Source organism: Pelophylax lessonae (assembly GCF_965119305.1).
Source record: "Pelophylax lessonae genome assembly, chromosome: 12".
Taxonomy (NCBI): domain Eukaryota; kingdom Metazoa; phylum Chordata; class Amphibia; order Anura; family Ranidae; genus Pelophylax; species Pelophylax lessonae.
This window is the reverse complement of record NC_138779.1, coordinates 55,128,081-55,200,169: the sequence shown is the minus strand read 5'-3', so window position 1 is coordinate 55,200,169 and position 72,089 is coordinate 55,128,081. Positions and strand designations below refer to the sequence as shown.

Here is a 72,089-nt window from a genome sequence, read left to right as displayed (position 1 = left end):
ACCATTGGGATATCCCAAAGCAGTGTCAACATGAGGGGTGGGAAAAAACACAGCAAACGCAGAATTCCCAACAAGGCTAAACATAGCCAACCAGGTAACAACAGGAGCTCAACTAGGAACAAATGGAGCTCACCGCCAGGAAACATTTTCACCCTCAAGAAGCGGAAGCCTCTGCAACCACAGCCTGCAAAACTTTAGGCCAAACACCACATCCGAAGATGCGCTTTAACAGGGAAAGGAGGAATCTGACCCCTAATGGAGTAGGCCTGCGCCACCGTCTGCCTGATCCACTTGGAAATGGTCACAGCAGATGCGGCCTGCCCCTGACGAGGTCCATCCATAAGAACAAAGAAATCTGATTTTCTAATTGGTTCAGCCACCGCCAGGGACACCCGAATCGTCCTTATCACATCTAAAGAATGTAAGACAATTTCCTTAAGATGTGTAGGCTTAGGACATAGGGACAGTAACACAAGGTCTTCATTCAAATTAAACACCGAGACAACCTTAGAAAGGAACGCCTGACAGGGTCGCAACACCACCTTGTCCCTAAGAATCCCCACCAAGTGAGGTGACCGACAGGGCAATGCAGCCAACTCCAACATGTGACGTGCGGAATAGCTACTAAGCTACTAAGAAAGCCACCTTCTGTGACAAAGTGAGCAGAGGAAGTTCTCCAATATTTTAAAAAGGAGGCTTTTGAAACACAGTTAGTACCCAATTGAGATCCCACAAACTCCCTGCACAAAAAAGTGTGAACCAAGGACTTCACCGCATGCGGCCTTTGGAAAAAAAAAATAGCCAAGGAGGAAATCTGGCCATTGATGGTGCCCAGAGCCAAATGTTGCTCTACACCTAATTGTAGAAAGTTCAGCAGGCGAGACACAGAAAAGGAGCGGGGACAAACTCCCCCCCCCCCCCCCCCACGCCCGAATCACACCAAATAATGTACGCCTTTCAAACTCAATAATAAACCTTCCTGGAGGTAGATTTCCTAGCTTTCAACAGCGCAGGAATCACTGACTCCGACAGCCCTCTGTCTTTCAGCAACTGGCTTTCAATAGCCAGGCAGTTAAAGCCAGCGGCAGTAAAGCAGGATGGAAGATTGGTCCCTGAGACTTCCCTGAGAGGAAGTTTTGAAGGGACGTCTGCTTCCTGCCTTACCAGGCCTGCATACCAAGACCGGCGAGGACAGTCTGGTGCCACCAGAACAACTGGAATTCCTTCTACCTCGATTCTACGTAGCAGTCTTGACAGAATTTGTATTGGAGGAAAGGCATAAATCAGACAATACTGACCCCCAAGGGCCACCAGAGCGTCTGCGGCATCGGGCAGAGGATCCCGAGACCTTGACACGAACCTCTGCACCTTCCTGTTGAGATACAAAGCAAGCAGGTCACATCGGGGGTTCCCCACCGAAGACACAGTTGATGAAAAACCTCTGGGTGAAGAGACCATTCTCCCAGATCCAACGTCTGCCGATTGAGATAGTCCGCTTGCCAATTCTCTACCCCCGGAATGTGCACAGCAGAGAGGGCCGGAAAATATCCTTCTGCCCACCTCAAGATGCCGGCCAATTCCCGGGCCGCCAGGGCACTCTTTGTGCTCCCTTGATGATTGACATATGCCACGGCCGTAGCACTGTCCGATTGTATCCACACTGGGGGCCCTGCAGACGATCCGTCCATTAAGAAAGACAGTCTGATCGCCCGAATTTCCAGGATGTGATCGGCAACCTGGACTCCTCCCGAGTCCAGACACCTTGAACCGAACACACTCCGAAAACACCTCCCCATTCGGACACAGACTGGCATCCATGCTGATTTCAGTCCAATAAAGGGGAAGAAAGGATTTTCCCAGACAAAGGGCCAGGGAGAGGAGCCACCATAGGAGAGAGAGACTCCCTTGAACCCCGACTCAACAGGATCAGATTGTCCAATGACAGTGTTTCCTTGTTCCATTTGATCAGAATCTCCCTTTGCAAGGGTCTGGTGTGGAACTGCGCAAATGGAACCACCTCGAAGGTGGAGACCATCAGACCCAGCACTTGCATGCAAGTCCTGAGTGATGATCGATGGTTGGACAACATGGGACGAACAGCATCCTGTAGCTTCAGAAGTTTTGTCTGAGGAAGAAACACCTGGGCTGACACTGAGTCCAGCGTCAGACCCAAGTAGTCCAGCTTTTTGTACGGAGACCGTGCCGATTTCTGAAAACTCAGTGTCCACCCGAACTCCTGCAGAGTTTGCACCATAACGTCCAAGTTGGCTTCTGCACGCAGAAGCAGATCATCTAAGTAATCTAGTACTGCAATCCCGTTCTGCCGTAAAAAGACCAACACTGGGGCCAAAACCTTTGTGAACACCGGAGGAGCTGAGGCGAGACCAAATAGTAAAAGCCACGAATTGAAAGAGCTCCTTTGCCAACGGCAAAATGAAGAAAACGCTGATGCCCGACATATATTGGAATATGAAGGTAAGCGTTCTTGAGATTGATAGAAGCCAGCAGATCTCCTTGATGAAGGAAAGCTACTACTGTGCGGCAGTGGCGGCTGGTGCTCAAATTTTTTTTTTGGGGGGGGGGGGGCGCAAACAGAAAAATTTAATAGGCATTGCTTTGCAGCAAAAAACACTGTAAAAAATTGGGTGACTTTGAGGTCGCAAAAGTGTGAAAGGGGCCTTCAGTAATTAAGGTATAGTGTGCCCCCTTTCAATGCAGAGAGACCAGCGTGCCCCCTTTCAATGCAGAGAGACCAGTGTGCCCCCTTTCAATGCAGAGAGACCAGTGTGCCCCCTTTCAATGCACAGTGATCAGCGTGTCCCCTTTCAATGCACAGTGACCAGCGTGCCCCCTTTCAATATACAGTGACCAGCGTGCCCCCTTCAATGCAGAGACATTGAAGGGGGCATGTACGCTGGTCACTACAATGAAGGGGGCCTTACATGCCCCCTTCAATGTAGTGACCAGCGTACATGCCCCCTTCAATGTAGTGACCAGCGTACATGCCCCCTTCAATGTAGTGACCAGCGTACATGCCCCCTTCAATGCAGTGACCAGCGTACATGCCCCCACCAATGTAGTGACCAGCGTACAAGCCCCCTTCAATGTAGTGACCAGCGTACATGCCCCCTTCAATGTAGTGACCAGCGTACATGCCCCCTTCAATGTAGTGACCAGCATACATGCCCCCTTCAATCCAGTGCACTTACCTGGATCATCAGCAGCAGCAGCGGCGTGGCTTCTCCTCAGTACCCCGGCGCGTCTCCTCGGGTCCTCCCGCCTCCTCCTTGGCCAATGGCATGGGGTTTGCCTTGCGGCCAATCAGGAATCAGGTATTAGACCCGCTCCCTGATTGGCCGGGAGGAGGATCCGTCTGACAATAGCGAATTTTCATTCGCTATTGTCACACAATGGGTGGAGTCGGGCGCACTGCTCTGCACCCTGGGTCCACCCTTTGCATCGCCCTATTAGAGCCTCTAATCAGGTGATGCAAAAAAAAAAAGCCCCATTGAACTCCATGCGCCCCTGCATGCAGATTAGGGCAGGGTTTCTCAACTCCAGTCCTCAGGGCACACTAACAGGCCAGATTTTAAGTATTATCTTGGGGAGATGCAGACTAGAATACTGCAATCATTGAGCAGCAAATGATATCACCTGGGATGTATTTCAGTTTTCTTGCAAACCTGGCCTGTTAGTGTGCCCTGAGGACCGGAGTTGAGAAACACTGGATTAGGGGCCGGACGAATGGACAGGGAGATCGGCGCCACTGCTGTGCAGATGGACTTCATCCGAAATTTCTGAACCCGCACAAAGTGGTTCAGAGCCTTGAGATCCAAGATCGGACGAACCTTGCCTTCCTTCCTGGGAACTGTAAACTGTAAACAGATTTGAATAAAAACCTTGGAAATGGGACAATAACTCCTTGTGCTAACAGGTCCTGCACTGCTCCGTAGAGGCCCTGTAGCCGCTCTGGAGACAGGCGTAAGATTGAAGGAAAGAATCTTGCCGGCTGCAAGGACCGAAATTCGATCTTGTAACTGAACCAAATCAGTTAGTGGACCCATTTGTCCTGAATGAGCAAGGTCCATGGATCCGGAAAGAAGCAAAGAGGTACCCCCACCCCAGACGCGGGTGAGGGCACCCCTTCAGGCTGTGGAAGGCTTGTCTGCGGAACCAGAAGTGCCCACTTTGGACTTACCATTCCAGGGTCTCTTGGAGCCTCCCGCAAAGTTACGGGTGGATCTCGAGCATTTTTCCTGCGATCCAGACGAACGAAAGGGCCGCTTGTGAGAGTTAAAAAGCTGCAGCTGAGTCCTCTAACTTTAATGTTTCCTGCGCTTACACAATCAGGGCCTCCACCATGCGCGGCTGCAGAGAAGGAGGACTTATCCTCACTATTCGAGGACTCAGCATGCGTGGACGCAGACCCAGTGGGCTGACTCTCATCCGCAGAGGCCAAATCCACCTCAGAGTCTGAGGAAGCAGAGGATATAGGTGAAGGTGCAGGGAGCTTCTTGCCAGGCCTCCTTTGTAGGGCCATATCTACTTTGGCTACTAGCGACTGCAGACTGGGACCCAGAGGGTCCTGCAAATTCCAGGAGTGGATCAGGTGGATCAGGTGGTGAAATGCGCTCCATAGGCTCCATGACCATAAAGGGTTAAATGGAACCACACTGCTCAGCATAAAAAAAAAAAAAAAAAAAAAAACAGGAGACCCCTCCCTCCTATGCACCGCAAGAATCAGCGCACCAGCTGCACTGTATACAGGAAAGGAAGGATAGAATACCACCAGAGACTCGCCACCCGAGCTGGAGAGTGCCAAATCGGTCTGCCACACTGCTGGAAAGAGGAAACGCTGACCTGACACTAGAGGCCCCCGCAGCCTCAGTACTGCATCAAACTACAGGAAAATGTCTGCAATTGAAACTCTTTGGGGAAACCAAAAACATGGCCGCTGGACTACACAAACAGCCGCCGAAGCCAGGAATACAGAATCCACGGCAAAATGGCGGCACCATGCGGTGCTGCACGGGACCCTGGACCCCAGGGAAGCACAGAGACCTCAGGAGGGGACCTCCACCCCACTCCAGGTACAGACACCCCCACCAGAGGGCCGGTAGCGGCGACACCCACTACTTCTCCGGCCCAGCACCCTACAAGCCCGAGGGGCCAGGAGAGGGGATAGGTGGCAGATGAGGGCACTTACACAGGGGAACCCCAGTAAGGAGAAGGGGGAATAGCATGGGGGGGGGAGAGGACACAGGAGGGCCCACGACCAAACCAACAAATTCTGTAGGAAAGGAGGGGGGGGGGGACACTACTCAACATACCACGGTCACCAGACGGGCGCTACTCCCAGCAGTCCACTGCACCATCTTGGAATGGGGGTGCTGCGGTCTGAGGTACGCTGCATCTCTGATCAGGACTGTTGTCAGGACCAGGGCTCTGCTACCCTGTGAGGTGTTTCACTCGCTGGCCAGCACCCGTCCAGTGGGGCTATGAGCTAATAGTTGGGTCGTGCTTGCAGGCCAGACTGGGATCTAGAATATCCAGTGCGTCGCCCAGTCCGGCTGTTAAATGTAGTTCACACAGGAACAAAAATAAAGAAAAAGTAAAAATTTCCATTTAAATGGGAAAATATGCCAGGACAGCAGATCCCAGCAGAGAGCCAGGTTCCTACTCCTGACTAGGCAGAAAAAAACTGGAGTCCTACAGCAGGAAGTGATGGTATACCCTCTGGGATTGCCCCAGGGGCATAACCAAAAAGGTTTCTGCCTAGTCCTACTCCTAGAGAGCGAGCATAAAGCCCAATGATCTGAAGACTTAAGAATAAAAATTTAAAGAAAAACACCCCTCAAGAGAGAATAGCCCCTCTTAAGCAGCAGCCTGCAAAACCTTGCGGCCAACAAATTCTGAATTGTTTTCAAAGTGGAGATATGATGAGGAAGAATCTGTACTCTGACATGACCGTGCCAAAAAAGGGAGTGGCAAGTAATGTATTGGTTGTCCAATACCACTTTTGCAGGGGTTTCCCTACCACTCCCTGAAGAATTATTAGGCCCAGAAATTTCCAAATGTCATCTTTGGTCAGTGGTTCCCACTTTCTGCATCTTGCAAACTTCCAATGCGTAGCCAATTGTTGCGCTTTGTACCAGTTTGGCTCAGTAACAATTTTTTCAATAACCTCATCTGTCACAAATAATTGTAGGTATGCCAAGGGGTTGTTATGGTCAACTGTAAACTTTCATACCAGGTGCTCCAGTAAATGGGAATCTTGGGGGGCGCTGCCTGATCCGTACCACAGTCAATAGAGCACCAAGTTCGCACATCGCTGAGCTCAGTCGCAGAATGTTCGCTGTTACTTTTAGTACCGGAAGACAATTTTTCTACAAATCGCTATTGCTCAGTTCTTCAAATATTTCCGATTCACCGTCGCAGTTTTCCAGTTAGTTTAAAAGAGTTTTTGAGCTAAAAAGAACGCTTTTTTGGACGCCATGGACGTTATCAATTTTCCAGGCACAAAGTACCACAAAAAGTACAGGCAGGGAACTGGAAAAGCCTCTAGGTGAAATGGCATGATACAAAGTTGTAATTCTAACAGATTACACTGTATCATGTCTTTTTTAAACTCCTGCCGGTTCCACCCCCCTGCGACGGGGTGCTCGCAGGGAAGGGAACCGGAAGAAGGTGCCAGCATCGGTCGAATACACAGCGGGAGGAGAGCGGGAGGATGGCTGCAGGAAGGCTGGGGAGGACGGAGGACGGCGGGGGTTTGCAGGGGAAGGTGAGTATCATTCTGGGGTAATCCCAAGTGTGGCTCGGGTTTACCACTTTTGGCACTGAATATTAACCCCGAGTCACACTCGGGAATACTGCTAAGAAGGTTAAAACCAGCGATTGTAAAGTAGAATGGTAGATCAACCCTTGGGATAGCGGAAAAAAGACTAGTGCGCTAAAAAAAAATATATTTGTACAAACATAATTATGACAGTGATGTGACACGCAAAAAATATCCCTTAAAAATAGTCCATAGACTATAAAGTGCAAGAAAGTGGACCGCAAATGGTGCCTTAAAAAGATACAAATGCGATAAAAAGTATTTGATAAACAGAGTAGTGACAATGAAGCTTTAGGATGAAATCCAACAAACGATTCCTTGTTGTTAAGTGACTTCACACAACTTGTATTACCAAGAGCTGCATGCAGACCCACCGTGATCAAACATAGGAATGGATGGCTGCTTACCAGAGAGACAGACAGAAAGCTTGTAGTTATCATACACTTTGGACAAACACTGGCCCCAACAGATGATATAATCTCTTTAGGTAATGGCAATCCGTGGATCGAGATGTTTCATATGTATTTAGGGCTTTCCAGAACTCATATGCAAATGAATGGAAAGACTAATAGTACATTCCCTCTAAAGTCCTCTTTTTCTTGATTGAAATAATTGCACTTACATTATACAGCATAGACAAATGTCCACGGCTGCCTGCAGTGCGGACCGTGCGTGGTGACGACGCGGCTGCCCCATCCGACGAGTTTCCCTTTAGAAGGCTTTAACGGGGATTGGAGGACAGCCCACGTCTTCACAATCCAGCTTTACATAATCCCGAGGAGAGAGACTTCTGGCGGCATACACAGGAACCCGGACATAAGAAAGTACACAACTTCCGTTTCAATTCTCTCCTTCACTCTTTAAAACGAAAACCTTTTCTAAAAAAGATTAAAGATAAAGATTACCTTAAAAGTAGGCATCCTTCTTTAAAAGCAGTCTTGATGCAGAAAAAAATATCCAAAAATGTAAAAAATAAAACAAATTTAAATATAAATGAAAAAAATGGAAGAGAAAAAAAAAGGAAAATAAAATTTAAATAAAAATAACAATTAGGAAGAGAAAATCAACAATATTATGGAAGGATCGATTATTCACCCCTACGTCAAAAACCACAAAAATAAATTAATCTCAAAAATCTAAAAATTACTAAAAAATAATGAAACTCCCATATATACATAGTAAATTTAGGAAACTACAATAAAAAATGCAAAAAACTGCAGTAAAAAAAAAAAAATCACATTTTTTCTTCATCTGTTATTAATGTAGGCATTGAGGTCACATTCCACATTGAGTCCCAGGGGCCTATAACATTTCAAATTGTAAATCCACTGAGTTTCCCCCTTAGAGATGGTCCTCTTCAGGTGGCTCCCAAAGCAATCCCTTGGGACAACTGGCCCTTTTTTGAGAGGTAGCCCCAAAGGTACGTTTACGGCCACCAGAATGATTGGAAGACCCTTGCCCTTGATTCCTCGCAGGAACTGTGGAAGAAGCTTGAGCCAAGGATGATACTGGCCTTACCGTGCCCCTAGGACACTTGCGGCGTCTGCCAGAGGAACCTGTGACCTCGCCATGAACTTCAGTATCGTCCTGTGGAGCCGAACCTGCTGAAGGAGCTGCATGAAGGACTGTGCAGACAGAACTGTTTTAAAGGTTTATACTACCAAACCCGGAACCTGTATGTAAATCGGGAGAAAGAAACTGTCTGTGTCAGCAGCCGGTAAATCATGGCCTGTGGTTCCTGAAGTTTGTTCAGAGGACACCCTGGTCAGAATTAAAATCAGACCTAGGTAATTCAATTTCCAGGACAGGGATAGGGGGGGACCTTAGGTAATTCAGACATCACCCGAACCATTGCAGGACTTGTATAAAGGGGACACAGGGTCTAAAAACATAAAATGGACAAACTTTATCCACCTTTTTTTGGTACCCCCAATAGAATAATTTCATGGATCCCCCTGATGCTCATGAAGGAGGTACACGGGGCCGGAAACCAGCGAAGATGTTGCCCTCCCCCCCCCCAACCCCTGTAATGGGTGAAGGCAGACCTTTATGCTGAAGGGGTCTTGTCTGCAGGTCCGGAGAAGCTAGCTCTAGGCTTACCAGAACAAGGTTGCTTGGAACCTCCTGGGAAAGACTTGAAGGATCCATTTCCCTTATTCTCAGTCCTGGGAGCACAATATTTTATATGGGCTGAGGAGGAGGGCATCCGTCTGCGACGAGACTCCTTCCCTTTCCTGGATTGTGGCAGGAAGGTACTCTCCCAGATGATCGCCTTGAAAGGGCAGATCAATGAGAGCTTTCTTAGAGGCTTGGTCTGCGGACCAATTCTTAAGCCACAGCACGCGCATAATCACCACCGCTGAAACAAAGTTTGGACAGCACAAGAGCTGTATCCATCACAAATAAACTGCAGCCCATTGACCAACTGGTCCACTAAATCAACATAAAGCAACAGGAACCTGCTCATCCCCCCCCCCCCCCCCCTAGGCCCTGGCGCAAAAGCTTGGCACATTCAGTTAGGGTCTGAAACACCAGGGCTGAGGCAAAGACTGGACGCAATGCCGAACCAGCCATAGTAAACATGCTGCATGCCACAGCCTCCACTTTCCTGTCAGCTGGACTTTAACCCACTTCAGCTTCAGAAGGTTTACCCCCTTAACAAGGCCACTGGTCCTCTTGTAGGGGGCCCAAGCACAGTGGGCCTACACAGGGAGGGGAATTAGTGATGGGCATTTACAGAAACCTTCCTCTAGCAGCTGAAAGCTGATCTCTCCCCCTCTCCCTGCTTTTATCTGCTGATAAAGAGAGACAGTTGTCCCTCACTAATCTGCAGCCCTGTGTGGGCCCCCCTCTCAGCTCTAATGTCTGAGGAGGAGGGGAACGCGTGCCAGGGAAGCGGTGATACATGGGTGTTACTTTACAATTAGAAAACTGCTTGTGCCTGCTCTTCTGTTTGTTATCTTTGTTTCTCTCCCTGCAGTTCTTCCTATACTCCTTGTCCCAGCCTGTATATATTTTTCATCTTTCTCCCCCTTTGATCTGTCTTCCTGACACAGTCACAGCTGATCAGCTGCATTGCCATGGGGTAAAGAATTTACGGTTACACCGGTTCCATAGCTGCCTGTTATCTTGTCCTAGTTAAGTTCAGTGTGCTTTATGTAGCTGGGCTTCCCACTTCTCTCCCCCAGACTGCTTCCCGATCTATGCTTTGCTTCTTCTGCCCTACACTTGTCAGTTCCCTCTGCATCCATGTATCAACTCCTTATATTGAACCACGTACTAACTGATCTGGCAGTAGTAAACTCCATTTTTTTTATCTTGTATCTACAGGTAAGCCTATAATAGGGCTTACCTGTAGGTACAGTGAATATCTCCTAAACTTAGCAACCGGTGATAGCACCAGTACATGTGCACTGCACTCTCAATTGATGACATACCATCCATTCAAAGAGCTGTGCTGTGACCATGACACCCACATGCATACGTGTAATGTACATCATCGCAGTTTGGCCAAACGACTGGAGCCCAAGAAAACAGAGAAGACCAGATGAAGATGGAATCCCTCTTAGTAGTGACAGCACTCCGCTGGAGAGATCTGTTTTTTAGGTTAGAAGAATATAATTAAGGGCTCATTCCCACAGGTACCCTGGCTGTGTGAAGGAGGGGTTTGGGCTGGAGCCACCTGTCGTTCTATGGGGAAGCAACGCCTGTAGGAACACAGCTGCAGGCCCAAAAGGCTGTATGCAAAATAAACCTCCTGCGCTCTAGTGAAAAAACAATGGTGGGGAAAAAAAGGAGGAACACTTCCAACGGGCTTAGATGGATATGACTACTGGTCTTGCCGCCCCCTCAGGACCAAGGGTGTCCGAAAACAACAAAAAAAGAAAGGGGGCACCGACCTAGTGCATCACCACTAAAAATGTTTATTAAAATAGTATAAAATAAGCATTATACTCACAAACCAGATGTGAATATCGCACATAACATGTTCGCCACCTTGGAGACCCTATGTTGAACATGTTATGTGCGATATTCACATCTGGTTTGTGAGTATAATGCTTATTTTATACTATTTTAATAAACATTTTTAGTGGTGATGCACTAGGTCGGTGCGCCCCTTTCTTTTTTTTGTGGTCTTCCAAAAGGCTGTATACCTGCATCCCCACTACTGTCAAATTAGGACCTGCACCTGTGTTCATACAGCTCCAGATGGCTCACGCCACATAAATTAAACACAGATTCACACTGTACAGACCACAGCACCCATATGCATAAGCCCCAAGACATCATTCACACAGATTTATCAACTCAGTTTTCCACGGGAAGCTGGGGTTCCGAGGGACCTGCCACCTCCATGAGGGGTTAGTGGGAGAGATGTGACCCTGAGGCTCCATAGGGAAAAGGAGGACCTTAAAGTATAAAAGATATTTTGGCACCACTAAGGGATCCCCCAATGCTCAGAGTACCTATCAACAGAGAGAGATAACAGGGACCCCCAAGGACTCACCCTACTGAGGGAGCGCCATAATTTGGACCCAACAACCTATGGACACAATCTGTGTCATATATCCTTGGACAGGAAGAGGAGACCGAGGAGGAGCTCCGGCTTCTCCACGAGATTCAAGGCGTCTCCAGCGTCTCACCAGACTTAGGGAAAATGGCCTTTGTGATGTCACCGGGCCACACAAACATGCCGGCCAGGGATAAGCCTACCCAGGGGAAAATGGCTGCTGGCTGCCGACGACGCCAAAAGCATTCTGCCAGGAACACTGTGCCTTCCAAATCTCTGCAAGGGGACCCCCCCCCCCACACTCACACTAAAGGTACTGTACACCTCCAGGCAGGGACAGCATTTAGGGTAACTCCGCTGTGCTCTACACTGGAGACCCCCAAACTGCACCATAACCACACACAATAGGGCATGCACCTAGGGGGTCTCCACTGCGCCCTCTGCACTGGAACCCCATACCGTCAGGGCAGGACACAACACCCCAAGACCTCACAGAATGGTGGTGGGAGACTCAGGGGTCTCTGTCGTCTGCCATGGGACCCCCACAAGTACAGGGGGGGGTGAAGGGGGAAGAAGAGGGGGGTTATATTCCAGCTGAGGACAGCCCATGGGCATAGCCAGGTGTTTTTCGTTCTGCCTAGTCCTACTCCTGGAGGAGGCAATATGACCCAGTAGTTATAATTTATGGAGCGCTGTGTCCATTGATGAACAAAAGAGAAAGTTGTTTGGGCCAAGGGGGCCCAAACAAAATATTTCCATGCCAAAACAGTTTGGCCGCCGGGGGAACTACTAGGGGTTTGAAATAAAATTCACTACATACCGTAACCAGAGCTGTGTTCCATCACCAGTATGAGACCCTCTCCTATTAGAGAATCCCTGCCATTCAGGAGAAGCCTTGTATATATTTATTTTTAATTGATAAATACAAGGTTTCCGCTAATTGGCTGAGGCGGAGATCATCCAACCACCTACTGGAGCAGCAAAAAAATCCCCCCTGGTGGCCTAGTGAACACAACCCAGCTTGACAAACTTTGAATGGGAAATCAAAGGAGCCAGGCAGAAAAAGTTGGCCAAACAAGACTGCAGCAGATTAGATGAAGTTACTGTGTAGGTAAACTTTTTCTCGTTCAGGCAGGAGAGGAGAAATCTTTATGTGTATTGCAAGCTTTAGCTCATGACAGATCTCCTAATTCCTTCTCTATCTAGCGATGGTTCTATAGCTGGTGCAGCAAGCTCCTTCTCCCAAAGTGTCATTGTTTTTGGGGTTAAGATACTCTTTAACCACTTCCCGCCAATTGTACACATATGGGAGAATGGAGTTGCACTTTTCCCATGCGCACATACAGCAGGTAAAATAAGTATTGAACGTGTCACCATTTTTCTAGGTAAATATATTTCTAAAGGTGCTATTGACATAAAATTTTCACCACGTCTGTAACCACCTATGCAATCCATACATACAAAGAAACCAAAACAAATAACTTCAGAAATTAAGTTATGTGTAATAAAATGGAATGACACAGGGAAAAAATATTGAACACGCTAACTGAAATGTATTTAATACTTCGTACGAAATCCTTTGTTGGTAAGACAGCTTCCAGATGCATCCTGTATAAAGAAACTAGTCACATGCATTGCTCAGGTGTGATTTTGGCCCATTCTTCCACACAAAGTTTTCTCAAATCTTGACGGTTCCATGGACCTCTTCTATGAACTCCGATCTTTAGTGCTTTCCATTGATTTTCTATCAAGTCAGGTGATTGGCTGGGCCATTCCAGCAGCTTTATTTTCTTTCTTTGAAACCAATTGAGTTTCCTTGGTTTTGTGTTTAGGATCATTGTCTTGCCGAAATGTCCACCCGCCTTTCATCTTCATCATCTGGCAGATGCCAGCAGATCTTTATCAAGAATACCATGGTACATTTTTCCATCCATCTTTCCTTCAAGGAAATAAAATTTGCCAAAACAGTTTGCTGAAAAACAGCCCCACGCCATGATGTTCCCACCTTCAAACTTCACTGTTGGTATGTTTTTGGGTTGATATGCAGTGACATTTGTCCTCCAAACATGGGTGTGTATTTTGGCATCCAAAGAGTCCAATTTTGGTCTCATCTAACCAGACTATATTCTCCCAGTATTTTGCAGGCTTGTCTAAATGTTGTGCAGCAAACTTTAAATGCACTTCAACATGCTTTTTCTTCAGCAACGGAGACTTGTGTGGTGAGTCTGTGTACAGGCCATGGCGGTTGAGTGCATTACTGTGAAACAATTGTATCTGCTAATTAAAGCTCTTTCTGAAACTCTCCACAAGTGGTCCTTGGCTCTTGGAAAACTCTTCGGATTCTTTTCACTCCTGTCAAAAATTGAGCGAGGAGCACCTGGTCACGGCTGGTTTATGGTTAAATGATGTTCTTTTCACTTTCGGATTATGGCCCCCAACAGTGCTAACTGGAACATTCAGAAGTTTAGAAATCCTTCTGTAACCAAAGCAATCAGTATGTTTTGCAACAAAAAGGTTGCAAAGGTCTTGAGAGAGACATTTGCTTTTACCCATTATGAGATGTTTCTTATGTGACACCTTGATAAGGAGACCCTTTTTTATAGGCCATCAGTTGAGTGGCTCTGAGGAAGAGGCATAGGCCTCGAAACGCGTCAGCCGTCATCCTAATAGGACAATGGACTTTCATATGGACTACTTTTGACACTCAAGTTTATGAGTCCGATATGATTGATTTCATCTGTGTTTGTGAGTAGCCATTTTTTCTATGTTACAACAATAAAAACCATTATTGAGGATAATGCGCTAGGTCGATGCGCCCTTTTTTGGGTTTTTTGTTTGCAGTACTGTTGGACTGCCCCAGTCCTTTAGGGCAGCAAGACCATAGCCATCTGAGACGCCTTTTGCAAAGCTTTGTGGGAAGAGCAGTCGGGGAGCCTCGTCTTCTGAGCTCAGGAGAAAGGTGTGTCTTTCACCTTATTTTTTTTGGAGCAGTTGAGACTAAACCAGCTGATATTAAAGCGTTACTAATCCCACAACCATAAAATCTGTCTGTAGATGCAGAATAGTATGCTAGCTATACTCGCTGTGTAACTTGAATGTTTAATCCTCTGCATTGTGTAAAAGGCTGTTCAATCCTGTCTTCTCTGATCATCTCCTTCCTCCACAGACTCCAAAAAATAACCAAATATTTACATAGAGTAAGGCTGCTCAGTTTGGTGTGTATTGCTAGAGAGAGTTTTTTTTTTTCTTGGGAGGGTACATGTGATTAGCACAGGGCCAATCAGCACTGTCCAGACATGTTCAGACAGAGTCAAGGGGCTCGAAGCCTGATAGAACAAATCGTGGGAGAAATGAAAACTCCTCCTACACGCACTCACTGGTTCTATTCACAAGACTGCTCTAATAATTATATACAGCTAATGAGAAAAGGTATTTATCAGATTATATTTACTAAAATAATTCCATTTCCATGTTCTGTGTACTGTAGGAGACATGCTATAGTGAATGCAGGATCTGGGTTTAGTAACACTTTAATTTGCACTGACAGGGGGTATGGATTGCTAATTACTGATAGAGGTCAGCTGGTGTCTTGGCTTTCCATGCCTTTTTGCACCTCCCTTTCTTTACATGTTCAATACTTCTTCCCTGTCATTCCAGAAAGAGAGACTGGGTACACACTGCTCAGGAAGCAACTTGGAAGATCTCAATGATGCTGTGAACTCCTGGGTGCCTGCCTAGTCTGCAGACTCCTTGAACGTGTAAGAGAAGAAAAGCAGCATCACTTCCAAGGAATAAAAACAGCTCCTTTATTGAAAATCCATTAAAAAAGTGAACAGATGCCATACACTGGGGTTCCTGAATCCCCAGGCTGGTGCCTCTGCAGCTGGCCCACGAAGGTTGCTCTGTCAACAGTGCAGAGGGCGAGCAGAGAGATGACGATTTTTCACTGCTCGCCTTGCATCACCACTGATCTGCCCTTACAGCAGGGCCTAAGGCTGCGCTTGACAGAGTTGCAGCCATGGCAGTGTAGAAGCAGTGTAGCAGAAGCAGTGTAAAAAAAGCTTTCACGCTTAAAAAAAAAACCTTCGAAATTGCCTTTACGTTTTACAGGTGATGGTAGCAAGTGACCAGGTGCATCTGGGTGGCAGGCGATGTTGGCAAGTAACACGCTGCATCTGGTGGCAGGAGATGGTAACAAGTGAGACACTGCATCTGGGTGACGGGTAACGGTGGCAAGTGACACGCTACATCTGGGTGACAGCTGACCATGTTAAGTGACATGCTGCATCTGGTGGCAGATGATGGCAAGTGACACACTCAGGGCTCCCACCGATTCTGCATTATAGTGAGTGGAGCCATTTTGTTTTATATTGCAGTGTAATGTTAGAAATAATGCGCATCAGCCTGACACCATAACAACCATGGTGTGGTGAAGATTGAAGAGCTAACAGCAGCCACTGCTCCAACAAATTACCCGCGGCATCACCAAGCCCCCCCAGGCAAAATTTTATTTCACGAAAACCGGTCCCCGATGCTAAAAAGGTTGGGTACCATTGCCACATTCACACAACCCATGGATGCTCAGGAGATGCGTTTCACACTCCCATGCTTAATCATTGAATTTGTTTCTTCTTCAACTGCAGTTTACTACCGCTTTAAGAGGGGAACTGTTATGGAGGGTTTGGCTCCAATGGAGGGATGGCTAGGGGTGAGTTGGTGCCCTGTGACTCAGAGCAACAATTAAGCACAGGAGTGTGAAACGTATCTCCTGATCCTCCATGGATCGTGCGTGTATGTGGCATGTCTTCACTTTCCACAGATTTTCAATAAAGGCACTGTTTTTATTACCTGGAAGTGCTGCTGCTTTTCTTTACACATTCCATTTTATTACACATAATTTCTAAACTGGTTTTGGTTTCTTTGTATGTATGGATTGCATGGGTTGTTATTGACATGTGGTGAAAATTACATGTTAATAGCACCTTTAGAAATATACACTGCTCAAAATAAATTAAAGGAACACTTTGAAAACACATCAGATCTCAATGGGGAAAAGATCATGCTGTATGTCTATACTGAGATGAACTGGGTAATGTGTTAGGAACGAAAGGATGCCACATCGTTTGATGGAAATGAAAATGATCATTCTACAAAAGGGCTGAATTTAAAGACATTCTGAAAATTAAAATGAAAAAATGATGCAGCAGGCTAGTCCATTTTGCTGAAATTTCATTGCAGCAAATCAAAATAGTATGCAGTAGTTTGAACGCAACATGTGGAGCTGCTCCTTTTGATACGACGGGTGGTGTCCTGGGGTATTTTCTCCCAGATCTGGACCAGGGCATCACTGAGCACCTGAATAGACTGAGGTGCAACCTAGTGGCCTCAGATGGACCAAACCATAGTGTCCCAGAGGTGTGCTTTTGGATTTAGGTGAGGCAAGCGTGCGGGCCATTTAATGGTATCAATTCCTTCATCCTCTAGTAACTGGCTGCATACTCTCGTCATACGAGGTCGGGCATTGTCGTGCACCAGGAGGAACCCAGGATCACTGCACCAGCGTAGGGTCTGACAATGGGTCCAAGGATTTCATCCAAATACCTAATGGCAGTCAGGATGCCATTGTCTAGCCTGTAAAGGTCTGTGCATCCCTCCATGGATATGCCTCCCCAGACCATTACTGACCCACCACAAAACCAGTCATGCTTAATGTTACAGGCAGCATAACATTCTCCACAGCTTCTCCTGACCCTTTCACATCTGTCATGCGTTCTCAGGGTGAACATGCTCTCCTGTGAAAAGCACAGGGCACCAGTGGCGGACCTGCCAATTCAGGTGTTCAATGGCAAATGCCAACCGAGCTCCACAGTGCCGGGCAGTGAGCATAGGGCCCACTAGAGAACGTTGGGCCCTCAGGCCACCATCCTGAAGTCGGTTTCTGATTGTTTGGTCAGAGACATTCACACCAGTGGGCTGCTGGAGGTCATTTTGTAGGGCTCTGGCAGTGCTCATCCTGTTCCTCCTTGCACAAAGGAGCAGATACCGGTTCTGCTGATGGGTTAAGGTACCTTCTACAGCCCTGTCCAGCTCTCCTAGAGTTACTGCCTGTCTCCTGAAATCTCCTCCATGCTCTTGAGAATGTGCTGCGAGACACAGCAAACCTTCTGCCAACGGCACGCATTGATGGGCCATCCAGGAGGAGTTGGGAGTGCCTATGCAACCTCTATAGGATCCAGGTATCACCTAATGCTACCAGTAGTGACATTGACCCTAGCCACATGCAAAACTAGTAAAAAAAAAAAAAAAAAAAAAGTCAGAAAAGAGGAGTAGGGGGAAAAAAAAAATTTCAGTGGCCTTCACCTGTAAAACCATTCTGTTTTGTAGCTCGTCTTATTGTTGCCCATCTAGTGCCCGTTAAATTAACACCAAAGCAGCTAAATCTGATTAACAACCCCCTCTGCTACTTGACTTACCAGATCAAAATCCCAGGCGTTTGACTTAAAGGTATACTCTGAATAAAAAGTGTTCCTTTAATTTTTTTGAATTGTATTTACCTAGAAAAATGGTGACAAGATCAATACTTGTTTTACCCGCTGTATATGCATACCTGTTTTTGGGGGGTAGCGTGATCAATCAGCCCCCTAGTATTGTGACCATGCTGTCCAGGAGCAATTTAGGAGATAGTAGGACTGGCTCCCGATCATGTGATCACTTACAGCCATTCAAAGTGATCATATGATTAAGAAGCCAAAGAAAGGCCCCTAGCGCCCAAATCCAGGGAAGGGATTAAAAGCTGAACTTCAAGATGTAATTTTTTTTTTAAATAGCAAATGTTATTCTCACCTGCTCTGTGCAATGATTTTGCACAAAGCAACCCCGAAGCTTCTCGGATGGCTCCTGCAGCCTTTACTCTGCCCTGTGAGGAGGGATAGAGCAGAAAGCCGCATGTGCTCATGCACAGCGCTGGATCGAGATGAGGCTCAGGGCAGAGGAGGGAGGGATCCTGGACACAGAAGACTTTTTACCTTAATAAAGAGAATGCATTAAGGTAAAAAACTTGAAGGCTTTAGAACCACTTTAAATACAAATGTTTAAATGCAAGTGCTAGAATCTCACATGGTAGCAGCCTCCTGCAAACCCTGTACAGCAGAGGTCAGACAGGGTGTGTAAGAAGCAGCACAAGAAGCCAAGCAGCCGTGCTCATAAGGGACACATACTGATAGGGGAGCAAAAGGATAGAGATGAGCTCACCCAACTGCTAGGTTTCCTTTTATGGTCTATTCACAGGCTGAAGGAGGGGCAAGAAAAATGGATTTTTGTAAAATCTTACCGTAAAATCCTTTTCTCTTAGCTCATTGACAGACGTAGTCCTCGGTGATACACCACCTTCGGGTTATGTTGCCTCCACAGGAGCAGGACTAGACAGGAAATTAAAAAGCTCTGGCCACACCCTAGGGGCAGTCCCAGAGGGTATATCCTCTCTCTCTCTGCCTCAGCAAATCAGTTATGTGAAAAAGCAGTCTTTAGAGATTTTAACCCAACCCAACTCAAAAACAGAGGGGCGGGGACTACGTCTGTCAATGAGCTAAGAGAAAAGGATTTTACGGTAAGATTTTACAAAAATCCATTTTTCTCTAGCGCTCATTGACAGACGTAGTCCTCGGTGATACACCACCTTCGGGACGTCCCAGAGCAGTATCACAAATGAGGGGTGGGAAAATGGAAATCAAATCCCAATCTAGAAGGCCCAACCGGTGCCAACTAGAAGTTTACAATGCTCATCCTTAATGATGACACTCAACAAAAAAGAGAAATTTTTTATTTTTTTTTTCAAACAGAAAAAAACCCTCGAGGTAGACCACCGGTCTCCTCAAATTGCGGCCTGCAAAACCTTGCGGCCAAATGAGGCATCCGCCGATGCCGTCACATCAATTTTATAGAATTTTGTAAAGGTATGTACCGACGACCAGGTGGCCGCCTTACATACCTGGACCACTGACGCCTGATGGCGAAAGGCCCAGGAAGTACTGAGCGCCCGAGTGGAGTGCGCCCTAACAGGGAACGGAGGACTCTGACCCTTAATAGAATAAGCCTGTACCACCGTTTGTCTAATCCATTTGGCAATGGTCGCGGCAGATGCAGGCAAACCCTTTCTGGGGCCATCCGTGATCACAAAAAGTGAATCCGTCTTACGGAATGATTCCGTAGCTTTCAGGTATACCCTGATTGCCCGAACCACATCTAAGGAATGCAACGCATGTTCCCGATGATGCTTGGGCTGAGGACACAAGGAAGGTAGTACAATATCTTCATTCAGATGAAAATCTGAAACCACCTTAGGAAGAAAAGATGGCTTAGGATGAAGTACTACCTTATCCCTATGAATCACTAGGTATGGGGACTGGCATGATAATGCAGCCAGTTCTGACACCCTGCGAGCAGAAGTAATAGCCACCAAGAAGGCCACCTTCTGGGATAAAGTAAGCAAGGGAATCTCCCTGATGTTTTCAAAGGGAGGTTTCTGTAGAACCGACAAAACCAAATTAAGATCCCAGGGCGGTAAGGGCGCGCGGACTGGAGGAGCCAGGTGCCGCACCCCCTGGATGAAATTCCGCACCAAGGACTTGGTAGCTAAAGGTTTCTGAAAGAAGATTGCTAATGCTGAAACTTGACCCTTGATGGTGCTCAAGGCTAGCTTCTGCTCAACCCCTTGTTGCAAAAAGGCCAATATTCGAGTCACCGAATAGGTACGTGGAGGAAATCCTAAAGATTCGCACCACGCAATATAAGTCTTCCATGTGTGATAATAGACCTTGCTGGAAGTCGCTTTCCTTGCTTTAATAAGGGTAGGAATGACTGAAGTAGACAAACCTCTGTCCTTCAGTACTTCGGTCTCAATGGCCAGGCCATTAAACCCAGCGACTGTAAAGCATGATGGTAAATTGGTCCTTGAGACCACAGACACTCCCTGAGACGAAGTTCCCACGGAACGTCTGCGACTAGCATGTCCAAGTCGGCCAGGCCGGCTTGAGGAGGCCAGCCTAGAATTTCTAGGACCACTGGCGCTGATAGAATCTGAACCAGGCGTCCCTAGAGGTATCTGGCCCCGACCATCCGAGAAAGTCTGGTCGTTTTCTGTTCCCACACATTTATCAGATACCTGATTGTTATCAGGAAGGGTGATCTTTTCTGGTTGAACCTCAGGGACCGAAGTCACCCGACTAGAGGCTACTTGGCCTATCTGGTCAACCAGATCCGATTCCTGTGAGGTATAGGGACTAATCTTAGGAAAAGGTAAAGGAAAAGATCTATTCAGGGAACGGTAACTACCGCTTCCTGTAGTACTTAAATGTTGGAAGGGAAGAATCGCACCGGTAGTAGGGGTTGAAGCTCAATCTAATGTCCTGAATACCGGTGAAAACGTCCCCCCACCCTGAAACCGGGTGGGGGCGCACCTTCAGGCTGTGTACTCCTTTGCTTCGGGTTTGGCTGGGTTGGTCCTCTGCTTGTCCGACCAGCCCTTCTTGAACCCTCCTGGAGGAGTCTTGCCTTTCCCGCTAGTACCAGCCGGGCGCCCTTTATGGGCGGTAAAGAAAGGTCCTCGCTTGTTGCGAGGTCCCTTAGCTTTAGCAGCCTGTGGCAAAAAAGTGCTCTTGCCCCCAGTGGCATCCTTGATGATTTCATCTAGGTTGGCCCCAAATAGACGATTCCCCTGAAAAGGGAGATTTGTCAAGGTCTTTTTGGAACCTAGGTCAGCTGACCAGCATTTTAACCACAGCACACGTCTGAGGATCACCGCTGACATAGATGCATGCCCTAATAAGGGAGTAGTGTCCAAGGCTGCGTCACAGATAAACTGTAGCCCTTGTATAATCTGTTCCATCAAATCAGATGTCTCCTGGGGAATATCTTTTCCCCTAAGGTCTTGGCGTACCATTTTCGCCCATTCCGTAAGTGTCTGGGAAACTAGACCAATAACAATTACTGGTCTAAATGCTGACCCTATCAGAGAGAAGATGGTGCGGGATTCTGCTTCCATCTTTCGATCCACCGGATCCTTAAAGGACGAAGTGTCCTCCAATGGGATAACCGTGGCTTTATTCAGCCTGGAAATAGGTGGATCCACCACTGGTGGTACCGTCCATTTCTTAATGATGGATTCCTCAAACGGATAGCGTCTAGCAATACGCTTGGAAATAGTAAAGGTACGTTTAGAATGCTCCCATTCTCCTTTAATCTGATTACCGAAACATTTGGGTACAGGAAAAACCTTCACCGTTTTGATGGGCTTATTAGTACCAAAAGGAATCTCTGTTTCAGTTGCCTCTGCCGGTAAAGCCTCAAGTTTTAAGGTTTCCTGCACTGCCACAACTAGTGCGTCCACCAATGCTTCTTCCTGAATTATAGCAGGAGAAGAAGCGTCCTCCTCACTGTCTGAGGGGGCTTTACCTGGGATAACAGCCTTTGCAGAGGAACCTGCAACTGCAGTGACCATCTCTGAATCAGAGTCAGAGGTGTCAGATAGTATAGGGGTAGGCGGGGGTCGCTTCCTTGACCCCCGTCCCTGACAGGCCGCCTCCACCCGAGCCACCATAGACTCCAAAATTGCTGTAAATGACTCTACACTCTGTGCACCGGCGGGTCCCGTGGCCCCCTCGAGGGAAACAGGTGGGGGAATATGTGTGGCAGGGTCCATGATAATTCCAGTCACTTCCTGGATAATATAATTCAAAAATAAAAAACTTTTTTTTTTTTTTTCAGACCCCCAGCGCCACAAAAAGCCCCTTAGTGTTACCTGCTAGGGATCCCTATCGATCGAGAGAGAGAGAGATAGACCCCCAGGCTCACCACTTGATGCTCAGAGTTTAACTGCAACAGGTTACAGCGCTGTCTTGACAAACAGGAAGTCTTTTGGCTGGCTGCCCAGGAAGAAAGGAGGCGGCTCCGCCCCTCTGCACGCCTTCCGGCGCCTCCCCTAGCTCCACGAGGTGTTTGGATCACCTCAAACATGGCCGCCCCCATGCTGGAGACACGAGGCTACACCAAAATGGCGGCTCGTGCGATCCAGCAAAAAAAATGGCGGCGGCCTGTACTGAATAGCAGTGTGCTGCAGGGCACACAACACTCTCTCTGCATGGGGATTTGGCGTGGTTGGCGGTACCGGCCCTGGCGGACCGCATGGCCATTCGGGAGGCCTGCTAATAGCTGGAGATCTGATTAGGAAGGCAGTCTACATGTCCGTGGCTTCTGACTGGTAGGTAGCTTATTCTTATCACCGTAAGATTCCCAGAATGCCACAGATTATAATCTTTTTAACATGTATACAATTAGATTGTTAGCTCCCAAACCAAGCCTCCTGGCTTTTTGCACATAAAATCACACTCAAAGTAGGAGGATCTGTGTCATTTATAGGATAGAGAGGGACTCTATCTTACCATACAGAGAGGGGCCCGCGTTCACCACAAGACCCGTCAGGGGAAAAGGGGGAACATACTACTCACCATACCGGAACCAGGCGGGCACCAACTCCTGACAGTACCCCTCTCCACCGGGGCGGGAGGGCTGTCGACCGATATGGACGCCGTGACTCATGGTCTTTGGCGTTTCAGCAAGACGTTTAACTCGCGGGGTCAGTCCTTTAATGGGACTTTGTCGCGGCCGACCCAGCGCGGAGCTATGGCCTGCACGCGCTCGTAGGCTGAACTGGGGTGACCACCGGATCTCAACATCCAGCCCGTCGCCCAGTTCAGCTTTCTTGCTTGAAGATCTCACAGGAACACTGGAGAAAAAAAGCTGTCTAAAAAATCCTTTAAGAAAAAAATCTTGCCAGGACCTAAGATCCCAGCAAGGTATCTAGGTCCTTACTCCTAACTAGACAGAAAATAACTGATTTGCTGAGGCAGAGAGAGAGAGAGGATATACCCTCTGGGACTGCCCCTAGGGTGTGGCCAGAGCTTTTTAATTTCCTGTCTAGTCCTGCTCCTGTGGAGGCAACATAACCCGAAGGTGGTGTATCACCGAGGACTACGTCTGTCAATGAGCGCTAGAGAAATGTAAGTGTTAGGCTGGGTTCACACACACATGCGAATTGAATGCGGGTTTCCCTGCACCCAATTTGAATGACAAGTGTAACCGACTCTGGAGCCAGTTTACACAGGTCTGGGGTGGCAGTGGTCCACATTCAAAAAAGGGTCCTGTGTGTCTTTGGGTCCTATTCAGGTGCGAATTCAGGCAAAAATTCATACCCGATTCACGCCTGAACCGGGATGAACCGGCCCCCAGGGACGAACCTGTGGTCACATGTGTGTGAACCTGGCCTTACTGAAAAGCAGAGAAATCAGATCTGTGCTGTGCAGCAGAGCTCTGAATCTCAAACTCAAATCCTGTGTCAGGTAAAACCGATCCCTTATATGTATTTCTTGGTGCATTGTATTCAGCCTGAAGTTGAATTTTATGTTTTGAATAATGAAGATATCTGCTTGTACACATTAAAGAGTCAGCAATGACTTACAGGTCCCCTTTAAGTGACAAGTAACAACATGTGCTGGGTGAGCCCACAGCAGGTGAAACGCAACCAATAACTCGGAACACCAGGACACTCAGAACCCGTTACATATAAGAAGTTGTTCACTCTTTATTTTGGATGACATTTTATACATTAGCTCTTACAGTGAAAATTCGGTTACATAGCAACCCGTGAAGCCAATGACGAGAACTGTTGCGGCCCTGGCGGCAGGCAGGCAACATACTGAAACTCGGCAATGTAACATTCTGTCCATAGTAGAGTTCTTTTTTAATTCATATTAAGCCATATTTAAAAGCATTGTCCCGGCACTGAAGCTCCGACAGAACAAAATGAGATATACAACGTATACTGCTTCCATGGATAATAAAAAGGGGAGATACTTTATATGTAGAACTAGTAGCAGCTACCTCAAACACAGAAATACTTTGGACACTGCAAAGACCATCCTTAAAATTACACTCCACCCAAAACATTTTTTTTTTTTTTTTTTTTTAATTTTGGAGTCATGCGAGGTTGGACCAAACCCTCAAGGTCTAATGCTGTCCATCATTATGGATGAGGAGATCTTTTTCCCCTGCTGATCAATGCTATCCCTATGTGTGCATCCCAATGGTTCAGCTCCTCCCCCTGACCCCTTAAGACAACTATTTCCTAGCCTATAAAGAGTTTTTTTTAAAAAAGATCACCACCTTTTCTGTGTTCCCATCAGGAATTATTGGAAGACAAGTCAGGGAGGGTAAAAAAAAAAAAAAAAAATATACGCTTACCTGAGGTGAGGCCAAGGTGAAAACAATGTTCCACCTCTGAGAACAGAAGCAGCCTGCGCACATGCACACCCGACCTGGGAACCACACTGGGAAGCAGAGAGGGAGAATACGGGGCAATGATGATATACCAGGACCATCATACTTTAGGGAACAAAGTTGAAAATGAGAGGGGGGGGGGGGGGGGGGGAGGGACACAGGTAATGAAGATTAAAAAAAAAAAAAAAAAAAAGACTGCCATAGACCGAGGAACGAAGCTGAAAAGCTGTGGAGAAAAAAGGGATATATACTGGGGCCATCATAAGACACATGCATGCAACCATTGGCCACCATTTTAGACCAGGCATGTGTCCACTGCCCCAGCACAGAAGGCACCCTGGATCATGGAGATTTACTCCTACCTACCAGGTCTTTCAATATATATACAAAATACTGGATATATATAAAATACCGGATGGGAAAAAATACTGTATCTTTTTTCTTAGGCGACACAGAAAAGAAACCTGGAAGAAGGGTGATAAATCTTCATTACCTCCATCTCTTGCCTCTCTGATTTCCAGCTTTGTGCCGCCAAATATGGCAGTCCTGGTATATCCTATTACTACTGTCACTTCCCCCTATGATCTCCAAGTTGGTATTAGGATCTGCTGTACATGAGCATTGGGTACTTCTGGTTTTACTAGGTGGCATCTGACATCACTTCTGCCCCGGCTTCCCCCCACAGCAATTTTTTTTCGCCTTTCCTGACTGTCTTACCATTTCAGATGGGAACACAAGGAATGAGGGTAATTTCACCTTAGGAAAGGGTCCTCTTTAGGGGATCAGAGCTGGCCCATTGGTATGCAGACAGGATGAGGCAGGCCACAGCAGACAGAGCAAGGCTTTCAGGAGCACCAAGACATCACCTCCCAGTACAGCAATAAAGATCCCCAATAGATCAACCCTACCGTAGTGCAAAAATAATGTTTTGGGTGTAGTTTCGCTTTTAAATTCTATTAAAAAAAGAATAGATAAAACAGCAAAAGAAACTGAAAGATTGTGACAACCAGCCTGGTACTGGCTTAGAAAAGACAAAAGAAATCTCTGTAGAGGGTTTTATAGAAATGTTTTGGTACACTCAATGAGAACCAGATCCACTTCTCCCAGGCATACAATAATGTAAGCAGGGCTGCCAAATAGGAAATACAATCAAAACCTTCAAAAATAAGAACAAGTCAAAACCTGTGAATAAAAACAATGGGAAGATCTGTATTTGTCAATTGAACCTTGAGCAGAAAGACATAAACCAAAACATAAGTTAACACTAAGTTTAAGTCCGTTAAGTTTTCAAGATCGTTCTACCAATTTGTTGGAAAAAGGGCAAACTACTGAAGAATTCAGGAGCCAGAAGCAAACTGCATGTTATTCCGATACTTCAGGCATCATATTCAGATACTCCATCGTCCTAAGTAGAACTCTTTGTTTTTGTTGCTTCATCCGCCTGATTAAAAGCTTTTTGAGGGCTTAATTACATTTTTGGCGCTAAAACACGTTAACGCACTACTTACCGTTCAATGCAGGGCCCTGTCCCGCAGATGCCTTCACTTACTGGAGTGCCATTCGGAATGATTGGCATTGCAACACCTGTAACATGCATTGCAAGAACACAGGTTACTGCAACACAATTGTGTAAATGGGCCCCTATTGTTTTTGTATGACTACTACACCCAATAAATATTTTTTTTCTGTAGTAAAATGTATTTGCATTTATAAAGGCTTCATTTGGAAAATATATAAAAATTAACGCAATGCTCCAAATGTATGCTTATAACCCTCTGCAAAAACAAACCACAAGTAAAACAGATATTAGGTTTAAAATTAGATATTTTGTGCTTTTTTTTCTCTTCTAAACAGCACTAAAACGACCCCCTTTATCTCCTCCCCAAGAGTATAAAATAGCTAATAAATTGTAGATTAAAAGCCTGAACAGGGCTCATTAAATCTTACTTGACAGGTAAGTGAAATTGACTGGTTCCCCTAAATAAATCTGCCTTTGACAGGAAAAAAAAAAAAACACACGACTAATAAATGCAGTATGCATTTACTAATTTAGTGCAATGAAGCCTGAAGGCCACTGCACTATGATCAGCAGGTAATGGGTGCAGCTTTCGGACTCTCGAGAAGTCTTTCCCAGCCTCAGATCTGTATGGAGGTAGGGACCTGCTGGAGGAAGTGCAGCTCAAACCACAGAGAAGATAGGAGGGATTGCCAGCACATTGTGCACAGTCCCCCTGCTGTGGTGGCACTTGCAATAACTGTTTACAATCCCAGGTTGGACAATGTGGCCATGTGTGTGGAGCCATACTAAATCCAATAAATACCAGACTTCTGCAGGGAGGAGCTCCCTGATATTCAAGTAAGAAAGGGAGTAGGTGTAACATGAAACATTGCCACAATGTGGACTTGGCCCTTTAAACCTGATAACGGACTCCTGAATTCTTCAGAAGGCTTGCAGACTCCTATGCTGCTAACATAATACAATAACAAGAGTAAACAGTTTAAGTAAAAAAAAAAAAATGAATGTTTAAAGATTTTATGTTTTTCATTTAACGGCATTTTACCATACATACACACACACTCTTCTGGGTTTACAGTTCATAAGCTCTTAGTATTGGTTTATAATATTGTTAAAATTCATGTTTAACTTCGGTTTAAATAAAAAAAATCTTATCCAGTATGGTATGTACTCAGGACAATATATGTAGTGAAAAAAGGCACTGGGATCAATGTCTGGTTTGCAAGTGTTAATACATAAAAAGATATTGAAAGGATTTATTTTTCTTTGCAAATATTCTTCAAAAGGAGATTATAGCTACATGTATGGTGGCTTCTGTTCTCCCACTGCCGCTCTGTAAGTATAAAAAAAAAACAAAGGGAGAAATACGCAGTACAGAGTAGGACTTGAATAGTTCCTTCCCAGAACCAATGTCACCACTGCACACCGGACTAAATCAGAAACAGACCATAGACAACGAGTGGCAGGTCACGCCTATCTATGGGGCTTTTTTTTTTTTGCATTTCAGTAGATCTAAAACGGAAGCACTACATCAGATTGATAGTCCAGATACCATTCTATTCGAGTATAGTATCGTTTCAGATAAAAAGTAAAAAGGGGAGGCTAATGCGTTTCGTAGGTCCAAGAAAAGGCCCCTTCATTATGACTTGCAATGGGAAACAATGTATATCAACTAAACACCCTGTAAAATGTTAATAGTATATTTAGTTGCTCTATCAGTCCCAGGTCACACCAGCAGCTGGTTTAGCTAACCCTGGTTTAGTTCATATATATTGCTTTCCATTTCGTGCCCTGGTGAAGGTCGGTATATTTTGGACCCACAACACTCATTAATAAAGACAAATATACTATGAACTGCAAGTGCTCTAGATCTGAGGGGAATCTCTGAAATAAGGGAAAGCTCTGCTGATTTCGATCATCCAATCATGTGCAAGCAAAAATACTGTTTTATTTTCCTTGCATGTGATTGAATATTCTTTGCAAAGTGAAGTTTTACCTCATTTACTAAGCTCTGAAGTCTGATCCTATACTGCAAGTGTCAAACACAAGGCCCGCAGGCTAAATCCGGCCCATCTCATTTCATGTGGCCCTCACATCTTTCCTGTAGCTGCGGCACCCCCCTCATCTTGTCTCAGGAGTCTGAACTTTTGCATGCAGCCGCGGAGAGGCTCGTCTCTGCCCCCCCCCCCCCCCCCCGTCTCAGCAGTCGGCAGCAGAGATTGACAGAACTCCTCCTTCAGATCCTGAGCTTCTCTGTGCATCTGCAGCACCCCCTCGTCTCTCCCTCCCCTGGTTTCAGCATTCAGCAGACTCCAACAGCTGACTTCAGTCCTCCTCTGGTCCTCCAAACGCTGCACTTTCTGCTTCCTAGCTCTGCCACCCGCTTCTTCCAAGCAGCACAAGGTAAGGGGTGCATAGTGATTTAAGAAATGGTGGGCGACTCTTGACATCTGATACAAGACACCTTGTCCTACAGATACAACCGGCCCTTTGAGGGCAAACAATGTTGATGCAGTCTGCGATGAAATGAAGTTTGACACCCATGCTATGCTGGAATAGAATTGCATATGGATTTATCAGTCTGTGGTTTGGAATTTCAATCTTAGACCTGCTGTTCTGTGATATAAAACAAGGAAAATGTGGGAACCCTCTGGGGCGCAGAAGCTACCACCTCAGTAACCAGACCACCTCAATGAACAAAATTATAAGACTACTGGACAGCAATACAAAAAGGACAACCATAGGGTCCAGGGCTATCTATTGTCTTTCCCAAGTTCTTTTGCATTTCAGCTCAATGTTGGTGGCCACAGCAGATCTGTTCCTACATAAAATTTGTATTCTGCATAAAAAGGTCTATTCTGCACTGTGTCTCTTCACAACTTTAAAAAATAAAATAAAAAAACACGACAGGGAAAGACACCAATTGTTTATTTGTGGGGCTTTGCTAAAAAAAGGAGGCTTGTGGCACACTCCAGTTCAAAAAAGCAGCTGACCAAAAATTTGGCTTCTGGTTAACCAATAAAACATGACCGATTCAGGTCAGATTATTCATATTCCACATTTTGTAAGGAAAATGCCAGCTTTAGACTAAAACGTGGGCTGTTTATAATGCCATAAAATGTCTACTAAAAAAAAAAAAAATTAAAAAAAAACGAACACACAAAATTCTGTACTTTAACCATTTAAAAAAAAAAAAAAAAAAAAAAAAAGATATGGCAAGACGGCTAAAAGTGAATACAGTACATCACAGGAAGAAAAAAAAAAAAAAAAGTCTTTGCAGGCAACACTGGCTGGAAATAGTAAAAACACTTAATGGGTAAAAAAAAGTGATTATCTAAATTATGTACAATATCATCTAATTCAGCCATTCTCAACCAAGGTTCCTCTCCAGAGGTCGCAGCTGAGTGACCTCCCATTTTTTGGTGTCTGCTTAATTCTGTAGTAGACGCCACTTGGTCAAAACAGTGGCATGACACCAGGGACCCTTTTAGCTGTCTGTAAGGGTGGCAATCAGACTGCCGCTGTAAGGGGACATTTTTCCCAACAATCCACAAAGAGCTGATTTAAGCAGGGGTTCCCCAAGACCCAAAAATAATTTAAGGGTTCCTCTGGGTTAAAAAAAAAAAAAAAAGGTTAAGAAAGGCTGCTCTAAATTGGTTCACGACGCAAACCTGATCACGTTCGCAAGGCTGTGCGTCGCCATTCATTACGTTTAGTTATTTTTACCCCAACACACGAATAGATATGTAAAAATGAAAACGTGAAAAAAAATTTACAGTATTTCCTTTTGAAAATGAAAGTATAAGCTATGTCCAATGTGGAATGTACTTACAATAACTGGTAACAGGGCTCTACAATAAAATTCTTTTATAAAAACACTATAATGCCCCACCCTTCCCCCCCCCTCACACACACTTTATCAACTTGCCACAAAAGATCGTCCAAACCCGATGAGGAAAGGGGGGAGGCGATTCGTTCGAACATCAGACAAGTTCTCTCCGTCATAGACAATATTCATTCATGGTTCAACAGCAAACCCTGGCAGAAAATGCAATACAAGTCTGTAGAAGCCCGAGTCCTTATAAAGGACAAGAATCACTTGTTGAATTTTAACGGGTACCCAATGGCTTTTTCCAGGCACTCTACTAAAGAACCTGCAGAAAGGAAATCTCTCTCCACTTCAACAAACTTGATGTAGATAGTTTTTGGGGAGACACCTGGCTCCACCTTGCAGTTCTGCGCTAAGAATCCGTTGATGCTTGCCCACTCTTTGCTCTGGTTCTTGACGGTGGCCTGAAAGTGGAAAAACAAGCACTGCTGCAACGTGATGCTTTCGGCAATACCGAGGTAGCAATAGTTAATTTTTGGAGGTACCGAGTCGTCAGATTCCGAAGGAGTGTCACAATTCACGTCGTTAACCAAATCCACCACTGCGTTGTCAGAAGCTGGCTTGCTCCGCAATTCTTCGTAGCCGATGGCGTAGAGACCCGGACATTTTGGAATGCCCCCAGGCAAGAGGTATTGGACGATGTCTCCTCCGATAGGCTTGGAGTGAGCAATGGGAATCCAATCGGTCTCCATGTGCAGTTCCAGACATCGAGCTTCGCTTATTGTGATCTCCAAAAATTTATAATAAACGTTTTTCCAATTCATCTTCTGCACTCTGGTCATTATCACCCGCCCCTCTGGCTTCTCAGGATTGAAGTACTCACGGAGTCGCTTTCCCAGCGGGACCTGGGAACTAATCTCTGCGTAATGGTACCGTATATCCTCCTTCCACCTTGTGTTATAACCAATTCCGAATATTGCCAGTTTGTTAGAGAGGTGTAATCTCGAAAAATCTGTCCAGCTCTGAAACAGCTCCCACTTCAGCTGGACGGAATCCAAGATGTGCATTATAGTCTGCAGCATATCTCTTTTCCTGGAAAGAAAAACAAATTAAAACTAAAGTATAATGTATGCATACAATACCTTCCTTGTCTCCCCTCCCCTTCAATCAGCATGCAATTAAAATGTTTCAATCAAATGATTTGGTTTTCAAGAAATACCTTAAGACCCAATGATGTTATAGCTGGGTGTTTCTGCCGGTCCTTGCTTTATTAGCAAAATTTAATCTGGTGGGAGAGTCCATCAAGCTCCTGTAAGTGGCACCTCACCCTGCCTCCAGTGTTATATAAAGAAAGTACATATCCCTTGCATCCCTTTAGATGTATAGCCCTTGCTGGCCACTGTAAACTTTAGCTGTGCAATCGGCTAATCAGTTGTTTGATTACACAAACCGAATGTAATCATACAACTGATCAGCAGACTGTACAGCTAATTAGCAGCATGCATGTCTAAATGGATGCCTGGGATAGGTTTTTTTTTCATATAATGCTCAGCAAAAGTAGAACAGTGACTGATGCCAGCTCTAAAGAGAACGACGTCCATACATAATGAAGAGCAAAAGTCATTAATGGCAGAGAAAGTCAATAGCAGTGAGACATGGAACAACAACCATTTGAATCAGGAGGAGAGGGGATTGAAGCCGTTTAGATAAGAAATTAAGGTGAGCTCAAGAGAACTGTTGCAGGTTAGATTTTGGAGATAGGAGTTGTAGGAAATTGAGAGTAACAAGTGTGTGTGGGGGGGGGGGGGGGGGAACGTAAGGTTGGTTTGTGATTTAAAGTGTCAGTAAACCATTAAAAAAGTTATTCTCTAAAATAAAAGTGTATAGCATTGTGTTCCTTTTTTAATACACTGAGTTTATAAGAAAATATTTGTTTATTCTGTCAATCACTACCTCTTGTTTGTCTCATTGTAACAATCTGCAGGCTTGTTTACCCTCTGCAGCATTGCCACTGCTCCAGATTAAAAAAAGCCAACTCCTAAGGCTTACTCTGCTTTTACCAGCTTGGGTGGTAGATGGATTAGTCTGACACGGTCAATCACTATGGGAGCCCGATGAGGCAGGGTAAAAAAGTTTGTCAGTGACACCCCTTGTCCCCTAGCCTCTACACCAACCACTGCAAATGACTTGTGACATTGGTGGAAGCCGCCAAGCGTCTTTTGCAGTCTTCACTCCCAGTTCCCCAAGGTGCAAGGAGAAAAGAGGGACCAAGCAATCGTGACATTATTGCATAGATAAAAAAAAAAAAAAGAAAAAAAAAATCAACAAAGTCAATTTAGGAATGCCCGCCTACTCTAACATATGAAAGAGTAGCAGAAAGGCAATGTCACCACATGTGTGTTCACTGATCTTTCATATTAAGGGGGGGGGGGGGGGGGAAAGACATCCAAATTAGCACTCAAGTGATGCTCCAGTTCCGACGCTTCCATTTGGCTGTACAGTGGTGGGGTCCTATCAGGATCCAGAAGAGGATTGACTGTCAGGGACCAGCCGGCAAGCACATCTGCAGCTTTGTATTAGCAATCCCCTGCACTGTGTAAAGGCGTCGGGGAGGGACAAGGGCAGCGCATATATCTTGCTTCACAAGGTAAGAAAAAAATAAAAAAAAGTCCAGGATGAGTCATATCGGGGTGGGTTAGCCATTGCCCAGGGATAGGCTTTAAAGGGATGCCATCACATTGGCCATTCAAGGCAAAGTGGTCAGATTTACACAGATTCTGTAAATTTACCTAAAGGACTCGTTCACTTCAGAGAATTGCCTGCATTACTACAACGCACTGTGCAAGTGTTGAATTGCAACCCAATGCACCTGTGCCGATTCACAGCACATCGCAATGCATAATGTGCATTGCGCACACTCACACAAAAAATAAATAAAAATAAAATGGGAAGCCTAAACTAACATGCCTCAAGGAACATTCCCCTGCATGGGCAATGACAAGGTCTATAGGAATTGCAGTGCGAAAACGCTGCCATTCATCTCACTTCATGCACATGGGTCTGCTTCCTGATGTGTGGTTTATGGTCTTTTCTTCTTAGGAAGAGAACTTCTATGTTAACAGGGAATGAACAGTCAGACATTTACACAACACTAGGCATTTTTTCCCCCTAATGGTACACCTCACTCACATATAAAAAAATAAAATAAAACATTCTGGCAAAGCGTTGCATTCTGGTAGGCAGGGGTGCTACAACAGGAGGGCAAGGAGACTATGCAGAGCTGGGTCACTAGAGAATAGTTGCAAGCAGTGGAGGGGGTACCCCGACTTCGACCTATGGATGACATGTGTTCCTCAAGACTTATATGATGCATAAAGCAGCATTTGATTACAGCTACTTACTGTATATCCTCTACAGAGTCTCTGCTCTTCGGCGGTCTTTTGGGAATACTGATTTCTTCTAGATGAAAAGGCAGGAAAAAAAAAACGACATCAAGTTAACAAAAACTAGAGAAAGAAAACATCTCTGAAAATTGTCTGCACTACAAGTGTGTTATTTGGAAAGTCTTCTAAATTTGAGCTTTTATCAGCTGCATTTCAGAGTGAACGGTTTTATTATTGCTCATATTTTGCATTTTCTGCTTCCTTAGCCCTTCCCCCAATCAACATTACAATTTTAAATAAAACCTTTCCTAAAAAAAAAAAAAAAAAATCAAGTGACATCTCTGGGTCTCTGTGCATTTACATGCAATGCAGGCAGATCATAGCTGGTGGGTGTGGCCGGCAGGAGCTGTACAAAGCTTCCTAAAAGTATTCCAGCATCCTGCCTCAATACTCATCTCAAGAGCCCTCAGCTCTGATGCAAGTAAGGGGCTGGCTGACCTGTAAAGCATTGCACCAATGATCAGCAGATTGTGGGTGTAATGACAGGGACCTGCAGACTATCTGTATTGCCATGCCACTGAAATGGCCAGGCCATTACACTGACCGGAAGCATGAATGAATTACCACATTGCCGTGGTTAATTCATGGAGCACTACAAGCCTTGCAGTCTTCCCATTTATTGCAGATTGTGACAGCTGGGGGGGGGGGGGGGGAGAGAAGAAGCTTCTTTCCCCAGCTAGCTGTCAGAATGGTGGACCAGTGAGAGCGGAGGCTGTCGCATTTGTAACATGTTACAAAAGGTGAACTTATCCTTGAGGCTGTGGGTTTCCCTGTATGCAATTGGCATGACAGGAGACTGTCCGGCTCTCAATGAAGCCGGTTAACACAGCTCCGGGGAGGCCTGGAAAAGGGTCCTGTGCATCTCTGGCTCCATTTCAGGTCTGAATTTAGGCAAAAATTCAGACCTGATTTGCACCTAAACTGGGACCCACCGGACTCCCCTGCTGCTAGTGTGAACCTTAAGGTTAGCATTCGTTATGTGCTGCTTCTTTATTCTAGGTTAGTGGCTCAAAGTGATCAAAGTGAAGAGTTAAACATTGCAGACAGGAAACTCGATATTGCAGAAATGCAGACAGTGCCATTTCCAAGCCCTAGGATGAGTCACTTTCAATGCCGACTATGCCCCATGCAAATCTGGGAAGGAGAAAATGCCGGCGTCACCTCAGGAAACGCAAACGCTGACAACTTCCAGACAAGCATGCAGAGTCCCACACGGGACCTCCTCCTCTTAAGAGATGGTTCCCTTCAATTTGTAGCTTACTGGTGTTTTTTCTAGAAAACCTAATAAAACTATTAAAAAAGAAGGTGGTGCCAGGCATGGACTAATTCTGAAATCACTGGTGGGCAGTCTGCTAGTTTCTTTCCATAGCTCCCTGTACCCACTGCTCTTACACAAAGCTCAGGCCCATGTGAACACAGCCTCAAAACACTGTAGTGCACCATGAATGGGGTGCTCTATAAACACTGGAAGAACTCATAACATTTTATAAAGAACAGCAGAGGTAATATTAGTGCAGTACCGTCATTAGGGGCACATGGCAATGGCTTCTTCTGGACCACCCAAGGTGCTAAAAGACAAAAAGAAATGATAGACGACTTAACAATGCTCATTAAACAATGCATTGCCAAGAGTATTGAAGAGGAAAAAAGTGCAGTATCCCATTTAAAACAAACCCATTGCATCGATCATTATTTTAGATATGTCAGGACAAAGAGGTCTTCTGTTTGGTTGCCTAGCAAAGACAGTTCTAGCTTTATAGAAGCTGAAATAAAAAGAGCCACAAACCACTACCCCACCAAGGGTTAAATAGGCATATATGCTTAGGATAGTGAGATTTTAACCTTACCCCTGCCCCCCCCCCCCCCCCAAATCCTCAGCCAGTGCCACCTTTTCCCTCCAGCTTGTGGGTGGGCCCTTGGCACCCTCACTTACACTGCAGGATGGCCTTGTATTGTATGCGATGACGTCACTTCTGCAAAGCCCATCTGCAGCGCTGAAGAGAGGAGGCTTCAGGGGGACAGTCACATAAAAAGAGAAGCCTTGCTAGTGCGTGGGATAAGGTAAGTAAAAGTGATTTTTACTGTAAACCTAAGGAAAATCTAGCTAGTCAGTGGTAGTTTTTTTTTGGGGATAGATTTTTAGATCTCAGCTTTAAAGAGATTGACGCTTCCCACAAAAATGCTCAACAATTGCTCTCTGCATTAGAAGACTAAGTACTTACCGACAGAGGAGACTGAACTTGCCACCCTTCACGGGGGGCATTTACCGTTTAAAGCAGGGGGCAATTCATTTTTTTTTTTTTTTCGGGTGAATTAGTGGCTTTTACTGTACAATAATCACTATAGAACACAACAGGAAATGCTACAGGCAGGATCTGCAGGACTGCACAGTTTAGCTGCAATATATATTTTGTTTTTGGCTTTGCTTTAGGACATATTTGGTTTTGTTTCACTAGTTATAGCACCATTTACATCTATGAAAAAGGAGTTTTTGTAGTGCAACTTTAAGCTCCTCTAACGCACATTACATCGGACCTTGCATCTCATTGGTCTACTTATTCAAGATGCCGCCACCCATTTAAAACAATGGAAAAGAAAATATACTTCCCCCTTTCACCAGCACCTAGGCAATAGTGATGTTATCCAACCACATCTTGTAGAGTATTTATTAGCCCAGATCTTGCAAGATTTGGACTACTCTGCATTCCCAGGACGACGACACCTCCTTCACCATGGGAGTATATTATTTAACTATTCACCCCGCCCAAGTGCATTTAAGGAAGAAGGAGCCACACTGACTAGGTAGACCAGGGTTTCTCAACAAGGGTTCCTCCTGAGGTTGTTAGAGGTTCCTTGAGCAATGAGCAATTTCTCCCTCTCAGATAAGTTCCCAATGACACCATTGTTCCTTTTAGCTATCTGTAAGGGGGTAATTCTTCCCAATGACAAGAGTAAGGAACATTCTTCCCACTGACTGTCACACTAATGTGTCATGAGTTGTAAATATTTTATTTTTAGCAGGGATTCCCCGAGACAAGAAATTTCTTTCAAGGGTTCCTCGGTGTTGAAAATGTAGAGAAAGGCTGAGGTAAGACCATGCCTGAAGTGCCAGGCACCAGCCATCCACAGGCATTTGCCCCAGAGCTGGTAAACAACTCTATAACTGGCAGTACCAGGTAATCATTGAAGGTATGGGCTGCTGGGGAGGAGAGATACTCCATCAAAACACAGTACAGGTGATTTCAACTTTTTGCTATAGGGCCAATAATGAAGTGTCATAAAAAGAGGCTCTTAATTTTTTTGCAGCGTTCAAATATGACCGGACCACAAATTACTTTTAAAATTTCTGCAGTAAATTTAATTTATATAAAAAGTAGATGTCAGTCGAGCACATTTCTGGTGCTGGTTTGGCTTGTTTTCTACCAGCACAAACATTTCAATAATGGAAGGATCACTAAACTCATTGGAATAGATGAGAATCTTCATTCATTCCAATTTTTAAATTTAGCTTCACTGAATCAAACTGAACTTTCCCAGTTTTTAAAACTGAGCCTGTTAAAATTTTTTTTAACCCATCAGCTAGTTACCCAATACATACCTATCCTGCAGTCTTCATGCCGGTCTGATGGCATCATGGGTTCTGCCACTTAATCCTTAGCGGCAGAAATGAGCGGCCCTTCCTCTAGAACTGAATGGTGCTCACGTCATGAGAAAAGGGGCTCATCAACATTTTATTGACTCTAATAAAACTTCCTATTTTCATTACAACTTATTTTAGACCAAGCACCGATTTCTGGGATCCTCTATGCCAGTGGTCCTCAACTCCGGTCCTCAGGGCCCACTAACAGGCCAGATTTTAAGTATTACCTTGGGGAGATGCAGACTAGAATACTGCAATCACTGAGCAACAAATGATATCACCTGGGATGCATTTCAGTTATCCTGCAAACCTGGCCTGTTAGTGGGCCCCGAGGACCAGGGTTGAGGACCACTGCTCTATGCAATGCAGGCAGATCATAGTTGGTAGGAGGGGCTGGAAAGGTGCTGTACATAGTTTCCTGAAAACATCAACATCCTTCCTCAGCATTTCTCCCAAGAGCCCTCAGTCCTGTTGCAAGCAGTGCATAGGCTCCTGGGAGGAATAAAGCAAAAATATCGAAATGTCTTGATCGGTGATCAGAAGCAGTTTCCTTGGCTGTAAAGAATAGGAGGGTTCAATTCCGCTTTAAAGCGGTCAGCAGATTGGCCTCTATAAACTCAGCAGTGACTAAAAATGGAGAGCAACTAAGCATGTGCAGAGCAGGGTGAGACATTGCATTACTGTTTTTTTAACAGTATATGCACTTATTTTTAATGTTTTACATAGCTATACCAGCAAAAGGGGCCAGCCTGAAGTGGTCTAGCAGGACTTCATTTTCAGACTAAAGTTCCACTGTAACAACCATGCAGGGAAAATGTATAGATGTAAGGGCTCATTCACACAGGTGCCCGGGGAGTGAAGTCATGTGCTGTGCAGAGACATGCCATGCCTTCCTATGCATGGTGATAAAATGTTGCATGTCTGTTTTTTATGACAGCTCCCTGCACCGCACCTCTGGGCTGTGTTGCAGTACGATTGGGGCACATTGTAAAATATTGTTTTCTATGTTCCCAAGCGATTACTGCCATTGTTCCAGTGCAGAAAACCACCAGTCACTGCACTATGTATGAACAGGCACTAAACCTGGCAATAGGTGATCTTTCAAGAAAAAAAAAAAAAAAAAATACAAGCTACACATTTTATAAGGTGGGGATATATGTATAAAACATTGTAAGACTTTTTTTTAAGCAGTAATCTAGCATTGACCAAATACTTTCTGCAGGCCAATCAGGTGCATGTGTTGTAAATGACAGTGAATGTTTGGTGAAAGCCACACCTACAGTATGCATGGTTATTGTTCTGCTTTTTACGCATGTTATGTGCTCAATTTCAAATGCCCCCAAAAAAGTATAAATGTGAACCCAGCAATAAAGAGAACTGTTCTTGTTACTTTCAGCAACCAATTAGGATTGTTCCTTGCCAAAACACTTGTTGATGGGCACTGCCCAGGCATCCACCAAGCTCTGAAGGCTGTGACTTCCCAACCAGTGGAAGAACCAAGAGATCACTTACCCATGTTACTGCATAAAATCAAAATCTCATTCATTACTATAGTTCAGTGGTTAGAAACGCTTTCCACATGAAGTGTCAATTTACTAACATTAGACAACAGGTATGCTGGTAAATAATAGTGAAATTCTGTGTTTTTTCAACTACAATTCCTGCACCTCCCCCCCTCCTCAGATCAGCCCCAATTCCTGCACCTCCCCCCTCCTCAGATCAGCCCCAATTCCTGCACCTCCCCCCGCCTCAGATCAGCCCCAATTCCTGCACCCCCCCCGCCTCAGATAAGCCCCAATTCCTACACCTCCCCCCTCCTCAGATCAGCCCCAATTCCTACACCCACCCCCCCCCCTCAGATCAGCCCCAATTCCTGCTCCCCCCCTCCTCAGATCAGCCCCAATTCCTGCACCCTCCCCCCCTCCATAGATCAGCCCCAATTCCTGTCCCCCCCCGCCTCAGATCAGCCCAAATTCCTGCACCCCCCGCCTCAGATCAGCCCAAATTCCTGCCCCCCCCCCCTCCTCAGATCAGTTCCAATTCCTGCACCCCCCCTTCCTCAGATCAATTCCAATTCCTGCACCCCCCCCCCCCTCCTCAGATCAGTTCCAATTCCTGCACCCCCCCCTCCTCCTCAGATCAGTTCCAATTCCTGCACCCCCCCCCCCCTCCTCAGATCAGTTCCAAGTCCTGCACCCTCCCCTCCTCAGATCACCCCCAAATCCTGCACCTTTGCACCTGAGCCTGGCTCTAAAACCTGCATACCTGTAGACCAAAGATCAGCCCCAATTCCTTACCTTCAGCCCTCAGTTCATATACCATTAGATCTCAGATCAGCCTCAAATTTAGCACCTTGAGACCTTACAACACCAACCCCCCAAAGTTCATGCACTATGAGATATGCAGGGGTTTTTACAAGCATATCTGCTTCAGTTGGTGGCTCCACTCAGAGGAGGAAGAGGGTGGCTTCCTCACATCGCCCCTGACATCCACAAAAACCAGCGGTCTTACACTACTACTGAGAGAGAGTCAGCACCTGATCAGTAGCTTCAGAGAAGTGGGTGGACACAGGCAGAGATGTAGAGAGGTAATTCCAGGGTTTTTTAACCGATGGCCTTGTAAACTGTCAGTTACAGCCTCTGGCAGAAGGTACTTCTGGATGCCAATAAAAAAAAACACATTGTGAGCCTGCATGGACATGTGTCCATAGGTTGCCAACCCCTGCTACAATTAAAAACTAGGACATGTAGCCTATTTAGGCATTTACATGCATTCATGTGCAGATCAAGGATTTTTTTTTTGTGGGGAAGAATTAAAACCAGTCGGCTTTATACTATCTGGTGCTCTGTCGGAGAGATTTCACCTTACTTCCTGTTAGCAGTGACAATGGCCTTACTATGCAGGAAGTGAGGGAAAATCTGCGCACACACTGCAATATAAAGTTGACTGGTCTTAGCCATCACCCATTCTAACAAAATGAAAAGCAATTTTATTTTTGTCTGTGTTGCTGTGAGATTTTCTCGCACTACCACTCTAGTGCAAAAGTTGTCCTTAGGACAGGAAGTGAGGGGGAAGGTTTCAAATGTGGCCCTAGATCGCATGTAGGAATATGAATAATGTGCACAGCCCTGAACTCGTTTTGGCTTCCAAGACACCGGAAGTGGTGGTCTCTAGCACTGGATGGGAGTGTCAACAGTGGTAGTCGCCATTTTGACAAAGCTCCTTTAATTCTCTTGGATGCAAGGGGCAACAAGAACAGTTCTGCCAACAAACACTTTAGTACAATATGCCAGTTACAGTCAACCAATTCACCGAAATGTGTTGAATAAAATAGAGTGAAAGCCAGCACCGTTTTATCAGAAAATTAAAGAGTGGGAATCACCTGGTAACGTCTGACCTGGCTCTTCGGGCCTCTTGCCAATCTCCTCCACTGCCTCATTGCCTCCACGGAAGACTTCGCTTTGCAGCTCTGGTCGTGTGTGCAGCTCGCCAGCATTGCGGTATGGCGTAGGTGCCAAGTGTGAAATGTTAGACTTTTCTACTCCTGTGCAAGTGTGAGAATGTTTTATACCATTTTATGTTAACTACTCTATTCCCCTTTCTAAGGGCAATTTATTGATATATAGTCAGTTTGAGCATAAACAGTTTTGTAAGGTCTCCTGGCAGGATGGCCATGGTTTGGACCATAATACCATTTGAAGATTGTTAAATAGTTTGATGTTGGTAAGACACAGAAAATGTGCATGAAGGCACACCAGTGAGTCTGGCAACTAAAGGACTATGTATAAACCAAACCAAACATAACAAAACTGTCTAGTAATATTTTGTATGAAGACTTGCATCTTACCCAGTTCCTCCCCTGGGAAGCCCTGGATCTCTTGGCTGTGGTTGCCCCAATCCTCCTGGGAATAGTCCTCCATGGTGCTGCCGTCAGACTCCATCTCCTGGTACAATCCACTGCTGTTTATTAGCACTGGTTGGCATGGCTGTGTGTCCCATCCGCCCTGGCCAAACACTCGTTCTAGCTGTTCAAAGGTGTAGCTGCTTTTCCTTTTCCCAACACCGCGCTCTTTCACACGACTGTAGCATCTGCGGAGAGTCTGAAGTAACAAACAGATTTCAAACTCTGAATTCTGTACAGAGGAACTCCATCAATTAGATCAGAATCTGAACATTTACAATTCATAACACATGCACCCTTCAAAAGAGGAAGTACAGCCAAAGTTTGGCTGTACTATTCCTGTGGATCACAGGAGTGCAGTTTGTTCTGCACTCCTGTGACCCAGTTTCAGCAGACAGAGGGTGGAAGTCGGCTGATGTCACAGAGCCAATCAAGGCTGGGGAAAGATTGTGACCATATGGTTGGGATCCACCCAGAAGCCTGGAAAGGCACCTGGCTCTGCCTCCCAGCTAGCCACCGGGAGCCTGAGCCAGCCGCTCCGGCCCTCTCCACAGCCCAGCACTCCAATGAGCCCCGGGTGGTCAGAGCAGAGAGTCTAACTGAAAGTCTTTAGCTCTCTTGCTCAGGGAGCAGTGAGAACCAAGCGATCAGCAGTGTTTGATCGTTCAGTTCTCAGCCTGCGGGGGACAGATGCAGCATCCATCTAGGTAAATTTGAAAAAATAAAAACCTCAACTTCTCTTAAAATGTCAAATTTACAATAATAAAGGACAGAAACTGACTGGTACTGCAAAGTAACCCATTAGCCAGCAGCCGGCTTCTACCAAACCAGGAAACCTACATTTCCACTGACAGTAATAACAAATACATGTATTTATATTGTGGGTATATAAACTATGTGCTACACTTACAAATAACAGGAAACTTCAAAAAGTGGTGACAAGTCATCTCCTCCCTCTTTAAAGTGTAAGAAAGCAAACTATTCCTAAAATTTCTCTCCCTCTTTCCCCATCTAACCTTTTTTTCTTTTTTCTTTTTTAAATAAAGAAGTGTGTACTCACCTATTTTTAATAAGCTTAGGTCTGGTCAAATGATCCAACAGCTTTGGCTCCTGTGTGTCAGTAAGAGGCTGCTGCAGGGGAGAGGAGGGCCTGCCTACAATGGCTAGGCCATGGGAGCCTATGGGCGACGTGACTGCTCCCAGAATTCACATCCGATCTCCCAGAAGCAGATTGAAAAAAATCGGTAAATACAGATTTTTTTTATTCAGGTGAGGTAAGAGGAGGGTATTGTTTAAGAATAGTTAAAGTTGGGGGTTTCTTCCACTTTAATCAGTTTGAGAAGGGACACGGTAAGGCTTAGAAAATGACGGCAATGCACTGCAACACACGTTACATGTTTTGGTGTAGTTGCACCTTGCGGCACAGCTGCACTGACAACACTGAAAACCACTAATATTTTGCAGTACGCTGCTAGAAATGGTGCATGTCACCAGGTTCACCACGTGCTACGTGGGGGGTTTGGATGGCCGCACGACATCACTTTCTGCGGCCGAACCAATGGTTGCCTGCTCAGCCCATATAGGGTAACGCCCTTCTGTCATTTTCCCAGCTCTCTAGCAAGTTTTGCTTGCCTGCCTGGATGCAGTTTCCCCGATTTTCAATTACAACATACTGCCAGAACTCAGTTTCCTCTCCTCCAGGCTGATACTAATGAGGAGCTTTTGGCCCCAGGAGACCTGGAAAAGCTTCTTTGTTGTCCTTATATGGAGCACATTTGGGGGCTGATTCCTCTAAGTTTGACCGTCTGTGGGAGCTATGGAAAATAGATCCCACTTCCATGGATAGAGAAGACTGGGAGGATTGTTTGGAGCAAGGCCCCAAGCTTGTTATCTCTTCCAGAGAGAAACTAATTCAGGTAAAATTTCCACATAGGGTGCATTATACCCCTCAGATTTCACCATATCTATACAGATCATGCCCCTAACTGCCCCCAATGCAGTTTACAATCGGGTTCATGTTTTCAGATGTTATGGGTTTGCCCTAAAGTAGCATTCTATTGGTCTAGCGTTTTTTCGGAGATTAATTCAGGGTTGCAGCTCTCTACATTTCTCCAGAACTCACATTGTTAAGCATACATGAGGATAAAAGCTCCCACCACTCCAAGTTATTGATTTCTTATCTTTTGTTTTATGCCAAAAAATAAATTCTATTGATATGGTCCTCCCCGACCCCTCCTAGACTATCCTCCTGGGAAGATATGGTGGAGTCGGTCCTACCCATGTATGAAATCACTTATATGAATGGGGTTGTCCTTGAAAGTACAATAAAGTTTGGTCCCCCTGGACCTCTAGTTGAGGTGTCAGTAGTTCTATCTTGTGGATGTTGTGTTGAGGTGAACTGGACAGGGTAAATGGTCGGGTAATATCTCAGTTTTCTGGCTTCCAAACCAACCCCCCCCCCCCCCGCACGCTGCTTTCCCTTGTCCCCCCCCTTCAGCTTAATTCAACCTTACTGCCGGATATGAAACAAGAGGTTTTGTTATTTACACTGTCTATACACTTAGTAACATCAGGTTTTAAATTCAGTTGTAGTTTTCCTCTGTGCATCAGTCGCTGGATATGTCAGGCATTGTATCATGTCACTGTTGATTTTATATTATAATAGAATTATAATGATTTTATATTGTTCAATTGTTCAAATAAAGCACTCATTGTTAAATAAAATGGTGTCAATCAATGCATGGTTTAACACGGTCCTTTCACACGAGCAATCCGATCAGATCCGCCTGTCAGTTTTTTTAGGCGGATCCTCCATGCATCCCTATGGGGCAGAGGATGTCAGCAAAGACATGTCCGCTGACACCCGCTGCCATCTGTATCCGATCCTGTCCGTGAAATCCGGATGGATGGAAACCCTATATTCCATCCATTCAGGGGATCAGATGACAGGCGGTCCACTCTCATCCGATTCCCCATAGAGAGCAGCGGGGCTCTGACACCTCCCTCTCTGCACACAGAGCAGAGAGGGAGATGTCACCTTCCTGCTCAGCAGGGATCAGTGTATCGATCCCCCACTGAGCAGCACGAATCCGCCTACGGGGGCGGACTGTGTGAAAGAAGCCTTACATACATTCTTTCAGAGCCTATTAAAAAAATAAATTGTTGCACTAGCTCAAAATTCTGGTACTGTACTCAATTTATAGTACACAAGTGCTTCATTCAAATGCCAAAACAGGGCAAAAAAGACAACTCAAATATAAACCCAACAAAAACGTCATATTGCTGCTAACCTGTAACAGATGTAATAGCTGCATCCGTTTTCCTTATTCTGCTTCCCCCCCCCCCTTTATTTGGACCTGGTGAACCTGCCAGTAACACTTCCTGTCCTAGGGTGACAACACTCACTGTATTTGTATCTAGGACTGCAGAACACCTCCCCTTCTAATCTCCCACTTCACAGAAAGAACTAGGACAGGAGTGCAGCAAAGGCAGAGAGCACGGGAAGTTATTAGCTGGCAATATTTCTGCAGGATCAACAGTTTTTTTCTATTTTTTTTTTTTTTTGCACTTCTCGAACAGATAATAGAAATATACAAATTAATCATTTTCTTATCTATTGGTATATTATCTATATATCTGTTAATTTAGGACTGAAACTAATCAACATAATCAATGAAAATAGAGGTCAACTATTTTCATAATTGATTAGTTGTCCTGCGTTATTTGTTTACATATCAGAAAATACAGTGAAACACACAGCTCAGTACACCGTCCATACAGGTCAGTAAGTGCCTGAGAACGTGTGCATGCGCAGTAGGGAGCCGGCTTTGAAGCCAAAAAGCTTCACTGCCAGTGTCCCTTAGAACGAATGGCGGTGGCAGCCAATCCGAAAATCGGCAGGGGTGCTGACATTGCGGGCTCCCTGGACAGGGGTGTCTATAGTCTAAAAGTCAGCAGCTACAGTATTTGTAGATGCTGACTTAATCCCCCCCCCCCCCCCCCCAGCTGGAACACCGCTTTAAGGGCTCTGTGCAGGGAAGATCAGCACCTGAACCCAGAGAAGGTGGAGGCCGATAGACTGGATGTGATATATGGCATTACAATTACATTTAAGTAAAGGTTTACTACTATTGTGCATTTAAAATAATTACACTCATGCAAAAAAGTCTTAGCCTTTAGTACCACTTTGATATTAAAGATTTACATCCCCCCTCCACTCTTCATTTAGCTTCATGTCGGACTCAAAATTAAAATATAGTCTTTGCTACTTCAGGGTATACTTACATGATATTTGTTTTATTTTAATATGGTTACTTTTTCACAATATAAATGAACCCCTTAGAGCCCATTCACACCTGGGCGTTTTCAGCTCCAAAAACGCTCAAAAGAAACGCTACCAAAACGCCCAAGTAAAACCCCATTAATTTAAATGGCCCCTGTTCACATCTGAGCGTTTTGCAAAACGCCTGTAGCTGAAAAAAGTACATGAGCTTCTTTTTGGGCTGATTACCAGCGTTTTTGATAGATGTCAATGAAAAACGCCTGAAAAAAATCGCGGTAAAAATCGCGGTAAAAAACGCTACGCTCAAGTGTGAATGCAGCCTTAGAGCCCATTCACACTAGCACGACTTGTGAGGCGACTTGTGTAGCCCCAGGTCGCTTGACATAACAAAAGCAATGTTAATCAATCAGTGCTGTCTTAATTGGCACTACTGAAGTTGCTCCGACTTCAGAAAAGGGTCCTGTACTACATTGAGGTGACTTGTGATCCGACTTCTCCCATATACTTCAATGGGAGTCGGCTCCTTATCTTAATTGAAGTGACTTGTTATCAGACTTTCCAGGAAGAAGAAAGATTAGCCAGGCATTCCCGACATTGCAGCCATGCCTATATGGTATATATTATATTATATATATATATATATATATATATATATATATATATATATATATATATATAAATAATGGTATATATATTCCATTATCTCTGCTTGGTCTGTGTGAGTGGCACTGGTGGACACAGATAAGTGGCACTGATTCATGGCACTGGTGGGCACTGATACGTGGCACTGGTGGACAGGACACCGATTCGTGGCACTGATATGTGGCACTGGTGGACACTGATTAGTAGCACTGATACGTGGCACTGGTGGACACTGATTCATGGCACTGATGTGGCACTGGTGGACACTGATTCGTGGCACTGATATGTGGCACTGGTGGACACCGATTCGTGGCACTGGTGGGCAGTGGCACTGGTGGACAGTCATACGTGGCACTGGTGGGCAATGAGGAAATTAGTAAAAAAAAAAAACAGAAAAAAAGGGGAATTAGGTCAGAACACATCATATTCTGATTGGCCAAATACAAAGTCGTCTGTCATACAAGTCACGCAAAATAGTTCACAAGTCGCGGTAAAAAGTCGCTCTGACATGGGGCGACTTATGGTCGCGGCAGTGTGAACCGGCTCTAAGACCGCATTCACACTGGTACGACTTGGACCGCGACTTGTCAGCCTGACAAGTCGCGGTCCTCACGCTCCCACTGTGTAGTACAGGAGCCGTTCTAATAGGGGTGACACAAGCCGCTCCGACTTAGAAAAAAGGGTCCTGTACTACTTTGGGGGCGACCTGGAGGCGACTTTAATTGACTTCTATTATGTGAAGTCCGTGCAAGTCGTGCCGAAGTCTCGCTGCACGCGACTTCACAGGTCGCCCCCTAAGTCGGAGCGACCTAATGTGAACGGAGTCTTAGAGTCCTTTCACACGAACCACCTTCCGATTAGCTCCGTTCTCTGCTCAGCGAGGATCAATCCGCCGATCCCCGCTGAGCAGGCGGATGACAGCTCCGTCTCCGCTCTGTGTGCAGAGAGGGAGGTGTCAGAGCCCCGCTGCTCTCTATGGGGGAATCGGATGAGAGCAGACCGCCTGTCCGCTCTCATTGAATCCCATCTGATCCCCTGGACGGATGGAAAATAGGGTTTCCATCCGTCCGGATTTCACGGACAGGATCGGATGCAGGTGGCAGCGGACATGTCACCGCTGACATCCTCTGCCCCATAGGGATGCATGGAGGATCCGATCAGATCCACCTAAAAAAAAAAAAACTGACAGGCAGATCTGATCTGTTCGTTCGCGTGAAAAGGACCCAAACAGGGCAAATTTTTGGTTTTGTATCCCCCATCATGATAGGTGATAAAAAAATGCTGCTTCTACTTATCGTATGCTGGCTTTACACATCGATTTCTGGACAAGAATATTTGTACAAAAACGCTTTGTACATTGATGGACAAATGTCGTTTAAAAATTTCACTTGCTTTTAACATTCAATTTTAAAATTAGGTAATTTCTCAACGAAAACCACATACACTGTATGAAAAGTGGTTCCATCAAGAAAAGTTTTCCATTTTGCTCCTTGAAATTTTTCTCATCATTTGGTCAGAAAACGAACCTGGATTCGACCCCACTAAAGATTAGAAAAATGTAACAAACGTTCTAAAAATTAACATTGAGGAAATATTTGTTGTGTATGGCCAGCATAAGTGACAGCCGGTGCAGATAGCTTTTATTAGGCTACCTGCCTATGACAAGGGAGTCTCATGCAAATATTCTATTACAGTCCAATCTGAAAATGACAGTTAGGTTTTGTACATTTTTTTTAATCAAAAGAATAAAAATCTCAGAGTCTGATATGTACCAGATTCAACCTCTCAGAGTGGATAAGATATTTTGTTCCTCAAACATATAGCTAGCCATTTAGATTTATCACTGCATATAGATATTCAAGAATTGCTTTTAAACTTTACATAATACCTAAATTCTACACCAAATCTTTGAGGGTTTTATCTGATCGAAATATTAGTCAGCCAACTAATTGATTATGAAAATTGTTAGTTGCAGCCCTACTATTCTTTGCGGTTTTTCCAGATTGTTAAAGTTCAACTGGATATGAACTGCACAATGTTCCTCAAAAGTGTCAGCTTCTCAAATGCTATAATAATTTGCAATACAATGAAAATTGTAGAAAGTGTTAGAAGATACTAGAGTGCAGTGGTTGAAGCCCTGACCGGAAATTGTGTGACCCCTCCCTATTAGTTGAAGCATTGAGGACAAGAACTCCCAGGGAAGACCTCTCTTTGTCTGGGACTATATGGTGGTTGTTGGTTGATAAGGCTTGTTTGCTAAGGTGATGAGAGACGTCTTTATTATAATGTTACACAAAAGACCTTGAAGAGGTCTAGAGAAAAAGACTCTTGCAAGGTCACTTTAGAACCCTAGTCTGAAAGACGACAGTCTCATTTATAGGGTAGTTTAATCCACAACGTCTTGGAACATTCTTGTTACAGAGCCTAGACCAATACTGAAAAAGTTTTAGTTACCCTTTTTAGATCCAGAACAAGGATGAACTGATGGAAAACAATGCAGGGGAATGTACTGCTATCCTGCAGGACCTAAATATATCTCCTATGCTTCTGTACACAAGTTAACCCCCTCAAAGTGAATCTGTGGATAAGCATTCCAATGAATTTCAAGTTTAGGAACAAATAAAGTTTTCCCTAATGCTTCCTTGAGAAAAATGGGAATATGCCATCTCTCTATAAAGCAAGTCTATGCTTTGCCCAGGCAGGCTTTAATGCCAACTTCAGCAACACACATTCACCTCTTATCGCTGCTCTATTTAGTTGCTGGGAGAAAAGAAAATACCTGGGACTTCAAGGAGGGAGTAAGTGACAGCACTAGGCCAATCACAGCACCACAACTGTCGCATGGGGAGGCGTACATACAGTTGAGCACATAAGTTTACATACCCTGGCAGAATTTACGATTTCTTGGCCATTTTTCAGAGAATATGAACAAATTTTTCTGATACTCATGGTTAGGGTTTGGCTGAAGCCATTTATTATCAACTGTGTTTACTCTTTTTAAATCATAATGACAGAAACTACCCAAATGACCCTGATCAAAAGTTTACACACCCCAGTTCTTAATACCGTGTATTGCCCCCTTTAACATCAATGACAGCTTGAAGCCTTTTGTGATATTTGTGGATGAGTCTCTTCATCTTTTCAGATGGTAAAGCTGCCCATTCTTCCTGGCAAAAAGCCTCCAGTTCCTGTAAATTCTTGGGCTGTCTTCCATGAACTGCAAGTTTGAGATCTCCCCAGAGTGACTCTGATATTGTGGTCAGGAGACTGAGATGGCCACTCAAGAACTTTCACTTTATTCTGCTGTAGCCAATGACAGGTCGACTTGGCCTTGTGTTTAGGATCATTGTCATGTTGGAATGTCCAAGTACATCCCATGCGCAGCTTCCAGGCTGATGAATGCAAATTTTCCTCCAGTATTTTTTGATAACATACTGCGGACATCTTGCCTCTAATTTTGACCAAATTTCCTGTGCCTTTGTAGCTTACACATCCCCAAAACATTAGCGATCCACCTCCGTGTTTCACAGTAGGGATGGTGTACCTTTCATCATAGGCCTTGTTGACTCCTCTCCAAATGTAGAGTTTATGGTTGTGACCAAAAAGCTCAAATTTTGGTCTCATCACTCCAAATTACTTTGTGCCAGGTTTGAGGCTTGTCTCTGTGCTGTTTGGCATATTGTAAGCGGGATACTTTGAGGCATTTGCATAGTAATGGCTTACTTCTGGCGACTCAACCATGCAGCCCATCTTTCCTCAAGTGCCTCCTTATTGTGCATCTTGAAACAGCCACACCACATGTTTTCAGAGAATCCTGTATTTCACCTGAAGTTATTTGTGGGTTTTTCTTTGCATCCCGAACAATTTTCCTGGCAGTTGTGGCTGAAATTTTAGTTGGTCTACCTGACCGTGGTTTGGTTTCAACAGAACCCCTCATTCTCCACTTCTTGATTAGAGTTTGAACACTGCTGATTGTCATTCTCAATTCTTTGGATATATTTTTATATCCCTTTCCTGTTTTATACAGTTCAACTACCTTTTCCCGCCAATCCTTCAGAATCCAGAAACGTCAGTGCAGCACTGGATGAAAGATGCAAGGGTCTGTCAGGAGTCCAGAAACGCATTAACCTTTTATACACACACACACTAATTACAAGCAAACAGATCACAGGTGAGGATGGTTACCTTTTATAGCCATTCAAACTCCTTTGTGTAAACTTTTGATCAGGGTCATTTGGATAGTTTGTCATTATGATTTAAAAAGAGTAAACACAGTTGACTAATAAATGGCTGCAGTCAAACACTAACCATGAGTGAAAGAAAAGTTTGTGTTATTCATATTCTCAGAAAAATGGCCAACAAATCATAAATTCTGCCAGGGTATGTAAACTTATGAATACAACTGTAGATCAGCGTAACTGGGCACAAGACAGTTTTTAATCTTAATTTAGGGTGCCTTTTATATGGGGCAGAACTGGATTTGCTCAGCAGGGATCCATCCGCTGATCCTCTACTGAGCAGAAGGAGCAAATAACAGGTCCATATCCGGTTTGTTTCTGCGGAGCAGACACACACAGAGCCTTCTCTGCTCTATAGGTGGCTGGGTATAAATGGACCAGCTGTCTGTTTACACCCGACTGCCCACTATTCTGATCCACCTAGACGGAGAGATCCCCTTCCATTTTTTCCTTCAGTGGACCAGATTGGAGGTAGGTGGGTGTGAATGGTTTTCATCAAACTAGGTTGATCAATTAGGGTGCAAAATTTGCAATCGTTTTGCATCAATTGGTAGTACTGAGATACTTCGCTCACTTTGATGTTTTAGTAGGTCGACTGCCATTCTGAAGATCCCATAAAAGGATTGATCTGCTCCAAAAGACAAAATTGAGAATGCCAATCCATCCACAGATTTATACTCAAACTTCATTGCTACAGTGTCTTGAAAAAAGTATTCATACCCCTTGAAATTTTCCACATTTTATAATGTTACAACCAAATACGTAAATGTATTTTATTGGGATTTTATGTGATAGACCAACACAAAGTGGCACATAATTGTGAAGTGGAAGGAAAATGATAAATGGCTTTCAATCTTTTTTTACAAAAAAACATGTGAAAAGTGTGGTGTGCATTTGTATTCACCCCCCCTGAGTCAATACTTTGTAGAACCCCCTTTCCCTGCAATTACAGCTGTAAGTGTTTTTGGGGAAGTCTCTACCAGATTTGCACATCTACAGAGTGAAATTTTTGCCCATTCTTCTTAGCAAAATAGCTCAATCTCTGTCAGATTGGATTGAGAGCGTCTGTGAAGAGCAATTTTCAAGTCTTGCCAGAGTCGCAATCGGATTTAGGTCTGGGATTTTATCGGGCCATTGTAACACATGAATATGCTTTGATCTAAACCATTCCATTGTAGCTCTGGCTGTATGTTTAAGGTCGTTGTCCTGCTGGAAGGTGAACCTCCGCCCCGGTTTCAAATCTTTTGCAGACTCAGTTTTTCTTCTAAGATTGCCCTGTATGTGGCTCCATCCATCTTCCTGGTCCTTGCTGAAGAAAGGCATCCCCACAACATGATGCTGCCCCCATCATGTTGCACAGTGGGGGATGGTGTGTTCAGGGTGATGTGCAGGGTTAGTATTCCACCACACATTGCGTTTTGCTTTTAGGCAAAAAAAGTTAAATTATGGTCTCATCGGACCAGAGCCCCTTCTTCCATGTTTGTTGTGTCCCCAACATGATTTCGCGCAAACTGGACTTCTTATGGCTTTCCTTCAACAATTGCTTACTTTTTGCCACTCTTCCATAAAGGTCAGATTTGTGGAGTGCATGACTAATAGTTTTCCTGTGGACAGATTCTCCCACCTGAGCTGTGGATCTCTGCAGCTCCTCCAGAGTTACCATGGGCCTCTTGGCAGCTTCTGATTCTCTCCTTGTCCGACCTGTCAGTTTAGGTGGACGTTCATGACTTGGTAGGTTTGCAGTTGTGCCATACTCTTTCCATTTTCGCATGATGGATTGACCTGTGCTCCATGAGATGTTCAAAGTTTGGGATAGTTTTTTTGGTTTTTATAATCTAACCCTGCTTCAAACTTCTCAACAACTTTATCCCTGACCTATCTGGTGTATTTCTTGGCCTTCATGATGCGGTTTGTTCACAAAGCTTCTCTAACAAACCTCTAAGGCAGGGATATGCAAACTGTGGCCCTCCAGCTGTTGCAGAACTACAAGTCCCATGATGCATAGCAAGACTGACAGCCACAAGCATGACACCCAGAGGCATAATGGGTGTTGTAGTTTTGAAACAGCTTGAGGGCCACAGTTTGCATATCCCTGCTCTAAGGGCTTCACAGAACAGCTGTATTTATACAGGGATTAAGTTACACACAAGTTGACTATTCTGAAGGCAATTGGTTCCACTAGATTTTAGTAGGGGTATCAGAGTAAAGAGAGCTGAATACACGCCACACTTTTCAAATATTTGTAAAAACTTTTGGAAACCATTTATCATTTTCCTTACACTTCACAATGATGTGCCACTGTATGATGGTCTATCACAATAAATCCCAATAAAATACAATGACGTTTTGGTTGTAACATGACAATGTGGAAATTTCAAGGGGTATGAATGCTTTTTCAAGGCACTGTATGTGATGCTTCCATCCACATCAGAGGCCAAGCCTCTTCTATTGTGATTACTATGTATGGTCACTGTTCAACATGCTGGCCATTGAAAGTGTTCAGGATGGATATTATCTGATGTCTCGGTGTGTTCACTTCACCACATCCAACGTTGCTCATAACAGGATGGGGAAAGAATACTAAAAAGGAGGACTAAAGCTGGCTATAGACAGGTTGATAGTATCCAGGCTGATCCATCAATCAACTTGGGTACAACCAGCATGTTGGATTTTTACAAGCAACTACTGCCAGCAACTACAGCCACTAGCAATAATCACTGTTCTCCTGGTAGAGATGCGCCTCCCCCCAAAGAACACAATAGCACGGCAGAAGGGATTTCCTGCCCATCAACTAGGACCATGTTAATGGGTGAATCGCGCATTTCTTTTCTGCAACCTGTGGTTGTAAGGTCTATTTAAAAGGCAGTGAACATGACTTTCACCAAGCATTCCCCGATGGAGAATCAATTACTGTAATTTAAACCATGTGACACTGGAAGATTTTCTTGCAGAGAGTGTTTGCTGAATGTCTGATACACAGCTTTATTATTTCCATAAACATTTGCCCCTTCATTTTGGCAGTATGCAGCTCATGCACACATTTGCAGCATGGATGTATGACCTTCTACCACTGCTTGCTTCTGTCCAGATTCACCAATTAACATTCTAACTGGCAGAGCCTATTATTTACAATAGACAGTTACACACAGCACCTTGTAAAAGTCTTCAGATCTTTAACCATTTTCTTAATTTTACAAAAAAAAAAAAAAAAAAAACAAGGCTCCCTGCATTACTTTCAGACCTTGATGTCATCCATCTACCTCTAAACCTCAGCGAATCAGATTAGGATTTGTATCCACTGACGAATTAAAGGCTTCCTGTGAATGGCTAAGCCAGTGCTTCTCAACTCCAGGCCTCGGGACCCACTAACAGGCCAGGTTTGCAAGATAACTGAAATCCATCACAGGTGATATCATTTGCTGCTCAGTCATTGCAGTATTCTAGTCTGCATCTCCCCAAGGTGATACTTAAAATCTGTATGAAAAGGGGGAAACAGCAGCGCTATCCAGCGTTTCCCCCTTTTCATACTGACTTATGCTGATTCAGCATTGCTCTAGCAGCAGCACCATACAGCAATTTGTTTACATCTAATGGAGTGAGAGGTACCACAGATAGTGCTGGAAGTCCCCTTGTTGCCTGATATACTTAAAGCGGTAGTATCCCGCTTTTTTCACTTTTACCTACAGGTTTAGGAGATATTTACAGTGCATGCAGCTGCTCGCGCGAGCGGCGCATGCGCTCTGAAGGTCCGGGGGGACCTTCAATTAACTTGCCGGGAGCTTGCTGGAAAAATCACTCCCGCGCGCATGCGCGGGAGTGACGTCATCGCGGCTCCGGCCAATCAGCGCGCCGGAGCCGTCTCTTCCGGCCAATCAGCGCGCCGGAGCCGCCGAACCCGGAAGAGACGACGAGGGATCATGGCAGCGCCCGCATCGATGTCCGGGGGTCCGTGTCGGGGCTTCGTTTTAAGGTAAGTTACACATAATGGGCTAGTATGCGATGCATACTAGCTCATTATGCCTTTGTCTTGCAGGTTTTTATTTTTTTATTTTATTTTTTATAGGGTTTACAACCGCTTTAAAATCTGGCCTGTTAGTGGGTCCTGAGGACCGGAGTCGAGAACCACTGGGCTAAGCAGTTCCAGAAGCGGGAGGAGAAGTCCCTGTACCACTACCGAACACTATTACTGTATGTAGCCGATCCTACAGTTTATAAAGCGCTCAAAGCGGGCTCATCGGTTAGTGAAGCAAATAGTTTGATCCAAATGAACTATTTAAAGTCACGAGAAAACTGGCGTTCTGCTGCACTTTGTAAGGGCAAATCCACAAGTTTCTTTTCACAAGGCCCCTCCAGCTCCACCTACCTGCTTTCCCATCACACCTGAAGATAGTATACCCAATGCAGGGAGGAGATACCTTCATCCTCTCAAAACATTGACTGTAAGCCCCTAATGGAGGGAAGGGGGGCTCAGTGTACTATGAGGAAGGTAATAAACTAGGAAGTACTATGGGGCACTGGTTGGTGGTCTATAACAGAGGGTGTAGTATAGAATAAAAAGTTATTCATCCACTGGTGGCACTGGCTGGGGGATACTAACAGGACACCTTCATCCTCTGGTGGCACTGGCTGGAGTCTCTCATCGAGGGGAGGGTTACTATGGGTGTATATCCATTCTATCACATCACTGGCCGGGAGCCTCTGATGGAGAGGTGGATGTTTTATAGCGGAGGGGTTACTATGGTGGTACCGCATCCTATCATATCACTGGCTGGGAGCCTCTCATGGAGGGGAGGGTACTTTAGGGGCATTATGGGGGTACCTTTGTTCTTTCATATCCCAGGCAGGAGGTCTCTAATGGAGAGTAGGGTATTATACAGGGTAAGGGGAAGCATGAGGATATCATCATTCTATCATCACTGGCTGATGGGTACTAAAGAGGGGAAGGGCACATTCACCCAATCACACCACTAGCTGGGGGTCTCAGAAGGCGAGGAGAGGACACTATAGGGGTATTATGGGGGTACCTTAGTCCTCTCATTGCTGGTGGAGAGAATGTATCATGCAGAGAAGGGGTTATATACACAACATAAAGAAATACTGTAAGACAGGGTCTTCAAACTTCAGCCCTCCAGTTGTTCAGGAACTACAATTCCCATCATGCCTGGTCATGTCTGTGAATGTCAGTGTCTTACAATGCCTCATGGGATGTGTAGTTCCGCAACAGCTGTAGGGCCATAGTTTGAGGATCCCTGCCGTAGGGGATGTATAAAGGAAAGGTTTACTATGGGGGGTGCCTTAATCATTTGATGAATGTAGGGTGTACCTTTAACTTTCAGCTTTGGCTAGAAGTATCTTATAGCGAAGGTGATTGTACGGGGGGGGGGGGGGGCGTTGTACGCTACTGCAGTACCTTTATACTAAAGAGCCACTGGCTTGGGGGGGGGGGGGGGGGGGAGGGCACAGAGATATCTTCTTTTGCTGTTAGCACTGGCTGGGGGGTCTCATGTATGGGGTAATTTCATCCTCTTGGCTGGGATCTCTCGGACAGGAGGGTATTATACAGGAATGATGGTACTACAGAGGTACCTTAATGCTCCTGGCTGGGGATTTCTCTTGGAGAGAGGGGATATTACAGAATGGGGGGGTTGTATAAGGGTATTATAGGCGTACTATGGAGGTACCTTTATTCTCTTGCAGCACCGGGCAGAAGTCTCATGGAGGGGGAGGTAGTATGGAGTTGGACTATTGAGTACTGGGGGGGGGGGGGGTAAATTTAACCTCGCCCTCATGGGAGAGGAGTAGTATGGAGGGTTTTGAGGTACCTCCATCCTCCCATAAGACTAGTTGGTGATCTCTGATAGAAGGTGGCATAGTAGGATTGGGCAGGTATTATATGTATACTATAGGGGTACCTTCAACACTGGCTGTGGGTCCCTCAATGGAGAAGGGGTAGTACAGGGGTACTATGGGGTTTCATTCACCCTTTCACAGTACTGGCTTGGGTCTTTGATGGGGAGAGAGGATAAAATGGAGGAGCAGAGGGTAATATAGGGGTACTCTGGGCGTACCTTCATCCAGGAAGGAGGGTATAGTATATGGAGTACTATGGAAGTAACTTCACCCCCTGGTAGCACTGCCTGGGGGTTTCTAAAGGAGGAAAACTGGTAGTATATTTTGGGGGGCGGGGTACTTTCATTCCTTGGCAGCACTGACTGTGGTCTCTGTAGTAGGCAGGTTAGTACTTTCATCTTTTCATGGCAGTGGTTAGGGGTCCCGATGGGGAGAAGATAGCATAGAGGTACTGGGGGGGGGGGGGGGTACCTTCCCCTCTGGTAGCTCTGGCTGGCAGACCCTGGTATGGCAGAGTTTTAGTAATAGGCTGGTTGGTACTTTCATTCTCTCGCAGCACTGGCTGAAGGTCCCCAATGGATAGCAGCAGTATGGGGGGGGTAGTATAGGGGTACTATGGGGGTCCCTTCCTTCCTCTGACAGCCTTGGCTGGCAGACCCTGTGAGGGATGGGGTGATAGCAGTAGGAGGGTTGGAATCTTCATCTTATGGCCTCACTGGCTTGGTGTCCCTGATGAGGGAGGTGTAGTATAGGGGGAAGGGGGTAGTAGAGGACAGTGGTTCTCAACTCCGGTCCTTGGGATCCACTAACAGGCCAGGTTTGCAAGATAACTGAAATACATCACAGGAGATCTCATTTGGTGCTCAGTGATTGCAGTATTCTAGTCTGCATCTCCCCAAGGTAATAATCTGACCTATTAGTGGGTCCTGAGGACCGGAGTTGAGAACCACTGGTATAGGGGCACCTTCCTCCACTAGTAGCCCTGGCTGGCAGATCCTGGGGGGAAGGGGGGTTGTACAGAGGGGGGAGGGAATAGTATAGGAGTACTGTGGGGGTCCCCTTCACTGGTAGTCCTGGCTGTATAGGAGTAGTTTGAGGGCCCCCCCTCCTCTGGTTGTGGGGGAGGGGATAGTATAAAAGTACTATCGGAGTCCCCCTCCTCTAGCTGTGGGGGAGGGGATAGTATAGGAATTAGGGTTGAGCGAACACCTAGATGTCCGTGTTCGACGGGTTCGGCCGAACTTTAAAAAAAAGTCCGGGTCCGTGTCCCGGACTTTTACCGAACTTTTCCCGGACACCGAACCCCATTGAAGTCAATGGGGACCCGAACTTTAAGGCACTAAAATGGCTCTAAAACACCAAAGGAAAGGGCTAGAGTGCTGCAAATGGCAGCAAAACGTAATTAAGAGCATGGCAAGTGCTCTGCAAACAAATGTGGATAGGGAAATAACTTAAAACAACAAAAAAAAACAGAAAAATAAAACAATGTTCTTCTTCATCTCTGAAGGACGAGGCCCATATGGAGTAGGAGGGAGGTTGAGGTGGTGGTGGATGTGGCGGTGACTAGACATATGCCGGTTTTCGGTAATTCGATATATCGCGGTATTGCATAGCCACGGTATTGTTATTGTGGCATTTTTAAAATACCGAGTTTCTCTGTCAAGTCTGCCTGACTTGTGAATTGATACATTTCAGTGAGCTGGATGACTCATTCACTCACTCAGCTAACACCTTTCAGCATTAAGTCTCCAAACTATAAACAAAAATGATTACATTTGTATCTTTTCCTTCCCTCTGCCAGGGAGAAAGGAAGTTTAACCTCTTAAAGACTGGATCTTTTTCTGACACTTGCTGTTTGCAAGTTAAAATCAGTTTTTTTTTTGCTAGAAAAGTACTTAGAACCCCCAAACATTTTATATATTTTTTTAGCAGAGACCCTACAGAATAAAATGGCGATTGTTGTAATATTTTATGTCACACTGTATTTGCGCAGCAGTCTTTCAAACGCAATGATTAGACTTTAATGAATAAAAAAAAAAAAAAAACGTAACAGTAAAGTTATCCCAATTTTTTTTTTTTTTGTTACACAGAGAATCGTGAGAGAATCGTGATCTTTATTCCAAGCTAAAAAATCGTGATTCTCATTTTGGCCAGAATCGTGCAGCTCTAATAAATATATATATACACACACACACGCCTAGCAGCCCACATTACATTATTATATAGCCATCAAGCAGTGTCTGGCCTACCTGGTGATGACTGGTCCTGGCGCTCTGATCCGATGGCCTGGTCTTTAAAGGGGCAAATCCTTGCGATCCAGAAGTGGTTAAACCTGCAGGAGGACCGGTGTTTTTATCTATTAATGACTTTACTATTGCTTTAGGCCTGGTTCACATGTATGCGGGTTGGTGGTTCACATGTATGCGGGTTGGCGGTTCACATGTATGCGGGTTGGCGGTTCACATGTATGCGGGTTGGCGGCCCACATTTGCACAGGCATAGCAGCCCATTGATTTGAACGGGCTGCTATGCCCTCATTTTCCGCAGAAAAAAGGTGCATGCAGCATTTTTTTTAAATTCAGTGGCCTTGAAATCCATCCTGCTTTTGCACCATGCGACTAACCTGCAGTTCCTGCTCTGGCAAGCTTTCTGCATTTTTTGTATACGTGGGCACGGCATTTAAAAATAAACAGTTTGCGTGTGCAGCAACGGCAGGTAAGTCGCATGGTGCAAAAGAAGGATGGATTTCATGGCCACTGCATTTTTTTAAATTCTGCATGCACCTTTTTTCAGCTGAAAACGCAGGCATAGCAGCTCAAGCCCATTCACATCAATGGGCTGCTATGCCTGTGCAAATGTGGGCCCCCAACCCGCATACATGTGAACCAGGCCTAAAGCAATAGTAAAGTCATTAATAGATAAAAACACCGGTCCTCCTGCAGGTTTAACCAATTAATGACTTTACTATTGCTTTAGGCCTGGTTCACATGTATGCGGGTTGGGGGCCCACATTTGCACAGGCATAGCAGCCCATTGATGTGAATGGGCTTGAGCTGCTATGCCTGCGTTTTCAGCTGAAAAAAGGTGCATGCAGAATTTAAAAAAATGCAGTGGCCATGAAATCCATCCTTCTTTTGCACCATGCGACTTACCTGCCGTTGCTGCACACGCAAACTGTTTATTTTTAAATGCCGTGCCCACGTATACAAAAAATGCAGAAAGCTTGCCAGAGCAGGAACTGCAGGTTAGTCGCATGGTGCAAAAGCAGGATGGATTTCAAGGCCACTGAATTTTAAAAAAATGCTGCATGCACCTTTTTTCTGCGGAAAATGAGGGCATAGCAGCCCATTCAAATCAATGGGCTGCTATGCCTGTGCAAATGTGAACCACCAACCCGCATACATGTGAACCAGGCCTAAAGCAATAGTAAAGTAATTTATAAACAACACCTCCTTCAGGTTTAACCACTTCTTGACCACAAGGATTTGCCCTCTTAATGACCAGGCCATCGGATCTGAGCCGAGCGCCAGAACCAGTTATCACCAGTTAGGCCAGACACTGCTTGATGACCTATTTTAGGCCTGGTTCACAGAGTCTGTACTGACTGACTATATAATAATGTGCATAAGTGAACCAAAGCCCCTAAATTCAGCAATGAAATTGAAGTGAGGTGGAAATTTAATAATTTAAATTTAATAATAGAATACCGTGATAATACCGTATACCGTGGCAAAACCTTAATCAATTAATCGCAGCATGAAAATCTGATACCGTCACAAGCCTAGCGGTGACATAGGCGTGCGCACAGGGTGTGCTGGGTGTGCCTGGGCACACCCTAATCACCTAGGGCACATAGCATTGCCAGTGAGGAGATGGGAAAGATCTCCCTGGGACCTGCTCTGCTCTATTTCTCCTTGCCTACAGGTACATGGCCCCGATACATTACTCTCCCTGCTGGCAAACACATGCATGTGTATTTCAACTTTGGGGTGCACACCTTAATGCAATAGGCTGCGCACACCTATGGGCGGTGTAGGTGGAAGCGGCGGTGGAGGAGGACCAGGGCCGGATTAACAGCATCATGGGCTTGGTGCTGAGGATTTTGAAGGGCCTTAAGGGCCGTGCCTTGCCATGCACCCAGAGGAGGAAGGGTGCAGCCATGCATGCCTAATTCAACATGGGATGCTGTCTCTGAAGCCCATAAACACATCCATGCATCGCCAACTGTCCCTCCTTGTCCGGCCTTCACGCTGTGTGGGGAGGTTCTGAGGGTGCTGCCTGGGGAAGCGAGCATAGAAGCCAGACTTCTGTGTTTACAAGTGACAGAAGAGCGGTAACAGTGAATATGGCCAACCCGGGGCCTATATAAAAGGTAGGGGCCTGGAGCTGCAGCTCCAATAGCCCCTACATTAATCTGGCCCTGAGGAGGAGGACGAGGTAGCCAACACTGCTTCTTTTCAAAAATTTTAAATGAGGGTACACCCCAAAAGAGTGAGAAAGAGCAAAAATGGAACAATGGGTGGGTAAGGTCGGTATCCATTGCTATTCTGCATAAGGTACGGAAAAGTCCCGTGGGATCCATGCCTGGTTCATTTTAATGAACGTGAGCTTGTCCACATTGTCTCTGGACAGGCGGCTGCGCTTGTCTGTTATAACGCCCCCAGCCGTGCTAAATACCCGTTCAGATAATACACTGGCTGCAGGGCACGCCAGCACCTCCAAGGCGTAAAGGGCAAGCTCAAGCCATGTGCCCAATTTGGAGACCCAGAAGTTGAAGGGGGCAGACCCGTCATTCACTACATGTAGGCGTGTGCACACATACTGCTCCACCATGTTGGTAAAATGCTGCCTCCTGCTAAGACGTTCCATCTGAGCTGCTGGTGCTGCTGTTTGTTGTGGCGTGCTGACAAAGCTTTTCCACATTTCGGCCATGCTAACCCTGCCTTCTGAGGTGCTGGCGGTGCCCTGGTTGCGTTGGCGACCTCCTCCTCCTCCTCCTCTGCCTTGTGCTTCCACTGTGGCCCCGCTGTCAGATGGGAATGCCAGCAGCATGGCGTCTACCAGCGTGCGCTTGTACTCGCGCATCTTGCGATCGCGCTCCAGTGAGTGAATTAAGGACGGTACGTTGTCCTTGTAACGGGGATCCAGCAGCGTGGCCACCCAGTAATCAGCACAAGTTAGAATGTGGGCAACTCGGCGGTCGTTGTGGAGACACTGCAGCATGTAATCGCTCATGTGTGCCAGGCTGCCCAGAGGCAACGAAAGGCTGTCCTCTGTGGGAGGTGTATCGTCCGTGTCCTCTGTATCCCCCCAGCCACGCACCAGTGATGGCCATGAGCTGGCCTGGGTGCCACCCTGCTGTGAACATGGTTCCATCTCCTCCTCCAGCTCCTCCTCCTCCTCATCCTCCAGAACTGTGCCCCTGCTGGACAATTGCGTCCCTGGCGTTTGCGTGTGCAGGAACCCACCCTCGGAGCCCCTTGCGAATGACTGCCCTGAAAGCCTTGGAAATGTTACCTCTTCATCCTCCTCCTCCTCCTCATCCTGTGCCACATCCTCTTCCATCATCGCCCGAATTGTTTTTTCAAGGAGGCATAGAAGTGGGATAGTTAAGCTGAGAACGGCGTCATTGCCACTGGCCATGTTGGTGGAGTACTCAAAACAGCGCAACAAGGCACACAGGTCTCGCATGGAGGCCCAGTTAAATTAAATAGCGGAATAGAAAATATGATCCAAAAAAAGTGTATGTATATCACACGTACACAACCACACTGGGCCCCAATTACTATTGTTTGTACCCCTAAAAGGCTAGATGAGGAGTAGGGGGAGTATGGAACAGGCAGCACCCTCAAACCTTCAGAAGTATGAGATGAACCCCAACAACTTGGAAAGGTGGATCTCTCTCACACGTACCGACACAGACTATCCCGCAATTCAATTGATCCTCAAAGGTTTTTATTGAATAGCGGAATAGGAAATATGATCAAAAAAAGTGTATGTATCTCGCACGTACACAACCACACTAGGCCCCAATTACTATTGTTTGTACCCCTAAAAGGCTAGATGAGGAGTAGGGGGGGTATGGAACAGGCAGCACCCTCAAACCTTCAGAAGTATGAGATGAACCCCAACAACTTGGAAAGGTGGATCTCTCTCACACGTACCAACACAGACTATCCCCCAATTTAACTGATCCCCAAAGGTTTTTGATTAAATAGCGGAATAGAAAATATGATCCCAAAAAAGTGTATGTATATCACACGTACACAACCACACTAGGCCCCAATTACTATTGTTTGTACCCCTAAAAGGCTAGGAGTAGGGGGAGTATGGAACAGGCAGCACCCTCAAACCTTCAGAAGTATGAGATGAACCCCAACAACTTGGAAAGGTGGATCTCTCTCACACGTACCAACACAGACTATCCCCCAATTTAACTGATCCCCAAAGGTTTTTGATTAAATAGCGGAATAGAAAATATGATCCCAAAAAAGTGTATGTATATCACACGTACACAACCACACTAGGCCCCAATTACTATTGTTTGTACCCCTAAAAGGCTAGGAGTAGGGGGAGTATGGAACAGGCAGCACCCTCAAACCTTCAGAAGTATGAGATGAACCCCAACAACTTGGAAAGGTGGATCTCTCTCACACGTACCAACACAGACTATCCCCCAATTTAACTGATCCCCAAAGGTTTTTGATTAAATAGCGGAATAGAAAATATGATCCCAAAAAAGTGTATGTATATCACACGTACACAACCACACTAGGCCCCAATTACTATTGTTTGTACCCCTAAAAGGCTAGGAGTAGGGGGAGTATGGAACAGGCAGCACCCTCAAACCTTCAGAAGTATGAGATGAACCCCAACAACTTGGAAAGGTGGATCTCTCTCACACGTACCAACACAGACTATCCCCCAATTTAACTGATCCCCAAAGGTTTTTGATTAAATAGCGGAATAGAAAATATGATCCCAAAAAAGTGTATGTATATCACACGTACACAACCACACTAGGCCCCAATTACTATTGTTTGTACCCCTAAAAGGCTAGGAGTAGGGGGAGTATGGAACAGGCAGCACCCTCAAACCTTCAGAAGTATGAGATGAACCCCAACAACTTGGAAAGGTGGATCTCTCTCACACGTACCAACACAGACTATCCCCCAATTTAACTGATCCCCAAAGGTTTTTGATTAAATAGCGGAATAGAAAATATGATCCCAAAAAAGTGTATGTATATCACACGTACACAACCACACTAGGCCCCAATTACTATTGTTTGTACCCCTAAAAGGCTAGGAGTAGGGGGGAGTATGGAACAGGCAGCACCCTCAAACCTTCAGAAGTATGAGATGAACCCCAACAACTTGGAAAGGTGGATCTCTCTCACACGTACCAACACAGACTATCCCCCAATTTAACTGATCCCCAAAGGTTTTTGATTAAATAGCGGAATAGAAAATATGATCCCAAAAAAGTGTATGTATATCACACGTACACAACCACACTAGGCCCCAATTACTATTGTTTGTACCCCTAAAAGGCTAGGAGTAGGGGGAGTATGGAACAGGCAGCACCCTCAAACCTTCAGAAGTATGAGATGAACCCCAACAACTTGGAAAGGTGGATCTCTCTCACACGTACCAACACAGACTATCCCCCAATTTAACTGATCCCCAAAGGTTTTTGATTAAATAGCGGAATAGAAAATATGATCCCAAAAAAGTGTATGTATATCACACGTACACAACCACACTAGGCCCCAATTACTATTGTTTGTACCCCTAAAAGGCTAGATGAGGAGTAGGGGGAGTATGGAACAGGCAGCACCCTCAAACCTTCAGTATGAGATTGTGTTCACTGTACCCCACAAAGATTGAGTTCACTGCACCCCACAATGATTGTGTTCACTGCACCCCACAAAGATTGTGTTCACTGCACCTCACAAAGATTGTGTTCACTGTACCCCCCAAAGATTGTGTTCACTGCACCCCACAAAGATTGTGTTCACTGCACCCCAAAAAGATTGTGTTCACTGCACCCCAAAAAGATTGTGTTCACTGCACCCCAAAAAGGATGTTGTTCACTGCACCCCAAAAAGGATGTTGTTCACTCCACCCCAAAAAGATTGTGTTCACTGCACCCCAAAAAGATTGTGTTCACTGCACCCCAAAAAGGATTTTGTTCACTGCACCCCAAAAAGGATTTTGTTCACTGCACCCCAAAAAGGATTTTGTTCACTGCACCCCAAAAAGGATGTTGTTCACTCCACCCCAAAAAGATTGTGTTCACTGCACCCCAAAAAGATTGTGTTCACTGCACCCCACAAAGGATTTTGTTCACTGCACCCCAAAAAGATTGTGTTCACTGCACCCCAAAAAGGATGTTGTTCACTGCACCCCAAAAAGGATTTTGTTCACTGCACCCCAAAAAGATTGTGTTCACTGCACCCCACAAAGGATTTTGTTCACTGCACCCCACAAAGATTGTGTTCACTGCACACCAAAAAGGATTGTGTTCACTGCACCCCAAAAAGATTTTGTTCACTGCACCCCAAAAAGATTGTGTTCACTGCAGCCCAAAAAGATTGTGTTCACTGCAGCCCAAAAAGATTGTGTTCACTGCAGCCCAAAAAGATTGTGTTCACTGCAGCCCAAAAAGATTGTGTTCACTGCAGCTCACACACAGAAAAATGGATGTGGATCACTGACACCTGCCTATCTCCAATCCCACACCACACAGCAATATCGATTGTAGTTTGTAGAACACAGTTTCCCTAAAATTCAGCAGACTCTGTCCCTAACAGGATTGAGAAGAGATCGTAGATCAGGATTGAGTGCAGACCCCACCCCCCACACAGCAATATCGATTGTAGTTTGTAGAAGACACTGACCCTATATAATTCAGCAGACTCTATCCCTAAAATGCCTACAACTCGCCCTGCCTAAACACTCCGACCTGTCCCTCAATTCTATCCGGACACAAATGGTTTTTTCCTGCCTATCTTTCCCTAATCAGCAGCCAGCACGTTGATGTGTGCTCTGTCCCTGAATCTAAGCAGCATAATGACGCCGCTGCGGCTGCCTCGAACTTATAAAGACTTGGTCACATGCTTCAGACGGCCAATCACAGCTACTGAGACATTTGCAGGCATGGCTGGGATGGCTTAAGGCACACCAGTTAAACGATTGTTGATTGGCTGTTGAAAGCCCGCCATGAAAAGAGCGCCAAAGCATGCAAAACCCGGAAATAAAACGACCGAACACGGATTTTTACCCGAACATACAGTAAAGTGTCCGTGTCCGTGTTCGGGTACAAAAAATCCAATTATTCGGTACGAACACGAATAATACAGTCCGTGTTCGCTCAACACTAATAGGAATAATATGGGGAGTCCCCTATGGCTGTGGGGGAGGGGTGGTGGTACAGAGGGGTACTATAGGCGGCCCCTTTGGCTGTGGGGGAAAGTTGGTAGAAAAGAGGGGTGGTAGTACAGAGGGGTACTATGGTGGTCCCCTTTAGCTGTGGGGGAGAGGTGGTATTGTGGGGTCCCCTCCCACAACAATGGGGGAGGTGTGGTTGTACAGAAGGGTAGATTACCTTCATACTCTCGTGGCACTGGCTGAGGGTCCCCTCCTCTGGCCTTGGGGGGGGGGGAATAGTATACGAGTATTATGGGGGTTCCCTGTGGGGGAGGGGTGTGTACCTTCATCCTCTCGCGGCACAGGCTGGGAGTCTCCTCTGGCTGTGGGGGGGGGGGGGAGGGGTGGTACTATGGGGGTCCCCTGTGGACCGTGGAGGAGGGGTGGAAGTACAGAAGGGTACTATGGGGGGAGGGGTGCATACCTTCATCCTCTAGCGGCACTGGCTGGGAGTCCCCTCCCCTGGCTGTGGGGTGGTTCTGTGGGGGAGGGGTGGTAGTAGAGAAGGGTGTTGTGGGGGAGGAGTGTGTACCTTCATTGTCTTGTGGCACTGGTTGGGGGTCCCCTCCTGTTGCTGTGGGGAAAGGGGTGGTAATAGAGAGGTATGGTACTATGGGGGTCAACTGTGGGGGGAGAGGGATGATAGTAGAGAGGAGTGGTACTATGGGGGGGTTCCCTCCTGTAGGGGAGGGAATAATATGGGAGCATTGTGGGGGAGTAGTAGAAAGGGGTGGTATTATGAGGGGGTCCCCCTCTGTGGGGGAGGGAATAGTATGGGAGTATTATGGGGGTCCCCTGTGGGGGAGGGGGTGGTAGTAGAGAAGGGTGGTACTATGGGGGGTCCCCCCTCTTTGGGGGAGGGAATAGTATGGGTATATTATGGGGATCCCCTGTGGGGGGAGGGGGTGGTACTATGGGGGAACTCCCTCTTTGGGGGGGGGGGGAAATAGTATGGGAGTCCCCTGTGAGGGGAGAGAGGTGGTAGTAGAAAAGGGTGGTACTATGAGGGGGTCCCCCCATCTGTGGGGGAGGGAATAGTGTGGGAGTATTCTGGGGGTCCCAGTGAGGGGTGGTATTATGGGGGTCCCCTGTGTGTGGGTGTGGGGGATGGTATCATGGGGGTCCCCTCCTGTGGGGAAGGGAATAGTATAGGAGTATTATGGGATTCCCCTGTGGGGGATGGTATTGTGGGGGTCCCCTGTGGAGGGGGAGATGGTGGTACTATGGGGGTCCCCTCCTGTGGGGGAGGCAATAGTATAGGAGTATTCTGGGGGTCCCCTGTGGAGGGGGGAGATGGTGGTACTATGGGGGGTCCCCTCCTGTGGGGGAGGCAATAGTATAGGAGTATTCTGGGGGTCCCCTGTGTGGGGGGGGGGGGGGTATTATGGAGGTCCCCTGTGTGTGGCTGGGGGGTACCCCCCTGTGGGGGAGGGAATAGTATAGGAGTATTGTGGGGGTCCCCTGTGGAGGGGGGAGATGGTGGTACTATGGGGGGTTCCCTCCTGTGGGGGAGGGAATAGTATAGGAGTACTATGGGATTCCCCTGTGGGGGATGGTATTATGGGGTCCCCTGTGTGGCAGTGGGGGGAGGGGTGTGTACCTTCATCCTCTCGCGGCACTGGCTGGGGGGGGGGGTACTGGGGAGTCCCTCCCTTTGGGGGAGGGAATAGTATAGTATGGGAGTATTCTGGGGGTCCCCTGTGGGTGGTAGTAGAGAAGGGTGGTACTATGGGGGGGGGGTCCCCCCTCTGTGGGGGAGGGAATAGTAAAGGAGTATTCCGGGGTTCCCCTGTGGGAGATGGTATTCTGGGGGTCCCCTGTGTGTGGCAGTGGGGGGAGGGGTGTGTACCTTCATCCTCTCGCGGCACTGGCTGGGGGTCCCCTGTGTGGGGGTCCCCTGTGTGTGGCAGTGGGGGGAGGGGTGTGTACCTTCATCCTCTCGCGGCACTGGCTGGGGGTCCTCTCGTAGCCCAGCTCGGCCAGGGCCCGGGACACTCGGTCGTACATGGCGGGTCCCGGGGCTTTGGTACCGAAGATGGTGCCGGCTCCCTCCAGTTGTTGGTATCGGGCCTCCACCAGCCTCTCGTTGCCCCATACGGCGATGAGCGCGTTGGTCTCGGCGGGAGTCCACGACATGCCGCGGCAGGCGGTGGAGAAGGAGACAGAGGGGGAGGGGGCCGGGCCGCCTGTCACGCCGGCGGTGAGTGGGGAGGAGCGGCTCGGGGTGGACGGGTTAGACAGGGAGCGCTGTCCGTCACTCAGACCCGGGGAGGCCGGAGATAAAAGCTCGCTCTTGGGGATTTTCAGACAAGACGAAGCCTCGGACGGAAGCTCCGAATTACAGGGCGCCGCCATCTTCCCCCTTGTGTGCGGCCGGAAGTGACGTGTCGCGAGGGGCGGGGCCCGGGCCTATCACCGCCAGACCAAAGGGAACCGCTGAGAGGATGGAGGGGAGCTGAGGACCAGAATGGCCTGAGGAGAACTCAGCGCCCCACAAACATTTTCCCGCCAAGACACTCATGTCTCCGAGACCATGGTTATATCAGTATACATTCTGTATATATTATATGACATCAGTATATCTTTAATTACCTCATTATCATTTATTATTACCTCACAGAAATCCCCTGTGTGCTCATTATATCATTATCACTCCATAAACATCCAACATTATATCCAAATAACAAGTATATCTGCTTTCTACCGATATTACCTCATAAATATCCATTATTCTATCAGTATTCCCTCAGAGACACGTTATAGGACCTCAGTGTGATCACCAATTACCTCACAATAAGGCCTCCTTCACACAGTCCTACCTAAAGCTTAACTTTACCCATAACAATTGATAAAAAATAACGTTCTTCAGCAAGGAACTTACCTTCTACTTTAATAATTCCGCTACCAAAATGAGTGAGTGCTGAATATTGCCTCCAGCATTGCTCCTGGCTCTTCTTGCTGGAGGCTGCCATTTTGCTGAAGCCCAGAGCCCCTGAGGAGACCTAAACCCATCGATTTAACAGTTTAGAAAAACGTAAATTCCTGGAATGCCGGGATTGTTAAGGCCGGGGTTTACAAATGTGCGGGTTTCCCCGTTTCCAATTGACATGACATGCAAGTGTGACCGGCTCTCAATGGAGCCCCTTCACACAGGTCCGGGGCAGCCATGGTCCACATTCCAAAAGGGTCCTGTATGTGTGTGCGTCCGTTTCAGGTGCAAATCCGGTCCAAATTTTAGCCTGCATTTGCACCTGAACTGGGCCCACACACACACACAGGACCATTTGGAATGTGGACCATGGCTGCCCCGGACCTGTGTGAAGGGGCTCCATTGAGAGCCGGTGAACAGGAATGCAGTGGATCCCAGGCTGGGAACCACGGCCACACATATGTGAACCCGGCCTAACTGTCATAGTTGCTTGTTTCCTCAACCAAACTGTCAAACCCTCAAATGGTTGGTGTCATAACTGATCACATGTGTAGCACTATGGCAGTTGCAGATCAAACAGAGGCAGTTTCCTTGGCTGTAAAGGGTTTAACTCCACTTTAAAGCAGATCTTTACTCATAACAACTTGCTTCTTGCTGAAAGTTGCCATTTTGCTTAAAGCGGAGTTCCAGCCTTTTCACTCACCTGTCCCACGGTCCAGCGATGCAGCCGCCCGAAGCCTCAATCCTCTTCCCTCTGGTCTTGGCGGCGCCGGCATCACTGGTGTGGGCACCCGGCTGTTATAGTTTGCGGCTTCACAGCCTGGTACGCACTGTGCAATGCGCAAGTTGCGCTGCGCGTCTTGATTGGCCGGCAATCTTCTGGGACATCTGACATGTCCCAGAAGATTGCAGGGAGGGAGGGGGAGAGGAGAACTTCCGTTCAGGGTGCCTAGTCAAAACTAGGTACCCGCTCCCCCCCCCCCCCCAAAAAAAATGACATGCCAAATGTGGCATGTCAGGGGTTATTACTACCTAAAACGGAAGTTCCACTTTTGGGTGGAACTCCGCTTTAAGCCAAAAGCCCCCAGACAGCAGTAGATCATAAAGTGGAACTAAACCTGTTGATTTAGCGGTTTCAAAAAACAGTTACATTCCTGGAATGCTGGGATTGCTAACTGTCACATTTTCTTGTGTCCTCACCCAAACTGTCAAACCATCAAATGGCCGGTGTCATAACTGATCACATTGCAGAACAATTGCAGTTGAAACAGAATCAGCTTCCTTGGCTGTAAAGGATAGGCGGGTTTAATTCTCCTTTAGGACTGTTCAGCAGATCGGCCTCTATAAACTCAACAGTGCCTAAAATGGTGAGCAACTGAGCATGTGCAGAGCAGGGTGAGACAATGTATTACTGGATTTTAGACAGTATAGGCACTTATTTTGTAATGTTTTACATAGTGTGGGAGATTAGCTCAGTGGTAGGCGTGGGTGACCCCTTGGGGGGTTAGTTACACAGGGAGATAGCCGAAAAGTGGTTGCAAACAACAGTTTGGTTTATTCATGCAATTTTCTTCACACAAGTGCAAGCGTCAAAAACATCCAAAATAAAACACAAAATAAATCCTTGCAACTGTGGGTGGCTACCTTCTCACATACAGGAACCTACCTACGCAGTCTGTCTCCAACCTACTGTTGGGCAAACTTTGCTGATCCTACAGCAGACACTCAATTGTCCATGTTTTTTCTTCACACAACAAATGTCCATTGAACATGTCCCTTTTCCTCTTCACATTGAACATGTCCCTTTTCCTCTTCACATTGAACATGTCCCTTTGCTTGTCTCTTCACATAGCAAACAGTTAATTTATTTCTTCCACATAGAAATAGTTCATTTTCTCACCTTGAGAAGTCTTCACACTTTTTACCCTCCTCAGCGCACATCACTTCAGGAGGTCTTCTCCCATGCTCACACAGCGTCGGGAGGCACACATCTGACTGTCCTCCTCTACCCACACGTCGTCAGGAGGCAGCAATCCTTCTCCCATGCCCACACGGCGTCAGGAGGCACACGTCTGACTGTCCTCCTCTCCCCAGCTCACACAGCGGCAGGAGGCAGCAATCCTTAGACTTCCTTTGGACAAATTATAGAGGCCTTAACTTCCTCATTCCGAACAGCAGAAGGCCTTTCAACTTCCTTAAGCCATCCTGGCTACCTTTTCAGACGACACCCTATAGTAATTGGTGAATTCTCTAAACAGAGCATATGTGTATCTCCTGTCTGTGACAACATCCACACATTTACCTGACTTCCTGTCACAATAGCTATACCTGCAAAAGGGGACAGCCTGAAGTCATCTAGCAGGAATTCATTTTCTGACTAAAGTTTAAAGTGGAACAAAACCCTTCTATTGTTTTCAGCCAAGGAGGCTGCCATCTTGTCCTCTGATCTTGAGCTGGCTGCACATGTGATCAGATATGACATCAGCCATTTGACGGTTTGGTTGATAACACAACCAATGTGACAGTTATATTCCCAGAACTTGGAAACTCTTAAAGGATGGGTTTAGTTCCGCTTTAACCACTTCCCACCCTTTCGCAACGTATTGCTGAAGGGTGGCCGGTGTAGGCAAAGCGACGTACCCATACATCGTGACCTACTTCCAGGTACACATGCATGTGCACCTCCCCTTATCCCGGTCATCATTTGCTGCAGGAGCAGTTCGTCAGCAGGTCCGGGCCAATAAATTTGACCAGGACCCTGCTGATCGCCTGCAGAAAATGACAAAAAGCAGTCCTGTGCCTGTGTTGGTAAACACAGGCAATGGATCTAACTGGTTCTTTTCCTCCTGGACCATTTTCAGTCCAGGAAGAGAAGAAAGAGACACACCACATGTGAGGAATGGGCACATTTAACCCCTTGATCGCCCTCAGTTAAACCTTTGATCACCCCTGTCACTCAGCAAGTGGCATTAGTACAGTGTCAATGTATAGTCTGATCACTGTATTATCGTCACTTGCGAAATCAGATAGCACCAGGGTCAGTTAGCTTCCCTTCCCAGCCAGGGTCAGTTAGCTTCCCTTCCCAGCCAGGGTCAGTTAGTGTTAGATTGCCGACACACCATCCCACTCACACTATAGTTTGTTTAATCACTGCCATTACTAATATAGTGTTTGTACAGATCAATATATTGATCACAAACAGAACTATACTAGTATCCCCCTTAGTATAGTGTCCCCAAAAACTCAGGATCAGCCTCGATAGCTGCCAGCCCTTGCATTTAGCCCTGCCAACAAGTGCAATGTCAGTAGATCACTGTCACCTGTGATACATTGCACGCAAAACTGCACCGTTAGCAGAAACAGGCCTGATCTCTGCTAGCACTAGCAGGTAAAATGTATTTGTAGCGATTCAAGCAGTCCCTGTCAGCCAAGTGCTCTTTTTCCTATGAGTCGGACTCGCACTAGGTACTTGTAAATTTAGTGGCCAAAATGTCCCAACAAAGGTACTTTAGTGAAGAGGCCTACATAATTCTGAGTATGTCAAAGGAGAGCAAAGGGGAAACCTTACAAAATCCTCCTTAGAATATGAACCTGTAGAGAGAAGTGGCACCCTGACAGATGGCTCAGACGATGGAGAAGAGGTCCCTGTTAAGATCAGGCATACCCGAACCCAGGTAGCTGAAGTTCTAGGAACGCATAACACGTACTAGT

At 46.0% G+C, this 72,089-nt stretch overlaps 1 protein-coding gene across 2 annotated transcripts; it reads right to left on the bottom strand.

The window, feature by feature from the left end:
* Nucleotides 1–30,141: 30,141 nt before the first annotated feature.
* Nucleotides 30,142–67,828, bottom strand: MSANTD2 (Myb/SANT DNA binding domain containing 2). 2 transcript variants are annotated; one of them, XM_082273531.1, is made up of 6 exons: nucleotides 67,379–67,828; nucleotides 40,953–41,205; nucleotides 40,488–40,649; nucleotides 34,986–35,033; nucleotides 33,424–33,481; nucleotides 30,142–31,114 (listed from the first exon to the last, which is right to left on the bottom strand). In XM_082273531.1, the coding sequence occupies exons 1-6, from the start codon at nucleotides 67,802–67,804 to the stop codon at nucleotides 30,289–30,291; spliced, it is 1,773 nt and encodes a 590-aa protein (XP_082129657.1). In that variant the 5' UTR covers nucleotides 67,805–67,828; the 3' UTR covers nucleotides 30,142–30,288. The 2 variants fall into 2 exon arrangements, with proteins under 2 accessions (XP_082129657.1, XP_082129656.1); XM_082273530.1 differs by lacking the exon at nucleotides 40,488–40,649 and having other exon boundaries at nucleotides 67,379–67,809.
* Between the last annotated feature and the right edge of the window lie 4,261 nt (nucleotides 67,829–72,089).

Coding starts and splice junctions, on each gene's coding strand:
- MSANTD2 (XM_082273531.1), bottom strand. CDS start 67,804: ATGGCGGCGCCCTGTAATTCGGAGCTTCCGTCCGAGGCTTCGTCTTGT. Junction 41,206..67,378: donor AGTGCCGCGAGAGGATGAAG/GTACACACCCCT, acceptor TTGTTACTTCAG/ACTCTCCGCAGATGCTACAG. Junction 31,115..33,423: donor GACTCTGTAGAGGATATACA/GTAAGTAGCTGT, acceptor TTTTCTTTCCAG/GAAAAGAGATATGCTGCAGA.